At 35.9% G+C, this 72,089-nt stretch overlaps 3 protein-coding genes and 2 long non-coding RNA genes across 11 annotated transcripts in view; 3 read left to right on the top strand and 2 right to left on the bottom strand.

The window, feature by feature from the left end:
* The first annotated feature begins 13,470 nt into the window (after positions 1-13,470).
* On the top strand, positions 13,471-15,630 carry LOC107808790 (UDP-glucuronate 4-epimerase 3). The gene has a single exon (XM_016633357.2). The coding sequence runs from the start codon at positions 13,982-13,984 to the stop codon at positions 15,287-15,289; it is 1,308 nt and encodes a 435-aa protein (XP_016488843.2). The 5' UTR covers positions 13,471-13,981; the 3' UTR covers positions 15,290-15,630.
* Positions 15,631-21,186: 5,556 nt separating this feature from the next.
* Positions 21,187-28,320, bottom strand: LOC107808788 (uncharacterized). 3 transcript variants are annotated; one of them, XR_001653251.2, is made up of 9 exons: positions 28,122-28,320; positions 27,922-28,032; positions 27,111-27,258; positions 26,931-27,020; positions 25,674-25,728; positions 24,891-25,013; positions 23,437-23,493; positions 21,663-21,911; positions 21,397-21,516 (listed from the first exon to the last, which is right to left on the bottom strand). XR_001653251.2 is itself a non-coding variant. In XM_016633354.2 (8 exons), exons 1-8 carry the CDS (start codon positions 28,316-28,318, stop codon positions 21,335-21,337), a joined length of 963 nt encoding a protein of 320 aa, XP_016488840.1. In that variant the 5' UTR covers positions 28,319-28,320; the 3' UTR covers positions 21,187-21,334. The 3 variants fall into 3 exon arrangements, 2 of the variants coding, with proteins under 2 accessions (XP_016488840.1, XP_016488841.1); XM_016633354.2 differs by lacking the exon at positions 21,663-21,911 and having other exon boundaries at positions 21,187-21,516; XM_016633355.2 differs by lacking the exons at positions 21,397-21,516; positions 21,663-21,911 and adding an exon at positions 22,721-23,093.
* LOC107808789 (uncharacterized) lies at positions 28,225-31,963 on the top strand. Of its 4 annotated transcripts, none has more exons than XR_012702862.1 (5): positions 28,225-28,365; positions 28,440-28,534; positions 28,630-29,833; positions 30,270-30,435; positions 30,575-31,963. It is a non-coding gene; the product is annotated as an uncharacterized LOC107808789 (long non-coding RNA). The 4 variants fall into 4 exon arrangements; XR_012702860.1 differs by having other exon boundaries at positions 28,633-29,833; XR_012702859.1 differs by having other exon boundaries at positions 28,440-29,833.
* Positions 31,964-34,394: 2,431 nt separating this feature from the next.
* Positions 34,395-36,588, bottom strand: LOC107808791 (small ribosomal subunit protein uS15). The gene is made up of 5 exons (XM_016633358.2): positions 36,432-36,588; positions 36,260-36,332; positions 35,432-35,570; positions 35,155-35,341; positions 34,395-34,627 (listed from the first exon to the last, which is right to left on the bottom strand). The coding sequence occupies exons 1-5, from the start codon at positions 36,452-36,454 to the stop codon at positions 34,594-34,596; spliced, it is 456 nt and encodes a 151-aa protein (XP_016488844.1). The 5' UTR covers positions 36,455-36,588; the 3' UTR covers positions 34,395-34,593.
* A 33,814-nt stretch (positions 36,589-70,402) lies between these two features.
* Positions 70,403-72,089, top strand: part of LOC142173264 (uncharacterized) — a 14,623-nt gene continuing 12,936 nt past the window's right edge. Inside the window, exons 1-2 of one of the 2 annotated variants that reach the window (XR_012702864.1) lie at positions 70,535-70,816; positions 71,410-71,486. This is a non-coding gene — a long non-coding RNA (uncharacterized LOC142173264). Of the gene's footprint in view, positions 70,817-71,409; positions 71,487-72,089 lie in introns of both variants that reach the window. The other variant, XR_012702863.1, reaches the window with a different exon arrangement.

A 72,089-nucleotide genomic window follows, 5' to 3' on the forward strand; every position in this document is an offset into this window, starting at 1 on the left:
AACATAGGGTCTCCACTCCCTAGTTGATAAGTTTTACACATAAGGTCTCCACTCCCTAGTCTCGTTTCCAACATAGGGTCTCCACTCCCTAGTTGATAATTTTTAGACATAGGGTCACCACTCCCTAGTCGTTTTTCCAACATAGGGTCTCCACTCCCTAGTTGATGTTTTTAGACATAGGGTCTCCACTCCCTAGTCGCTTTTCCAACATAGGGTCTCCACTCCCTAGTTGATGATTTTTAGACATAGGGTCTTCACTCCCTAGTCGTTTTTCTAACATAGGATCTCCACTTCCTAGTCATTTTTCCAACATAGGGTCTCCACTAGCTAGTTGATTATTTTTAGACATAGGGTCTCCACTCCCTAGTCCGCTATTCCAACATAGGGTCTCCACTCCCTAGTTTATATTTTTAGACATAAGGTCTCCACTCCCAAGTTGATGATATTTTAGACATAGGGTCTCCACTACCTAGTTGATGATATTTTAGACATAGGGTCTCCACTTCCTAGTCTTTTTTCCTACATAGGGTCTCCACTCCCTAGTTGATGATATTTTAGTCATAGGGTCTCAACTCCCAAGTCGCTTTTCCAACATAGGGTCTCCATTCCCTAATTGATGATATTTTAGACATAGGGTCTCCACTCCCTAGTTGATTTTATTTTAGACATAGGGTCTCCACTCTCTAGTTGCTTTTCTAACATAGGGTCTCCACTCCCTAGTTGATTTTATTTTAGACATAGGGTCTCCACTCCCTAGTCGCTTTTCCAACATAGGATCTCCACTCCCTAGTTTACTTTATTTTAGACATAGAGTCTGCACTCCCTAGTCGCTTTTCCAACATGGGGTCTCCACTCCCTAGTTTACTTTATTTTAGACATAGAGTCTGCACTCCCTAGTCGCTTTTCCAACATGGGGTCTCCACTCCCAAGTTGATTTTATTGTAGACATAGGATCTCCACTCCCTAGTCGCCCTTTCCAACATAGGGTCTCCACTCCCTAGATGATTTTATTTTTAGACATGGGGTCTACACTCCCTAGTCTTTTTTTTCCAACATAGGGTCTTCACTCCTTAGTTGATTTTATTTTAGACATAGGGTCCCCACTCCCTAGTCTGCTTTTCCAACATAGATTCTCCACTCCCTAGTTGATGATATTTTAGACATAGAGTCTCCACTCCCTAGTCTGCTTTTCCAACATAGGGTCTCCACTCCCTAGTTGATGATATTTTAGACATAGGTCTCCACTCCTTAGTTTCTTTTCCAACATAGGGTCTCCACTCCCTATTTGATTTTATTTTAAGACATAGGGTCTCCACTCCCTAGTGTGCTTTTCCAACATAGGGTCTACACTCACTAGTTGATGTTGTTTTAGACATAGGGTCTCCACTCCTTAGTCGATTTTTCAACATAGGGTCTCTACTCCCTAGTTGATGATTATTTTAGACATAGGGTCTCTACTCCCTAGTCGCCTTTCCAACATAGGGTCTCCACTCCCTAGTTGATGTTTTTAGACATAGGGTCTTCACTCCCTAGTCTGCTTTTCCAACATAGGGTCTCCACTCCCTAGTTGATGATTTTTAGACATAGGGTTTCCACTCCCTAGTTGCTTTTCCAAGATAGGGTATCCATTCCCTAGTTGATGATTTTTAGACATAGGGTCTCCACTTCCTAGTCTCTTTACCAACATAGGGTCTCCACTCCCTAGTTGATAATTTTTAGACATAGGGTCTCCACTCGCTAATGTTTTGTTTTCCAACATAGGGTCTCCACTCCCTAGTTGATGATTTTTAGACATAGGGTCTCCACTCCCTAGTCGCTTTTCCAACATAGAGTCTCCACTCCCTAGTTGATGTTTTTAGACGTAGGGTCTCCACTCCCTAGTCTGTTTTTCCAACATAGGGTCTACACTCCCTAGTTGATGTTCTTAGACATAGGGTCTCTACTCCATAGTCTGCTTTTCCAACATAGGGTCTTCACTCCCTAGTTGATGATTATTTTAGACATAGGGTCTCCACTCCCTAGTCTCTTTTCCAACATAGGGTCCCCACTCCCTAGTTGATGTTTTTAGACATAGGTTCTTCACTCCCTAGTCTGTTTTTCCAACATAGGGTCTCCACTCCCTAGTTGACATTTTTAGACATAGGGTCTCCACTCCCTAGTCTATTTTTCCAACATAGGGTCTTCACTCCCTAGTTGATGATTATTTTAGACATAGGATCTCCACTCCTTAGTATTCTTTTCCAACATAGGGTCTCCACTTCCTAGTTGATGAATATTTTAGACATAGGGTCTCCACTCCCTAGTCGCTTTTCCAATATAGGGTCTCCACTCCGTAGTTGATGTTTTTAGACATAGGGTCTCCACTCCCTAGTCTGCCTTTCCAACATAGGGTCTTCACTCCCTAATTGATGATATTTTAGACATATGGTCTCCAATCCCTAGTCTCTTTTACAATATAGGGTCTCCAATCCCTAGTTGATTTTATTTTAGATATAAGGTCTCCACTCCTTAGTCGTCTTTCCCAACATAGGGTCTCCACTCCCTAGTTGATTTTATTTTAGACATAGTGTCTCCACTCCCTAGTCTCTTTTCCAACATAGGGTCTCCACTCCCAAGTTGATTTTATTGTAGACATAGGGTCTCCACTCCCTAGTCGCCCTTTCCAACATTGGGTCTCCACTCCCTAGTTGATTTTATTTTTAGACATGGGGTCTCCACTCCCTAGTCTTTTTTTTTTCCAACATAGGGTCTTCACTCCCTAGTCTGTTTTTCCAACATAGGGTCTCCACTCCCTAGTTGACATTTTTAGACATAGGGTCTCCACTCCCTAGTCTATTTTTCCAACATAGGGTCTTCACTCCCTAGTTGATGATTATTTTAGACATAGGATCTCCACTCCTTAGTATTCTTTTCCAACATAGGGTTTCCACTTCCTAGTTGATGAATATTTTAGACATAGGGTCTCCACTCCCTAGTCGCTTTTCCAATATAGGGTCTCCACTCCGTAGTTGATATTTTTAGACATAGGGTCTCCACTCCCTAGTCTGCCTTTCCAACATAGGGTCTTCACTCCCTAATTGATGATATTTTAGACATATGGTCTCCAATCCCTAGTCTCTTTTACAATATAGGGTCTCCAATCCCTAGTTGATTTTATTTTAGATATAAGGTCTCCACTCCCTAGTTGATTTTATTTTAGACATAGTGTCTCCACTCCCTAGTCTCTTTTCCAACATAGGGTCTCCACTCCCAAGTTGATTTTATTGTAGACATAGGGTCTCCACTCCCTAGTCGCCCTTTCCAACATTGGGTCTCCACTCCCTAGTTGATTTTATTTTTAGACATGGGGTCTCCACTCCCTAGTCTTTTTTTTTTCCAACATAGGGTCTTCACTCCCTAGTTTGATTTTATTTTAGACATAGGGTCCCCAGTCCCTAGTCGTCTTTTCTAACATAGGGTCTCCACTCCCTAGTTGATTTTTTTTTTTGACATAGGGTCTACACTTCCTAGTAGCCCTTTTCAACATATGGTATCCACTTCCTAGTTGATTCTATTTTAGACATAGTGTCTCTACTTCCTAGTTGATTTTACTTTAGACATAATGTCTCCACTCTCTAGTCTCTTTTCCGACATAGGGTCTCCACTCCCTAGTTGATTTTATTTTAGACATAGAGTCTTCACTCCCTAGTCACCCTTTCCAACATAGGGTCTCCACTCTCTAGTTGATTTTATTTTTAGACATATGGTCTTCACTCATTAGTCCGCTTTTCTAACATAGGGTCTCCACTCCCTAGTTGATGATATTTTAGACATAGGGTCTCCACTCCCTAGTCTGCTTTTCCAACATAGGGTCTCCACTCCCTAGTTGATGATATTTTAGACATAGGGTCTCCACTCCCTAGTCTTTTTTCCAAAATATGGTCTCCACCCCCTAGTTGATTTTATTTTAAGACATAGGATCTCCACTCCCTAGTCTGATTTTCTAACATAGGGTCTCCACTCCCTAGTTGATGTTGTTTTAGACATAGGGCCTCCACTCCCTAGTCGCTTTTCCAACATAGGGTCTCCATTCCCTAGTTGATGATTATTTTAGACATAGGGTCTCCACTCCCTAGTCGCCTTTCCAGCATAGGGTCTCCACTCCCTAGTCGCTTTTCCAACATAGGGTCTCCACTCCCTAGTTGATGATTTTTAGACATAGGGTCTCCACTCCCTAGTCGCTTTTCCAACATAGGGTCTCCATTCCCTAGTTGATGATTTTTAGACATAGGGTGTCCACTCACTAATCTCTTTTTCCAACATAGGGTATCCACTCCCTAGTTGATTATTTTAGGGATACGGTCTCTACTACCTAGTCTACTTTTCCAACATAGGGTCACTACTCTCTAGTTGATGTTATCTTATACATAGCGTCTCAACTCCCTAGTCTCTATTTCCAATATACGGTCTCCACTCCCTGGTTGAGGTTATTTTAGACATAGGGTCTCCACTCCCTAGTCTTCTTTCCAACATAGGGTCTCCACTCCCTAGTTGATTATTATTTTAGACATAGGGTCTCCACTCCCTAGTCTATTTTCCAATATAGGGTCTCCACACCCTAGTTGATGATTTTTAGACATAGGGTATCCACTCCCTAATGTTCTTTTCTAACATAGGGTATCCACTCCCTAGTTGATAATTTTTAGACATAGGGTCTCCACTCCCTAGTCGCTTTTCCAACATAGGGTCTCTACTCCCTAGTTGATGTTTTTAGACATAGGGTCTCCACTCCCTAGTGTGTTTTTCCAATATAGGGTCTCCACTCCCTAGTTGACATTTTTAGACATAGGGTATCCACTCCCTAGTCTGCCTTTCCAACATAGGGTCTCCACTCCCTAGTTGATGATTATTTTAGACATAGGGTCTCCACTCCCTAGTATGTTGTTCCAACATAGGGTGTCCACTCCCAATTTGATTTTATTTTAGACATAGGGTCTCCACTCCCTAGTCATTTTTTCAACATAGGGTCTCCACTCCCTAGTTGATGTTTTTAGACATAGGGTCTCTACTCCCTAGTATGTTGTTCCAACATAGGGTGTCCACTCCCAATTTGATTTTATTATAGACATAGGGTCTCCAATCCCTAGTCTTTTTTACAACATAGGGTCTCCACTCCCTAGTTGATTTTATTTTAGACATAATGTCTCCACTCCCTAGTCATCTTTCCCAACATAGGGTCTCCACTCCCTAGTTGATTTTATTTTAGACATAGTGTCTCCACTCCCTAGTCTCTTTTCCAATATAGGATCTCCACTCCCTAGTTGATATTGTTTTAGACATAGGGTCCCCACTCCCTATTCTCCCTTTCCAACATAGGGTCTCCACTCCCTAGTTGATTTTATTTTTAGACATAGGGTCTCCACTCCCTAGTCTATTTTTTCCAACATAGGGTCTTCACTCCCTAGTTGATTTTATTTTAGACATAGGGTCCCCACTCGTTAGTCGTCTTTTCCAACATAGGGTCTTCACTCCCTAGTTAATTTTATTTTAGACATAGGGTCTACACTCCCTAGTCGCCCTTTTCAACATAGGGTATCCACTCCCTAGTTGATTATATTTTAGACATAGGGTCTCCACTTCCTAGAAAATTTTATTTTTAGACATAAGGTCTCCACTCCCTAGTCGCCTTTTCCAACATAGGGTCTTCACTCCCTAGTTGATTTTATTTTAAACATAGGGTCTCCACTCCCTAATCTCTTTTCCAACATAGGGTCTACACTTCCTAGTTGATTTTATTTTAGACATAGGGTCTCCACTCCCTAGTCTCTTTTCCAATATAGGGTCTCCACTCCCTAGTTGATTTTATTTTAGACATAGGGTCTCCACTCCCTAGTCTCCTTTTCCAACATAGGGTCTCCACTCCCTAGTTGATTTGATCTTAAATGCAGGGTACACCACTCCCTGATATCTTTACCAATATAGGTTATCCCATTCCTTGGCTACATTTTCCCAACATTAGGTACACCAATCGTTAGTTGAGACATCCTTTTGATAATAAAGGAACACCATCCAAAAAAAATAGCATGACTTTCTCGGGGTACACCACTTCCGACCTTTTATTGCTTTCAATAAATAAGTAGTTTAGAATTTTGTTTCAATAACTCACGAAATTTTCCTAGTACAAACTGGAGAAGAAAATTTTCATTTGTTTGTTTATTTTGGTATCTGAGTAGGTTTTACCTCGAGGCACAGGGTTCGAGATGACCAAAAGAAGAAGTCTCAATTCAGAATAAAAGAAAAGAAAAAATAAGTGAATCCAAAATGCAAAAGTAGTTGAAAAGAATTGGAATGCTCAAGACATGACTGGAGCCACGAGCATTGGAGTCCCGTTTTGATTAGAAGAAGATATAGAATAATGAACTAGAACCTACAGCTAGTGAGCATCAAGGTTTAGATCAGAGTATGCATGAAGAACCAGTCAAGACTCAAGATCAAGTTTCAGAAGACTCATAGATAGGAATCTTGTAACTCATAACTGATAGACTTGTTAAGTTTCTTTTTTATTTTGATATAACAGCAGGACAATGGACCCGGAGCCTCAACGGAACCTCACCCGACTCCTCAACTCATCATTCCACCATTCTCCTTGAATTACACGTGACATGATTCCCCTATAACCCGGGATATGTAGATTGTCCAAAATGAGGATTCGGTGGTACCATATCTTTTATCTCTTTTCCTTTTGAATAACGGTTTGGTCAAAAATTAGTCACATGACTCACCTAATCTTTGCCTGAAAACTCTTCATATTTCCAAGCAAAGAGGGGCATCTCTAAGCACCTAATTTTTGACTATATTTGAATTTTTATCACCTTCTACTATGTAAATATTTTTAGAAATTTAATATATATTATTTAGCTTTGTTACATTTTTTTTATATATAGGGTAAAAATTAAAAATAATTTAAAAGGTCAATTATTACTATTACTATTAGTATTATTTTTATTTTTATTTACATTTTAAAATAAAATAAATTTTAAAAAAAAGAAACTAATTAAATATTTTTTTAAAATTTTTAGATTTGAATAAAAAATAGAAAAAGTAGAAGTATAGAATTAAAAAGTAAAACCAAAAGCAGATGGAAATTATTTAATAAAAAGTAAAAGAAAGTAAAAAATTAAAAAAATAAAAGTAAAAGAATGTTGAAATTTAAAAAAAAAAGTAAAAGAAAGTTGGAATTAAAAAATAAAAGTAAAGGTAGCTGAAATTGTTTTTAAAAAAAGTGAAAGAAAGTGCAAATTAAAAAAAAAGAAAAGTAAAATAAGTGGAAAATAAAAAAAGAAAAGTAAACAAAGTGAGAATTTAAATATAAATAAAGTAAAAAAGTGAAAAATTAAAACATAAAGTAAAGGAAAGTGGGGGGGGAATTATATTTTAAAAATTAGAATAAAAATGGGGAGTGTGAATTCTTTTTAATTAAAAAATAATAAAATAATAAAATTTTAAAAACAAAACTGAAAAAATTCCAGACGAAGGATATCATCGAGAATGCAAAGTGGCAATCCGAAAAGGGAGAGAAGGAGAGAAAAAAAGAAAGGAGGGAATTGAGAGAATTATTTTTTCTTCCGCTACGCTAAGAGAATTTCTATTTGTGTCATTCTTTCTCCTTCTTTCACCACCCTTTAATACCAAAATTCCAGTCAAGATAATTTCATAGAAACATGTTGAAAATTAGTCCCAAAACCATCGCTAAAGTAAGGTGATGTTCGAGTTTGTCGGTTCGAGGTCATGGTTGATGGCTCGTTCCGAGAGTTCTGCTTCAGGAGCTTCCATATCATTGTACGCAGCAGAAAAGAAATTTAGCAAAAGAGAGGTCCACTCTTCTTCTTCTTTATTATTGCCTTGACAGTATAATTTTTTTTGTGTGTGTGTGATTAGTAGCCTAGTAGTTTTCTCTTGTTGTTATATTACAATTGAATAAAATTTCTAAGTTTTGATGTGTACCAGAAATTTACAAGATTAATAATAGGTTGTCTTATAATATGGGCTATTAGATGAGACAACTGGGCCATTTTGGATTTCAGATTGATTTGTTTAAGTTAATGATTAATTTTTAAACTTTTGTTGCTAAGGTTTTCATGTTGGTTAGATTACTGTCAAGAACTTCAAAAATATATGTTCTATTTTTTTTGTCCGATAAGTTTTAACAATTTGAACCATAGTAGTGATATAACATTTCGACCAAATAGATGAATTCTTCCGGGCCCTAAGAGCTAATTTGAAGCTAGCCTATCTGTCCATAATAAATCTGATTTATTTCTTCCACAATAAGTTTCATAACTTATTTATAACAATAATTTCAAGTTAGGAAGAATAAACATCGTAGCTTGCTTTAGACGCGATTAATAATAAATCATTATGACTATGAGTACGGTTCCCGTGGCATAGTCATGATACGTAAATTTCAACTCAAGTGCGTGTTTCACGCGACTTGACCCCAACTTCAAATAATTAAAATAAACATGTTGTGAATCACGGGTACATTTCACGTAGCGTGATTTGCAATATGTACCAAAACAACGAGTGCACGACATCGCGACTTGTTCAAATAAATTTCATAAATACTAAAAGGACTAAAAATAATTAAAAGCGGTTAAAAAGTAAAAATCATGAATATGTTGTAGACATGTAATAAGTCAGATAATTAGACCAAGTATTAATTGTTAAGCGATCGTGCTAAAATCACGAAACTCGGGAGTGCCTCACGCCTTCTCCCGAGTTAACAGAATTCCTTACCTGCTCTTCTGTGTTCGCAGACCATAAATAGAGTCAATTTCCTCGATTTGAGATTCTAAAATAAACCGGTGACTTGGGACACCATAATAATTATCTCAAGTGGCGACTCTGAATTAAATAAATAATCTCATTTCGAATAATGTCACTTAAATTGGAAAAACTCCCATATCCCCTATCTCCCGGGAAAAAAGAGGTGTGACAATAATAATCTATATTATTGACTTGTGTATAAAGAAAACTATTTACAAAGTAAAAAGTGAATTATTCTATTCTAACATTATATATACTTGAATAATATTTTTTATGTTTTTACTTTATAAATAAGATTATTTTTTCAATGCGTAAGTCATAATACAAATTAAAAGGGAGAAAAAAATATACTATTAAAAAGGTAAAAAAACGACAAACATTGAAAATTTAGAGGGTAAAATAGGTATTTAGCCACTTGAAAGTTTGAGAAAATATAGTCGAGTGATCTTATGAGTGTTATACGTATAGTTAAGTGACTTTTGCGTTACAAACAAAAAAAATATGACTATATTAGGTAATTTCAAATAGTTGAGTAATTATTTGAATAATAGAAAGAAAGAAAGAAACAACATAGGTAAGAAAACTGAGGAGTTGATCAGTTTTATAAAGCTAGCTTTTTTCTATTGGATGTAAAAAAAAATTGAATCTAGCTTGAGGTACAAGAGAAAGTGGAAGCCAAGCAAGCGATGTACTTCACGCTTATAGAGAGCAGGGACGAGGAGGCGAAGAGAATGAACAAAGAGGGGTATATGAGGGCTAAGAAGGAGGCGAAGTTAGCGGTTACTACGGCTAAGACTGCGGCATTTGGGCGTATGTATGAAGAGATTGAGGCCAAAGACAGGGACAAGAAGCTATACAGGCTAGCCAAGATGAGAGAGAGGAATGCCCGTGATCTGGATCAAGTTAAGTGAATCAAACATGAGGAAGGTAGAGTTCTGATAGAAGAGGATCAGATTAGACGAAGATGACAAATATATTTTCATAAACTCCTAAATGAAGAGGGTGATAGGGATATTGTGTTGGGCGACTTGGAGCACTCCGAGATGCACCGGAATTTCGGATACTGTAGGCGCATAAGAGTAGAGAAGGTCGGGTGGCTATGCGTAAAATGCACAGGGGTAGAGCTACCAGGCCAGATAAAATACCTGTGGAATTTTGGAAGAATGCAGGTAGGATTGGTTTGGAGTGGATCAGTAGGCTGTTCAACGTCATTTTTAGGACGAAAAAGATGCCCGATGAATAGAGGTGGAGTACGATAATTCCTCTGTATAAAAATAAGGACGATATCCAAAGTTGCAATAATTATAGGGGGATTAAGCTGTTAAGCCATTTGGGAGAGGGTAGTTGAAGTGAGGGTGAGGATCAATATATCCATTTCCGAGAACCAGTTTGGTTTCATGCCGGTGCGTTCGACTATAGAAGCCATTCACATTGTGAGGAGGTTGGTGGAGCGGTATAGGGAGATGACGAAGGACTTGCACATGGTGTTCATTGACCTAGAGAAAACATATGACAAAGTCCCGAGAGAGGTGCTCTGGCGATGCTTGGAGGCTAAAGGGGTAGTCTACATTAGGGTGATTAAGGACATGTATGATGAAGCTAAGACTTGGGTTAGGGTAGCGAGAGGAGACTCAGAACACTTTCCGGTTATGATAGGGTTGCGCCAGGGATCCGCTCTTAGTCCATTCCTATTTTCCTTGGCGATGGACGCATTGACTAGACACATTCAAGATAAGGTGTCATGGTGTATGTTATTTGTTGATGACATAGTTTTAATTGACGAGACGTCGGGTGGTGTTAACAAGAGGCTGGAGGTTTGGAGGCAGATTCTAAAGTCAAAGGGTTTCAAGTTGAGTAGGACCAAGACGGAATACATGGAGTACAAGTTCAGTAATGGTACCCAGGAAGGGGATATTGAGGTGAGGCTTGATACGCAAGTATCCCCAAGAGAGGTAGTTTCAAGTATCTCAGATCTATAATAAGAAAGTAACAGGGAGATTGATGAAGATGTCACGCATCGTATCGGAGCAGGATGGATGAAGTGGAGGCTCGCTTCCGGTGTCTTGTGTGATAAGAATGTGCCGCTGAGACTTAAAGGTAAGTTCTACAAAGATATAGTTAGATCGACTATGTTGTATGGAGCGGAGTGTTGGCTGGTCAAGAACTCTCATACCCAGAAGCTAAAAGTAACTGAGATGAGGATGTTGAGGTGGATGTGTGGGCATACCCGGTTGAATAAGATTAGAAATGAAGTTATTCGGGAAAAGATGGGAGTGGCCCCTATAGAGGATAAGATGCGGGAGGCGAGGTTGAGATGGTTCGGGCATGTTAAGAGGAGAAATATATAAGCCCCAGTTAGAAGGTTGAGCGGTTAGCCTCGGTGGGCAGCATGAGGGGTAGAGGCAAGCCTAAGAAGTCTTGGAGAGAGGTTATTAGGCGGAAAATGACGCAGCTAGAGCTGACTGAGGACATGACCCTAAGTCTGGAGGTCAAAGATTAGGGTAGAAGGTTCGAAGGTAGTCGGGCGTTTCTTTTTGTCTTACTTAGTTCACTAACATTAATGTTAGTATGATATATTTTATTTATAGATGGCTATTACTACCTAGAGTTTGAATGCATTCTTGGATTCGATTTTATTTCATCTTGTTGTCATTTTTATTTGTTGCAATTATCTTTTCTTTTTCAGTCGTTCTCTAACCGACGGTTTATTGGAAACAGCCTATATGCCCTTCCACTGGTAGGGGTAAAACTGCGTACATGTTATCCTCCCAGACCTCACTTATGGGAAATCACTGGGTAAACAATTTTTGAATTTTGAGTTTGTGATGTTCTAATATTCATTATTTAAACTAGTTGTTTCAATCTCATCAAAAGACTTCCCTTCCCCTATTTAGTGGCTTACCCCTCCCTTTAAACAACTTTATAAAATTGTTGTCGAGAGGAACCTTTTTTTTTGGATTGTACTCGTGCAAAATTGGAGGGCTATTGCCTCTATCTTTTTTCTTCCTTTTCTTTTTCCCATGCATTTTTAGAGTAATAAAAGCCATGTGGAAGGAAGTGAAAAATCAATATTTGAAAAGAAACCTTTATTTGTCCTTATCAATGGGTCCCCAAAAATGCACTAGTGAGAAGCATATTCTTAGTCACTCATTTGATATATTCTTTTTTCCATGTTTCAATAAATCAGATAGTGAACGAAAACCTTTTTTATATTTAGAGAAAAAATGAAAAGTTTGTTTTCCATAATTGATTGTTGAAATAACATCTAAGGGGCATAAGTCTCATTAACTAGAGCAGTACATCAGCACATGCTTATTGCAAAACCAAAAAAAAAAACAAGAATAAAAAAGCGATAAAGAAGTGTAATATATACTTCATTGCATAATCTAAATGCATGAAACAAGATAATTTTCTGAAAATCAATCTAGAAGAAAAGTAAAAAAGAAAGTAAATAAGGGGAAAGCTAAGAAAGTCGTGAATGGTGAAAAACATGCTTCTACTTGGCCTAACGTCAAAAATACTTGAGCCAAAATTGTGAACTTTTATTTAATATGCATCTAGAAAAGACAATATTTCATTAATAATAATCAAGCATTAACTTTTATTACTAAAGTCATAATTCCTTTTAGCACGAGAATTACTTTTTTAGCTACACATTGATGTCGTTGTACGCTTTCTTGTTGAGAAAAATATAGCTTTCATTAGGTAAAATTAAGTAAAAAAAAATTCAAACTGAAGATGACTACTTAGCTATTTGATTCTTCTAGAAAATCTACTTCTCTTTGCTAAGAAACCAAATTAGCATAACATCAAATGGTAGGAATTTAACTTAGACAAAAAAGAAAGCCGTTGTTGTACTCTCATTTTTGAGAAAAAAATAAGAGCTCTTAAATTACCTATTCAAGACTTCCATTTTATTAAAGCTTCTTGAATTGAGATGTTCCTCAATTTCTAATAATTGCACTAGTTAAATATAAATTGCACACTTTTAAGATGGAAACAGGCCATGGATGTGCATTTTCCATCAATATTATCTAGAAGATTAGTAGAAAACTAAATAAAAAGAGTGAGGAGATTCAAAAAATTATCTCACCATCCAAATTTGGTAAAAATTAAGAACCTCTCATAATTAACTACAAACTTTCATCCACTGCATTACCAACAAACCACCCCAATTTACTCACAGTTCCAGAAACACCAAAACCTTAATGAGCTTTTCCCCAAATCAAGAAACTCCCCTCATTAAATCTGTTTTAAAGTAAACAACTTTATGAAAATAAAGCCTTAACTTCAAGGCCCTTTTTTTTTCACCAATCAATGCAATAACCACCCACCTCTCACCTCCCAGCTTTAACACCACCCCCCCTTCAATAAGACAAAAACCAACTCTTCCCAAAAGGAGTAGAAATATACTTTACTTACCAATTTAGCAACATAGTCTTATTTGTCAGCTTTTGCACTGTAATGATAAAAACTAGGGTTCATTAACTTTATACTCAGAGCTTTTTATACCGAGGTTAATCCATTTCATTAATTACAGTCTTGTTTGACTATGTTCTTGATCTCCCAACCCACCCCCTAAAACTCAACCTCTTCTCTATTAGTCCACTTCCAATCTTCATTATTCCCTTTTAAATTGTTCAAACCATATTCTCCTTGTCCCTCCTCAATTAGTCCACACTCCCACCACACACACCCCCCTCTCTCTCTCTCTCTCTCTCTCTCTCTCTCTCTCTCTCTCTCTTCCAATCACCCATTTCTTAATCAATCATTAATCTTTCTTCTGTTAAACCAAAGCCAAAGAAACCCCACAAAGTTTAAAAAAGAAAAAAGAAAAGTAATTACTACTACTACCATTTTGTTCCAACAACAACAACCAGTCCCTCCAAGAAACCAGAAGATTCCCATAAATATAGCGCTAAAGTTTCACGCCCTCATCACCACCAACACTATAGCCACCCTTTTTCTTTTTCTTATCTCCATTTCCACTATCACAACCAATCCTTCATTACTACGGAAAATACAACCAAAAAAATAAAGGAAGGATTCGGTCAAACCCTAACCCTAAGCTTTTTCCAAGAAAATCCAAGGAAATTTGGTGATTTCCTTTGAAAACAAGAAATACCCAAAGTGGGTATTGCTCAAATTTCCAAGATTTGGCAGAAGTGTCATTGTAATGTCCCAAATGAAGCACATTGACAATATCCCATCAACCCCTGGAAAGTTCAAGATGGAAAAGTCCCCTTACAATAGGCTAAGGGTGCATTTTTCCTTGGCCAAGCTTACATTTTGGTCATTTGTATTCTTGGGTTTGATCTTTGTGTTCTTCTATAGATCACCAGCTTCTTCATCCCCTGTTTCTTCAGATCTCTCTAGAAGATCTCTCAGAACCAGCTCCTACGGTGGTCCAGCTTGGGAAAAAAGGATTAAGGCTTCAGCTAAAGTAAGGTCACGTAATGGTATTTCTGTATTGGTTACTGGTGCTGCTGGTTTTGTAGGAACTCATGTCTCTGTTGCCCTTAAACGGCGAGGAGATGGCGTCTTGGGGCTGGATAATTTCAATGATTACTATGATCCCTCGCTCAAGAGAGCGCGCCAAGCGCTCTTAGAACGAACGGGGGTGTACATTGTTGAGGGTGACATCAATGATGCCACCCTTTTGAAGAAACTGTTTGATATTGTTCCATTTACTCATGTAATGCATTTGGCTGCACAAGCAGGTGTACGTTATGCCATGGAAAATCCTGGCTCATATGTTCATAGTAATATTGCTGGTCTTGTTAATGTACTTGAAATTTGCAAAAGTGTCAATCCTCAACCTGCTATTGTATGGGCATCATCTAGTTCTGTATATGGATTGAATACTAAAGTACCCTTTTCAGAGAGGGATAGGACAGATCAGCCTGCTAGTCTTTATGCTGCTACTAAAAAGGCTGGTGAAGAAATTGCTCATACCTATAATCATATCTATGGGCTTTCATTAACTGGATTGAGATTTTTCACCGTTTACGGACCATGGGGTAGGCCAGACATGGCTTACTTCTTTTTCACAAGGGATATCTTGAAGGGAAAATCGATTCCCATATTCGAGGCAGCTAACCATGGCACGGTAGCTAGGGATTTTACCTACGTAGATGATATAGTGAAGGGTTGTTTGGCAGCACTGGATACTGCGGAGAAGAGCACTGGAAGTGGTGGGAAGAAGAAAGGCCCTGCTCAATTGCGGGTGTTTAATTTGGGGAACACATCCCCTGTCCCGGTTTCTGATCTTGTCAGCATTTTGGAGAGGTTGCTAAAGGTGAAGGCTAAGAGATTGGTGATGAAGTTGCCAAGGAATGGGGATGTGCAGTTTACTCATGCGAATATAAGTTCGGCCCAGAGGGAGCTTGGATATAAGCCTAGTACCGATCTGCAGACGGGATTGAAGAAATTTGTTCGATGGTACCTCAATTACTATGGTAATGGAAAGAAGAGTGCCCAGTGATACATTCTTTCGATTGTGCGGTAGGATCCTACCATTCAATTCTTGTTCATTTGATTCTTATGATTGTTTTTAAAAGCATCTCCGATCGCTGCCCTACTTTCTTGCTTTCTATATCTTGATGATGAAGCACATCAGATCCCCTGATGATGAAGTTTTGTGGTGGATGCACATTGTTTGCTTCAAAATGCAACCTGAAACAAACTTTTGTTACTTTTGGAATGTAATTGTTGTAGTTTTATCAATTTAGGATTCATGAATGATAGACTACTGCTGATTGATGGACAGCAGACATGTATCACTTGTTAAATTCTAATAAACGTAGCACACGATAGTTCCACATTTGTGATCTTCCATAGATTTACTTGGTTAGGACATTTCTGAGATCATGCTTTTACATGAATGCTGAGGTTGTATATTTCTTATTTTGGCGGTTAATATAGTATTCTGTACTTTGTGATTCTATATTTTGTGGTTTATTATTGGAAGCTGATTATGCAGACTCATTAGAATAGATTTTTTCCATTGTTCTTTTCCCTGTTCGTTAGAGAGTTTCTTTATGGGAAAAGGGGGGCAGGGAATAGGAAGCACCATTTAAAACTAAAAAGTAGTATATTTCAGAAGATGGTAGGTTACTCCAAGATATGGAAAAATGGATGAAGTAGGGAAATTGGAAGACGAAGAATGATATGCTCATGTAGTTAAGAAGCTAGAAGAGAACCCCCAAATCCAACTTCTGTTTTTCCTCCCTTTTGAGTATGCAACTACCTAGCACTCAACTTCGCTTTGAGGTTGCAACTCCTAACGCTCAACCAGAAAACTAGTTACTACAGGATCAAGGAGACAAAATTTGCCCTTCATCTCCTCCTACCTTTTATATTTTTATGTCTGCAAGCTAGAATGTTTCCTGCCTTCTGGAAAATCTTCAGCAGTAACACACAAACACTAAACCCTCAAGATATGTGCTATAGGGAATTTAGCTTTCACAATCTTGCTTATGTTTATATTGTACAAAACCTTGTTTGATGGCTCTTACAAATTATCCTGGTCCTTTCAAAACGGTTAGAACTTATTTTTACTCTAACTCGGAAAGAGTAGGGGATAGTAGCATGTATGATCAACTTCCAACTCTACCTTCTGTTAACTTGCAAGTGTGTTTATTTTATAGATATGCCTGTTTCATTGATTATTTGGATAATAGCGGCACTGATTCAGGATGAAGAAATTGGAATACTCTTGAATGGGTCTGAACATGTGGTGTTTCTCTAGGAGTTACTAGCTGTTAAGCCTTTAGTTTAAAAAAGTTGCAGCCTTGGTCTCTGTAAGAATTGGATCAAGAAGATGTCAAGGAACATATATTTGTGAAAGCTTGCGTGCTCACTGAGAATCCATTTATCTCTACTCAATTCTGATCGTGTGAACTTTTAGGAAATAGGAAGAGTCTACTAAACTTCTGGTCCTTTCACACTAATAGTGAAAGCTCTTCCCAGATTTCGTTCTTTTCTGAGCATTTACAAACATTTGGAATTCTGGAGTCTGTAGCAGCTTTCCTTGGACCAATTTTCAGACATTTGGAATAGCATTTTTGACATCTGTAGCATTGTCATCGATCTTGTTATTTTCAGTTTGCACATCATGTCTATGTATTAAGATTTCGTTTAATAGTTTGCATATCAAGCATAACCGTGTAAGTTAAAAGTACATGATAAAATGGTAAATCCTCTTGAGTAGCTTATCAGTTCATATAAACACAAACACGACCAAGAAACTTAATAGTTCCAAAATATATACTAGTACTTAGTAGTAAGTATCATATAATGGTAGATCCTGTTTTTACTGCTTGTAAGATAAATTTTGACAGTTAGTTGCAAATTTGTTAACCGACAATATTTGACAATTCTTTTTGCGTTGTTATCTACTAGGTGCAACTTGACATTTCCTAACACATTCTCCCTTTGACAGATGGAGTTTCCTTTTGGAATTATCCTTTCGTAACCCTGCTTTAGTGTCTTGGTAGCCACATTTTGTTGCATGATTCGCGTTCTTGCCTATTCATATGACCAAATCTTAGACACTTTGGTAACTCTCTTTCTTCCCTCAGAATGGGGACGGTGGCTATTTCTCATTTATCCTATTACTAGTGATATAACTCGCACGATTGTAAATGAAATTAGTAAATTTATACCTATTCATGTAGTTGTAAATTTATTTAAAATAGAATAGATTAAATTTTATTGTATATTTTATATATTTGATCATATCACAGATATAAATAATTCTATTAGAAGTAGAATTGCATTTCTTGTTAGGATATTTACAAAAGATAAATATGTAGGCGTGTGAAGCCTAACATGAATCTTTTATGTACATGTTATTAATACTGGCATTTAAGTATTTTGATATATTTATTGCGTTAGATAATAGAATATTTGTTTGTTAAAAATTTTCATTTATTCAAAAAACATGCTGATGAAGTGAAGTAAAGAAATTTAAAGTTGACAGAATACAAATCAAAAGAAGGAATCATCCATCTAAGTCTCGTGCATAAAAAAATAATCGATCAATCAAGAAGGCATCCCACCAGCAAGCAGTGTTATCAGCTTAGAATGGAACTTGTTCATGTAATATAAAACTTTTACTCTGGTTAATTGCAAGAAGCTCTTTGCTGCTTAGTATTTTGTAGTCAGTTCTATCAATCGATCATGTATTACATTCATTTAACAAAGGCTCATATTAATAGAATTGTGGTCCATTTGTAACGGTTAAGATAAGTAAAAAAAGGTGACAAAGGCTGGAGATGAAGATATAGCACAAAGGCATAAAGCATGAGTCAAATTGATAGCACTTAAATAGGTCTAATTGATAGCCCCAATCACCAAAGAAAAAATGTATAAGCATGACTAAGATAACAATTAAAAATGCGATAGCTATACTCTAAATCACCAATCATTCTAGCATTAGGTAAATTAAGAAAAATGTAGAAAAAAGAACAGATATGAAAGCAAACCATATTAAATAGAATAGTTATGAAGAAGAAAAATACGAGTATGACATGCTACAACAAAAAAGAAGCAGGATGATGAAGCGTATATTATAATGCTATTGCAAAGGAGGTAATAAGTCATTATGCCACAAGAAAACGGCTATTTCAAGTTGATATAGCAATAAGGTTTGTACAAAGAGTTTTTTGGCTTTTACTTCCCTCAACTGATTTAGATGAACGTTCTCTAAGCCGGCTTCATAATTCTAAAAATCCAAACTATAAAGCTACATGTTTGTTCGTATAACGCAACGATCGAATGTATTGAATCATATGAAGTGTCACCCAATTCTCAAACAATTATATCCAAGAAGCCAAAACAATATGAGTGATACCATAAGTTTGACGGACTTAGATCCTCGGAGAGAAGACATTCCATGTTGAAGTCCATTTATTGCTTCAAAATAACTAACTTCGCTGAGAGGAGCTACCTGAACGTACACAATAGAATTCAACCATCTCGCTAATGTTTAACTCCCCATCATTGGGAATATAAACTTCATCTAAAGCTAATTATTTTGAAAGATTTCAAAAACTAAGGTTGGAGATTATTTTTTTTTTAAAGTTTGCAAAAACAGATCAAACAAACACCTTTCCAATAACTCGAACACTAAGTTTGCAAAGTTAGTTTTTGCAAACTCTAAAATAAACCATCTAAGTAATTTAGCTCATCTTGGCCGTGGAAGGATTGCACATTGTTAATATCTCATCAAGCATCACAATTTTTCTAATAACTTATAAAACACAATAAGCTTACCATATCAGAATTCAGTATACTTCCTCTTAAAATTAATAGAGCACATAAAGAAGTATTCTCTTGCTTTATTGCAAAGTGGTAGAAGATCTTGGGGAAGCTTCATTCATTCACTAATTTTCTCTCTTTTGACATGTCCAATCAAAAGAATGAGTAAAAAAGCAGTGTAACTCGATCGAAATACATCAAAATAAAATTTAAAAAAATTAACCATACCTTTTCAGCAAGACAAGAAACAAATCCAAGATTTGAAATTTATAGGTTTTGGATTATACCCCTTTGAAGTTAATGCGTTGAATTTTGAAGACAAATATAAAGATTGGACAAAAGCTATATTTGATTCGGCTGAACCCGTACCGTTATGGTACATACGCCCCTGAGCAGGACTATAGGATCTGTAGTGTGGCCCCTTCTTGCTCTCATGAATATAATCCTATGGTGGCTCTGTAGGCTTCTAATTATCTTTATTTTTATTTTTGCTTTCCATCCCTTCCGGCTGCATGTTGCATCACTTCTTATCATGTTCCTTTGCCTCTGTAGCGTATTTAGCACTTTTCTTTTTTCATGAGGCTTGCTTTTTTTTGGCTTTGATTCATTATTTTCTGTAAAACCTGCAGATAAATAAATAACATCTTTTTCAGTTTACAAATTATGGTAATTAAAATTAGATAGTGAAAATCGAACAACTCTGTGAGAACATATCCTGAAGTTAACTGTATTATGCTTGTCCCGTTACCTAGTTAAGGAGTAGCCATAGTTAAGAAATCATACAATAATCTAAAAGAATAGCCGTTTTTCGTTTAAGATATTGATGAAATATTTGGATGGCACTGGCTTTGACCCTTTGTTATTAGTAATGCGGCTTCATGATTTTACAACATGCTTGCTCAGGTTACTTAAGCTCTATAGTCTATATATAGGGTATAAAAACATAGTAATGAATCTGCTCGTAGACATAGGGATTAGTAGTTTAGTACACATCGATTAATCATTTTTATTAGAGAATATTAGATACTGAAAAGGATGAGCAGATTAATTAATTGGAGAAAACTACATGCGATAATTAACAAAAATAAAAGTAATAACTATTTAACAGTTAAAAAAATAGGAAAAATACGCAACATTAATGAAAAGAAGAAGCAGTTAAGAAAACAAAGACAAATGGCATGGGGAATAGGAAAATATATGTAGTTAACAAATTGTATCGAAAGAAGCCAAAAGAAAAGAGAGGTATTCTTGGCCAATGCGTTATGCAACGTCGGTTAGTTTCAAGAGAACTGGATTTCTAATTATGCCAATAAAAAGAGGACGAAAATATGGCAAATTAGTCCACTTCTGACAGAAAGAAGTGGAGTAAGTGTCTTTAATATTCTAGAGAGGAGGCAATGTCATTCGAATTGCCTGTACCTGAGAGAAATTAATCAGAATAATCTATCAAAATTTTATTAATTGTGGCAAGCAATAGAGGTATCTGTCTTGGTCCCTTTTAACACACTTCAACATTGTCTTCCGTATTAACATATCTGCTATATTTCTTGTGTATTATCAGATATAGTATTAGATATGTCATAGCCCACAAGGTAGTTGCCAAAAATAATACCAAGCAAAACAAAGAAAGGAACAAAAAGAGAAAAGTTTTGAATTATGCTTGTTAAGTTTGATAACAGAGTTAAAAAAGATTAACCATGAAAAGCAAAAGAAGAATGCAATAATTACAAGATTTAATATGAAGTGCACTAAAAGATCAAGCTTCAAGAAACATAGATAAGTATACTTTGAGGAATGAAACACTTGAATGAGAAACCTAATAAGATAAGAAGCTTAGCATGTTTAAATTCCACTCCCCTATAATGAAAAATGCTTAGTAGCAGTAACCATGTACTACATACAGATCATAGTGGTAACAATAAAAGTTTTGTTTTCTAAAGAACCAAATGTTATGAATTCAACAACAATTTCTTTTAATATCTGTTACGCAGAAGAATTCCAAGCATAAAATTTATAGGCAGGCAGCGTCTATCACACTCAATATATACCAAGAAGAAAGTAGAATCCTAGGAGCATATAACAACACAACTAAAATATTTAATGAATATTCCACAAATATAATCAGAACTGAAGCAAACCATGCCATGAACACATTACAATAAACCGTATGTTACACTTTGGTTTGAAAATATTATTGTATTGTTGAGGAATAGCTATCAGTTGCTACTGACATTTTAAATAGAAAGGAAAAAATAGGACAAAAGAGCTACTTTATAGATGGGTCATATATGTCAGAAATAATGAATCCTTCAAACCTATTCATTGCAAAATCAATAATTTGGAGTTTCAACTGCCCCCAAATTCTGTTAGAAATCACTCGGGGGTGATTCTTGCCCACCCAAAACTGCTCAATTGATGAAGGGTAGAGATGACTGGTACATCCAATAACTGTGTAAAGACAAACAAATAAATACATAAGTTTTGTACAGAGTAAAAGAACAAACCGTAGCTTTTGCTAATTCAGAAGAGAACGACGTAAGATGAATTCACTAAATTTAATCACTTCAAAGAGAGCATTTAGTAGATATAGGTACCACATTCAGGCCTAAGGCGTTTTGCAGCGATGAGGGGAAGAGATGTCGACTGTATCAAGCCGCCGGAGTAAGCATTCGTCATGTCAATTTGACAAAGCATTCGTCGTCAGTCTACTAATCGTGTCACTCTTACATAGATGTTCACTTTTAAAAAAATCAAAGAATTGAAAGGGAGTGAAGAATCGAACACCTGGCTACACTGCTTCAGGAGCGGAGAAGTGGCCTAGAGATATTTTTATTTTTTGTGCTCTGCCTCAGGGATAACCATGAATTTGTATCGTGAGGTAACAAAAAAATAGCAAAACCAATGTTGGCTGGGAAAAGGAAGAAGAAGAGACGGAGGGCAATTAACAAAAATAAAGACGTGACTTTTCATCTTTGTAAAATTATAGACGTGACGGTTAGGTACTTTTTTCCCACAGGTTAAAATGAAAAGCATGGTCAATTATTTGAGACAAAAGATAAATGAGAATGCTGCTCGATCAAAGTGCCACGTCAGACTTTTATGGCCCCGCATTATAATAATATATAGATTTGTATTGAGACCTTCCCTTTGTGCCCTCAATGCACAATAAACCAACTTGTGGCCCTGAACTTTGGTGCAGTAGTAAAGGTTATATATGCAAATCACGAGTTAGAATCTTTATTGTGAATAAACTCTGGTATAAGAATCATATTGTGATCAAACTCTAGTGTAGTACTTATTAAATAGAGAGAAACTGCCATTATCCACCGACTTTTGACTCCATTGTCCAAAAAATTAATGAATGAACCAACTTCTAGGACGCTTTTGCCAGTTATTCTTTTCTGCAATCTTCTATCACAATGTTTACATGCATTTGAACGTTGGGCAGTGCAGATATTTCTTAATTTTGGAGAAACTAATTGAACAGGTATTCACTGTTGTGGTTGGCAACATGGTTAATTTGAATAACAATTTCATGAACCAAATCCACGACACGTTTTAACTTACTATTGTTATTCATGTATTACATTCCATGTCAGTTGTGGCGGATAGAAAGCTGCATATATCATATATGCTTCTCCTTCAAGAAGAGTTAACCAAAAAATCGATAAAATAATATCAAAGCTGCACTGCAGTGCAGATGCGTCTGATCACCAAACTAGTCATATCTGATTCAAACGGATCTTAGTAAGGAAAATAGCAGAGAACAAAGAGCATTATGACCTGCTACAAATTTATCTCTTTCTTTTTTCTCCAGGAAGCGGAGAGTAGGTGCAGTGCAAGGGAGTAAAAAGAAAGAAGGATGCAAAAGGGAATGAAGGAAAAAAGTGACATTCCAATCTATAATGGCAAAGGTTTTCTATCTGGCCATGATTCTACTTTCTCAAAGTACTTCACAGGCACCGCACCATCAAACCCCTCCGTCAAGATAACTTTGTTGTCTGAGATATAAAGCTTCATCCCGTCTGAAGCAATGTATAACAGTGAGAAACATGGAAAAGTAGGATTTTTGAATTTTCATATCACTTTCTCAACTATCAACTTATGAATATGTTCTCTTTGTGATTTCGAGGTTAGTTTTTGAATCTAGAAAGAATATATAACGAAGCTAAAACATCAGTCTGAATACAGAAAGTTAGAATATTGTTTCCTGTCATCTCACTGCAGATATTACTTATTTCTTGAGAACCCATTATAGGTTTCTAATATGTTCAGTCTCTAACTAGTACCTTATTCGATTCCATTTTATTGGAATTATGATAAAACTTTAGAAAAACTTTACTAGAATTCAAAAATCAAAACAATTACCTGCCAGAGCTCTTCTCACATCAAGAAAGATGAGGACATTAACATCTCGCCTCATTCCTGGTCAGTGGAAAAGATTATTCAGTTACCCAAGAAAACCAAGTATATTGAAGTTCAGGTGAACTATCTAAAAGCAAGAGTCCGTTGCTGATAAGGAAGATACAGAAGGTCAAAGATAAACAATGATGCATAAGAAATCGCAGGAAATGATTCTTAGAAATGCACCATGTCAGGATTCTACTAGATCAACTATTGTACCTTTGATGGTACAGTTGAGAAATTTGTGTGTTACAGGAACAGGGGCGGATTCAGTTCAATAGCTACGGGTTCCCGTGAACCCAGTAACTTTTGTCTAGACCGTGTATTTGTATTGAAAAATTCATTAAATGTATAAAAATATTTAGCTTGGAACCCAGTCCGTTCATCCAGTTAGTATTGTATATTAACTCGAGATTTTTGTAGGAACCAATAAACCTTAAATCTTGGATCCGCCTCTGCATATAATGTTGTACTACGATATTTGGAGATTATGTCTGAATCTGAGAAACAGATATGTCCTCACAAAAGGGCCATACTCGTAATGCAGGCCATGATATTTGTTACAAAACTATGGGAATTCTTGTTATCTAATAATTGGAATCATCTAATTATACATTTTTTATTTCCTATACTCTGTACATGCATGCTACCAATTTCTATAGTTCTTCTTTAGTTCCCAATTTGCCCTTCTTCTTGGTGTTTGGGGAAGGTTTAGGGTTAAAACTGGAGATGCAATGAACGAAATTTTAGATTGTCCATTGCTTCATTGTAGTTAGTGAACTAATGAAAACATGAAATAATGACCAAACTCCATCCTTAATAAAGGAAAATAAAAATAAATGTATCCACCAAAGTCAATCTTTTTCAAATTTTGGAGAAAAATAAATTATTTTTTTAATTCTACATGTGCCCAAGTGGTGGAAGCCATTTCTTGAGATTTCAACAAGTTGGCCACTATGTTTTTGTACTAATCATCTTACTACTTATTAGAACTGTCATAAATGAAACGGTCATTCTTGTAATTAGGGGTGGCAAACAGCGGGTCGGGTCAGATATGAGCCGGTCGAAAATAGGTACTGCAAAAACGGATAAATTATCCGACCCGACCCGTGTTTAATACGAATAAAAAATGGGTTAACCAGTGGCACGCGGAGTAAAAATTTATGTGTAAAAATTCATTAAAATTACAAAATAGTAGATATGAACCCATAACTTGAAAAATATAATGGATTCAATGCTAAAAATTTCAAAAGTTGAACCCATAAGATTTAAATCTTGGATCCGCCTCTGTGCAGGAATTATTCATGCCATGAGAAACAGTAATCAGTGCAAGTAGATTTATGACATTAGCATGAAATACAATGAATTTGTAAATTGTGAAAATAGCAACGGATACAAGATCTTATAAGATATCTTACCACTAATTACTTCCCCATCTGTTGGCAAGCCACATGAGAAATGGACATGTAACCTTTTCATCTGTTTGAGTCCATGCTCCAAAATTGATTCCAAATTCTTCTTATAAGTGCCATGTACACAAACTGCATATTGCCACAAATGAAAACCAAAACATCAGAGACAGAAATTCTCAAGTAAGACCCAGGGAGACATTGATATAAAAATTGTTCTTCAGCACGAGATGAGGAAGTAATCTCAATTTATATTACAATATTGAAAACAAGAACCTAAAAATGAAACTTGAAGAGTTTTTTGAACTTACATTATACATGTATTGAGTTCAGGATCACCCCTCTTCTGGTCAATATTACAATATATAAAATGAGAATTTGAAAATGAAACACTGAATTTTTGTACTCTTAACATTATACATTTATTAACATTAATCAGATTTTAGCACTTTATACAAAAGAAAATTACTCAGATGTTAGTATCTGCTACTACATTGGTAAAAGCAAGATCTTTTCAGGAAAATTATCAACAATTTAAAAATTTTGCCAGTTAAGTTGCGATAGAAGGAATACATGGCAGTTTGACATTGAGCAAGACCCAAATTTATTCCTTTTAGCCCTATGACCAATCAACCCCCACCCCCATGATATTGAATAGGGTGCTTAGAATTTATAAAACAGTTCAAATAGTAGCCCAGACAGACTCCAAATAAGAGTGATTTTTCCTATGAAAAAAGACATATTCCAACTAGAAGTATTTAGAAGATATTAAATGCACAAAATTCACTATACCTGCAACTTCATCAGCTGAAAGGATCGGTTTCAATAAGCTCTCAGTTTCAACTATCTGCTAAGAGATGTAAAAACTTAGAGAAAAGATTGCCAACTCAAAGATTATGAATTGATATTGGGTAAAGGGCACATATACGTTATTTTCATTTGCAGTGTCAGAATTTGTAAATGAATATAATATAGTTGACAATGAAGAAGACAACTGTTGTTCATTTGAAGTTTCTACAAGAATAAAAACATAAATGCCAGCCAGATAGGATCTAGTCATAAAAAATAGAAAGAACTAAATACTTGGATATCAACTATGTCCAAAAGAACAGAAGAAGCATGGACATAGATGTGCAAAACTTAAATAAGAATAAATATTTGACATACTCAGTAAACGAGAAGAAGAAGCTAGATCTAGTTATACAAAAGTAATTTTGATGTCAACCATGCTCAGAATAAAGAAGAAGAACAACAAAGAACAGTGGAGTCTCCTCCACTGGAACAATATATTTTCAGCTACCAACGATGACACTGCTAACTTGTGGACCACAGAAGTCTATTGGATGTCTGCTATACCATTACTTTAGTTTACTTTTTCATACAAGGGAAAAACACATTTGGGAAAGGTCTGCATATCATGAGATACCTTTTTAATTACGAAAAGATGAAATTGGAACTATTAGAAACATGAATAACATACTGATGCACTGAGAGTTTCATAATAGTGTTTCATTTGTAATACAAAAATATGGAAAATTAATTTTTATTTTGTATAATTTTGGCCTGAGATAAATTAAATAAAGAAACACACTAAGTGAGGATCATATAACTGGCCCCAACTTGTTTGGGACTGAGGTGTAGTAGTTTATGAATAAGATGCGGATGCAGTGAGAATTTCATAATAGTTTGTCATTTGTAATACAAAATTATTAGGAACAATAAGGGTGTAAATGCTTGCACTAAATGAAATATGCTTATAGGCACTCCACTAACACACTTTCTAAAGTGCATGAATTGAAGGAAAATACATGTCCAATCTCTCACTTTCTAGTCTTTCATTCTCTTTCTCTTTCTCTTTCTCTTTCTCTTTTCATCTCCAAACATATTGAGACTTTACCTCTTTATTCATCAAAACTCACAAATTTGTCCAGCTATAGTGGAAGACTGGAAGCACCCTGACTGGCCTAATTTATTGACAGAGTAATCCAACATAATTCTGCTCGAAATAGGAAACGAAATAACATTATTCCACTTAAGGAAAGAACGTACCTTTACTGTGTGGCCCTGGTTAGCACGTATCAGAAGTTCTCCATTCTCTTCCAACAGACCGAATCTTTGCTTATTATCCTTCCGTACTGCCTATAAGAAAACAATGGAAACCAGTTCGCTCAATTGAAAGAAAGGAAGGAGGCAACAAATTAAAGGAGCACAAGGCTTCGCATAACTAACCTCTTTGACATCATCAACTGTGTGTGACCTCAATGGGACGTTCGCAAATGTTTTTAAGTTTAGCTTTAACAGATCCTGCACCTTCACATACCCATCATTCCTCATATTCAAGTTTAGCTCAGAGGCCATGTGCCGCAAAATGCGTGTCCTAAGTTTAAACAACATTACAGAATATTCGAGATATCATATTTAGTTTAGACAAAGTTTGGATTTTGATAAGAGAACTAAGAAAGTTTAAGACAAGTGACACTTGGTACTTAACGAACTATAATTTCAAACTACAGGATGTACATACCCTTAATACCTAGAGACCTGGAACTAATCACTTCCAATGATCATCATGGCTAGACAAAATTTTCTAAGTATTATTTTTCTTTTATTAACTCCCCCTCCCCCTGATTTTCGCAAAGTATTGCTGGTCCTAAACCAGGATAAAGGAAGAAGATCGTAGTAAGTTGAAGTGTAAAATGGTGTACCAAAGAATTATTATGAATCTTGGAATAACGAAGGACCCAAATAAAGCAAAATTGGCAGAGAGGATTCATAAAGCCAAAGCCAACTAATTGGGACTACTGTTCTGTTGATTGACTGATTGAATTTTCTTTAACTATCATGTGTCACAAGAAGGATGATAGTCTATCAACATGAATTACTGAAATCATTGGCACATGACCTGAATAGAGGGAAATGTAAACAAATGAATCATATAGTGCACCCAATTTGGAATTGAGGCTCAGTTGATTAATTGACTACATAATAAAAAAGAACAGTACCAAAAGCCGAAAGAAGAAATATAAAGTGATATACATACAAGAGTCTCCCAAGAGCATCAATTTTATCTTTGCCGGAGCTGACAGCACCACCGCCTCGGGCTCCTGATCTTTCATTATTGTCCCATTCTCTCCCTCTTCCTCTACCACCGCTGCCATTGATTAAGAAACATAATTTTCCAATTGATGATTGAAACTTTACAGAAAATTTTTTCAGCAAAAGAAGAAGAAAATATTTTACCTTCGATTGGAATGACCAAAGTCAGAGGAGGATAAAGAAGACTTGCGGAAACCCGAGCTGTCCATTGAAGAAGTAAAAGCAGGGAAACGACAGAGCAGAGAAGTAGAGAGGAAGGATGTCAAAGGGGGTGAAGGAAGAGGAAAGATGCGGCAACGTACAAGTCGCAAACTGGAGGTACTCAGTCGAGAAGTGAACATTCTAGCCCTAAAGCAAGCAGGAGACCGTTCTATTACTTCTGTGCTAGGTATAATTCCTTTTGTGTCCCTGCACTTGCTGATTTGTGTCTTCCAGAGAAAATCTAAATTTTTAATTTTGCAGTCTACATTGATTGCCACCGACGATTTTGTTTCGCTTTTGGCAGAAGTGAAATTAGGGGCTTTGCTTGGTATTTTGCAGCTCCAACTAAAATAATGGTTGAATCCTTCTTGATTTTGTGAAATTCAACTGCTTGAAGAGAAATTGGTGTTTCAGCCGGCTTATCTTTTCTTTGTTAATATGTTTTTCATAGCAGCTCCATCTCCATAAGTGAGGACTCAAAGAAGTCATTAAAGTGATATTTTAGGGCTATGTCCAGCGGCATCCCAACCTCAATCATCAACTTTGGAATATATCAGCGAGACAACAAAGACTACTGCTGTAAATTAATGGGAATGGAGACAACTGATCGGGTGACTTAAAATTCTTTACCAGTAACTCATGTTGGTATTAGCTACTATAATTTTCCAAACAAAGTTTTAAGCTCTATTACTCAAAACTTAAGTTTTAAAGAGATAATACTATGTTATATACTTTTGCTGTCAAGTAACTACTGCTTTGTAAATCCAAATAGAAATAGTGATAGCCTTGTCATATAGTTAAATTGTTAGAAGAAATTTCTGTTTCTTATTGATGTATCCCCTCAAACTGATTCAGACTTTGTTAAAGGCTTATTTAATCAACCTATTTATATGAGCTTTTTACAGATAAATCTTTATTCTTTTAAGTCAAACTACTTATAAACAAACCCTATTTATAAGTTAAACATAGTTACTTAAATGAAAAAGGTCTACAAATAACTATAAATTGGGATTGCCATTGTCAGCTAGCATATACTTGTTCTTGATATAGACGAAATGACAGGCTCACTAATGCAATCCATAAAATTTGAAGCTTTACTGTTCCTGATGGTGAGTTAGTATTTGTTACGGTTTCCATAGTCATTTTCAGCTGCAACGTATACTACAGCTCTTCAATTTCAACTCTCCGTTCTCCTATTGCTATCAGAAGAGTGGTGATCTTCAAGAGGAACACAGAGAAAATCATATTTTAGCCGTACATGTTCTGTGATGTTCTTTCTGTAAGTAACTTATTTTTAGGCGATTCGTGTTCCCCTTACATTAAAGGGCAATCTTAAGAATTAGCTTGTTCGGGCAAATATTGTTTCTAACACAATATACAGCATTAATACAATCATCGTGCAGAATTAGCTTGTAACTCGATTTCTTTTCTCATCTTGTTATTAATGATCTTTCTTTCCATTTCTAGATGGGTTCAGGACTACACTGGACCTACGTACTACTTCTATTCCTCTCTTAATGATATATTCCATTAGATAGATATATGTTTCCAGTGTGATAGTTGTGTTACATATGCAGATGCAGGTTAATGGACTTTCAGGTGCAGAAAAGTTCCTTTCCTTCTCTTTGTGCTGTTCTGCATGTTCATTGGGTCAGGTAGCCCTGCAGACTGAAATGCTTCCCTATGTTAGTACCACAAAGTACTATAAGTTGCTACAGAAAATTGCGCTATCATTTTATTTCAACCCAAAATAACATGCTTTATAACTTTGTATTGAAATGTTAGGTTGCGTATTCTCTATGGACCGAAATTAGTAACTTCATAAGTTCACTTTTACGAACTCTTTTGGTATTTGTTTAGAAAACTTTTTTGTAATTTATTATCAATCTTTACTCATTTTTACCAGTAAGTCTTGTTGGTATTAGTTGTAACTTTTCCAACAAAATTTTAAGCAGTGCTTACTATTTTGTATTAACATATTTATCTTTAGCTGTTAATTCTTTCATCTAAATGTTCATGTTTTAAAGTACATTTGGTGACTAATTGTATGCTTTTTTTGGCAAAATCTTGTTGATATTGTGGATCTTTAAGCCATGACTGCTGAAGGAAGCAGGATTGGAGGTAGAATGACAGACGTGGAAACTACATCAGATTTCCACTGACATTCCAACAATAGTTAAAAAAGCGGCACTGCATCAGCAGAGGATTTGACCTTGGTAGATGCACTATCGCTTTCCTGGATTTTGCTTTATTTGAGGTGCCTCAAATATTGCTTTTAGATACATTATGTTATTTCCTATGAGTTTCAAAGAATACACTCGATGTCAAACTGTCTAAATTCTGGTGTTTTTTTTTGTTAAAATGTTTATCTACCTTTCCAAAATTTACATGTGCAGATAGATAACCGTCGCCCATGTTTGTGCTGATAGCAGGATCTATAATACAACTGTATGGTATATCTCTCAGGTAAAGTTTTTCTTCTCACAATCTGATATAAGGTTTTAATTTTTTCTAGACGTGGAATGGAATTGGCCTGGCTAATGAAAAAAATTGTTGTTAGGACTATGGGGTACCAACTTGGCAAAAACTTCAGATAGGTGTGATTGGTAATAATCAATCTCTATATTGCTAAATGATATAATCATTGATAAGCAGGTCATTACCACATAACTTGATACATTCAACTGATTTAGATAAAACGATGCATTTCTTTCGAGTTATGGCTTAACTAGGGGGATCGAGCTATGAATTGATGGAAATTTTCTTTTTGTTCTTCACTGAGGCCGAGCCTTGGCGCAGCGGTAACAGTTATTGCTGCATGACTAGGAGCTCATGGGTTCACAGCAAGAAACATTCTCTGACAGAAATGCAAGATAAGACTACATATAAAACTGTATAGAAATGTGATCCAGCCTTTTTCCGCCGTTCTCTGCTCTCTATTCCTCACTGCCTCCGCCAAGTTATTTGAATCCATTTTGTAGGGACAGTACAGAACAACAAATGATATCAATGTGATCTGGCCTTTCCCTAAACTTGGTCCATTAGCGAGAACTTAGTGTATCGATCTGGCATTTTATATTCTCTGTTCCTTGCTAGCCCCTGCAATTTATTTGAATAGCGACATTATAGAACAGACCAATGATATCAATCTGCTTATCTGCTGGTATGGATACAAGGGCATACCGCTTGAGTTGCTTGAAAGAAACTAACATTTTTTAGATTGATTTGCCAGAGGTCTTGCAGATTAAAACTACTGTTCTAAAAGAGGCAATCAATGAATAAAAACACCCAATGCTGACACCAAAATCATTGAAGAGAGTGAAAAGATTGGTTTGAAAAGCTTCAATCATCAGATTTAGAGCTAAAGAAGAATACAATGTGGGTATTAGAGGGAATCATCTACGATCTATCACACTCTCATGCAATGGAAGTACTTAATGTTATTGCAAATAACTGTGCCTCTGGTCATACAGTACTTTTAGCAGATCTCATGAACAAGCAATCAACCACAATGTGCAGTTCCATTTTCCATTTCTATAGTGATTGGCCTCTTCTGTTGTTGCCATCACTAGGATTTTCTCAAGTTAATCTATGCACTACAGATATTCTTTTATGCCTTTGTAAAAAATACTTACATTTGGAATGCATAGTAGCACCAAGAAAGCTAAAAGAATGCAACACCAGCTTATCTTTGTTATTGAAGGACTGTAAGCATAAGTATATTGATCTCTTTTAACTTCTGGAATTATATTCTACTGCGATGTAGATCAAGGAAAATTTCATTATCTGGGATTTCAACTCAAGTTAACTCTCAACCCATTAGCAATGTTTACCCTGCTGCACTCTCAGCAGGAAGATACTAACTTCATTCATATCCTTGACGTGTTTTTTCATTGCTTAGGAAATACTATCTCATCAGACTCACCGGCCAAAAAGCATTAAATGTTAATTTATCTTTGCAACAATAAGACGCAGAACTTCTTACGTATTGCAAGTGCTCCTGCTTGGGAAATATTAACAGATCTTACAAGTGATTGTTGTCTTCATCACAGAGCAATATTTTTTAAGCAAAAGTTACCATGATATAAAACACATGTTCTTCAAATAAATATTGTACTCTTCACGCTGGCAAATAGTATTTATCGAAATAAAACACGCTCTTGTGTTGGGCCCGTGCTTGCACGGGCTTATCCCATCTAGTATGGAATAAGCTGGGTGAACCAATTGGGTCAATGGGTCACGCTCCAATTAGCTCTCTGGGATTTCTCTTATGGCGGTCCTTTATTAACCGTTTTTCAGACCCGCAACAGTGAATTCAAAGACCATAGAGATTGTTATGGACAATTTTAAGGACATTATTGTCTTTAGATTAATCTATTCTTATCCTATATTTTATTTATTACAAACTGCATAATACTTGCATAAATTAAGCATCTATTAGTAACATCAATTTTAATAAAGTTAATACCATAAAAATCCCTTAAACTATCATATTTTTGTCAGTTTCTTACTTAAATTATTCGGTGTCCCCAAAACCCCTCTGAAGTATATTGTCCTTCATATTAAAACTCCTTCATTGCTGACCAGGCATAACGTGTAAACACTCGCTTGGGAGCGCGTGGCGGCTGAAAAAAGCCATCAAAATGGCTCATATCACAGAAAATAATGGCTAATTAGCCTAACCCTCTTTCACATTTATTTTTTTAATAAGTATTCTCCTTATTTGAGTTATATCCACCTTTCTTTCTCATTTTTCACCATTCTTCCTTATTTATTTTTTAATCTTTCTTCTTTATTTTTCACCTTCTTCATTTTTTAACCTTTTTTCTTCAATTTTCCATATGGGTTTCCTCTGGAAAAAATTTTCCTCTCTTGTTTCCTCTGAAATGATTTATTCTCTTTCTTGTTTTAGTCTTCTTTCATGTCTTACACATATTATTGAAAGAATACCAATTTAAATCTTCTTATTAAACTCAACACCTTGTAGAGAATAAAGTTGAATGTCTTGAACCTTCTTTATGTAATCTGGAATTAGAGAATGTAATTGTAAGTCAATTGATTTTTTATTTGCGAAATTTTATTTTATGTAATCTATTTTATGTAATATAAGATGTTTTTAAAGAAATGCAACACCATATGCCTTTATTTATATTTATTTGGAGTTTTGCATAAAGCACAATCACAATTAAACCTAAAATTTAACACAGTACATTAAATATTATTATGGCCAAAACTCTAAAATTAATCAATCATCCGAAAGTAATACATCATGAGTAAACTATATAAAAGGAATATAGTTCAGGTGGTTTTTGGGAACACCGAATAGTTTAATTAAGTAACTGACAAAAAGTGATAGTTTAGGCAGGTTTTAAGCCGAGTTAAATAGCCATGTGTAGTACTACACACACCTCTAAGAATGCAACAAGGGGTTTTTAATATGAAGGCAATATAGTTCAGGGAGATTTTAAGGACACCGAATAGTTTAAACAGGATACTGACAAAAACATGATAGTTTAGGCAGGAATTTTAGTATATTAACTCATTTTAATATAAGAAACCAAATGTAACATTAATTATAAAGATCTTTATACCAAAAACCACCATTTATATTAATTCTTCGTGAATATTCAATATTAGGATCCAGTTTTATGTTGCAATCAAACTTTGTATTGACTATACTAAATTTACACTAAGTTATATGTTGACAAGATTCATCGCTACTGGTGAGGTGGGAAGATTTGCAAGAACGGTGATACAAATCAGAGATCTTTGAACTATTTCAATTTAAAAGGGATTGGCTCTTATAATAGAAAGTAGAAACTATTGTGAACAAACTGGTCTAACCAAGTATTTTGATGAGATTTGTTTCTGCTAACCAATCAAAGGAAGAAGCAGCATCCGGTAATAGGGAGAAAATAACCTTGCAAATAATTCAAAACTAGCACCACCAAGGGATGTGGTTGAACAATTAAGATCACTCTACCCTCAACAGAGTCCTTGATAGAAAGAAGTACTATTTCTTCCTTCCTTCAGCTCCTTTTGGGTCTTTCCTCTCCTCTCTTCTTAGTAGTCGAGGGCCAGAGAGTATCCCAAGCTCCAAACATTCATAGAGGTAATCGAATGATAATGAGAAAGTCAAACCACAAGCATAATTCAAATTCCATGTGGTAAAATTACTATGTAGCCTACTTCCAAAACTTTGATGAGACGGGGAACTGAAAAACAGCAGCTAAATATAAATATACCACAAGTACTAAGAGAATCGGATGCCAATTTAAAGCTGGAAATGTTCCCTTATCATCTCTCAAAACAAAAATTTGTTCCATTCAAACTCGGCCATACAAAAACAACTTAGTCTATAATTTTGAAGATGGGACTTGACCAAGAAACTAGAAATCCCGTGCCATGATCTTCTCTAAGCCACAAGAGTACTGGCGGTGGTAGATTCACTGCAAGGCAAAAATTGACCTCAGTAATGCAGTTCTCTAGATTTTGTAGAGTTAAACAAATTCATGAACTAAAAAGGGCTAAAGTGGGGGGCGCTAATAAAACTCATATAATATTAACCGCAACTATAACACACTCGACCACATTGTGCACACAGAGCACTGCAAGTAAAACTTTGCCAGGTGTCCACCTCACTAGTAACCATCACAATATATCTATACAGGCGCAATGTTGGGTATCTAGCACATCAACCCAATAAAGTAGCCAAAGGGTAAAGGATGAACAAAGCAATATCCAATTTATTAAATCGAACAATACAAGCCCCGAAATAAAATTAATCCACTTCATTCATAGACCTAAATAGCACATTTGGTGGAACCACAGAGACTCCAGGTAGAAATAATTTAGCTAGTAAATTTCCCTAAGACAGATATTTCGAAACAAAATTTCAACTTTCACACATATAACACATATAATCAAAGTCAGAAGCAGTTCACCGCTAAAATAAAATACACAAGAGTGAACTTACTACTTCCAGACTGGTGGAAGCTTCTTTGTTTTCTTATAGTAGCGAGCAAGTCGATGAATCCTGCTTTCGACGAGAATCAACCTAAACTTGGAATCCTTGTCTTTCCTGTTTCTTTCAAGATGCTTCCTGATGGCCACTGCTTTCTTGATAAGGTGGTAGAGATCCTCGGGAATCTCAGGAGCAAGTCCTGATTGGAAACATTAACAGGTTAAACAAGCATTCCTTTAGAAAAGTCATATCAAGGAACATTAGATACACAAAAAAGAAAAATGAGTACCATGAGCCTTCAGAATTCTGAGAATCTTGCTACCGGTTACACTCTTCACTTGAGCAATTCCATGAGAATCACGAAGAATAACACCAATTTGAGAAGGTGTCAAACCCTTCTTTGCAAACTTGCAGATGTTATCCTCAACCTGGAAAGCACAACATTGCTGTTACTTGACAAAAGCTAAAATGACTTGACCACGTTTCAACAGTCACACACCAGTCAGTTCAGTGATGCAAGGCCAAAACCTAAAAAGTTCTATCTGAGGTATGGTAAATTGAAATCACACGTTCAAACAACATGGAGAAATGGTTACACAATTGTTTGTGGAAACCTGTCATCGTGCATTCATGCAGAAACTACAGGCATTAAAGAGGCATCAGTAACTTATACTAAAGGTCACATTTCCTCAGGCCAGTAGTTAATCCCTTATATTGATTCTTCAGTAAATTTAAAATGAATCTACAAAATTCCTAGACCTAGAAATCCCACCCACTGAAGCTAAAGACGTACATATTCAGTTCAGGTACAAACTAATAACATAATCATCATTATATGAAACCAGCTATTCAGCATTTCCATAACTTTTTAAACAACTATTAAAACTATTAAATAAATCAATCAACTATCAGCTATCAGCTATATGAATACTTTGCTTTATCCAGGTTTTAGTATTTAGAGGATTCGCCCGTGTCATTATGTGGAAATTTAGAATTCAGACAAGGTATCATTACAACCTCTACATTTTTCTTTCCAATTTTATTAGTTATCAATTTATATGTATGAAAGGAAACAAAAGGAAAATTCAAGTTTTTTAATAAGCAATAAATTCCTTACATCAGGAGCAGAGATTTTCAGCCAGCTTGGTGGAGTCCTCTTGTATGGAAGAGCTGAAGCTGAAATACCCTTACTAAGCACCCAAAGAAGAAAAAAGATTGACAAAATACAAAAATCAGTACAATGTGGCATGGACAAGTGATACTTAAACAGGAGGTAGGAATAAACAAACCCTCGACTGTGCATACGACCCATGGTGGCTGTTTGGTGGCGTACGGTGGTGTGCGAGTGGCTGCCGCGCTCCGGTTGGCTCTATCAGCGAAACCCTAGAATTACAACTGGAGGAGGATTAGGGTTTTCTATATATAGGTTCTTTATTTGCACTCAAGTCCTTCCTATTCTTTGAATTGTATTTTGATCTTTTAGGATAGTTACATATTACGCCCTGGTGTTCAGTGATTTTCAAGAACTTTCTAAAAAAGAAAGACTCGTCCCGTTATTTCAATTAAAAATACAAATTTGTCCCTAAACTATACAAAATGATTAAGTATTGGTATTAGACCAATCTTTGTCGTAATAAAAATGGGTTAAATTTTCCTTTATTGACTAGCAGTCCATCATTAAAGACTAATCTCCAACATTAACAAATAGTTCAGGGGACAATTTCAATCGTTTTACGTGGAAAATATCCGTTACAAATGCGGATAATCTTACGTTAATATTTACTATTAACAAATAAATTTGGTCCAAAAAATTAATCAATCAATCGATCATTTGACCAAATCCGAAGCCGAAGCCGAGCCGAGCGAGCGACGACGACGACGGCGCGAGGCTTGCTTTCTTCTTAACTCTTTAAGAGCTACAAGAAGAGCAATTATATATATACCCACCAAAAATCTTTTCCTCTTCCAATATGGGACAATGTCTCATTGTCAAGAGGGGAAAACTTAAAATTTTACTCAAAAATTTCATTTTCCCTCCATTTCTCATTCACCCTCATTTTAAGACTATTTCATCTTAAATAACAAAAAACCTCAATAATCCCCCACATGAATGGGAATGGCTATATCACGGAAGTATGCATGGAAAAACTGTGTGATTTGCAAGCAAGGATTAATCGCATCTGGATAAGTAGGTTTTCCTTTGAACTTTTCGTAGTGAACTTATGTCGGATATAATCGGTCAATCGGTATATTTGATATCTTTGAACCGTCGAACTTTGGTGTATACCTAGACAACCATAAGTCACACAACCGATCCTTAACCGTCTTTGGCTCTCATTGTTGTGTTCGTTTCAGCCATGAATACCGCCTGGTTTCATAAGTGCGTAGAGAACTGGCCTTACAAAGTTCTCCTTGAAGCGGCTAATACTTCACACTTACATAGGTGATTCCTAAACGTGTCATCCTGTAGATACACTATTTGATATACCCCGTATCAAATTTAGAAATCATTAAAAAGCCTTAATGTTTTATCCTTGGTACTGAACATTGTCTCATCACGAGAACGGACTAAAATTTTATTTGACAATGTTGAACCGTCATTAATGACTTTGTTTGATCTCCTTGAACCTAGATCTTGGGATCTCCAGTCTTCTAGGTAGAGTTATCGCCACAATGACTTGTTCTCGGCCATAGCCCCATTCCCCTTGATGATTTCTCAACTACCTCTCTAGTTAGGCATTTTGTAAGTGGATCCGACACATTATCACTTGACTTTACATAGTCAATTGTGATAATTCCTCTAGAGAGTAATTGCCTAACGGTTTTATGTCTTCGTCGTATATGACGAGATTTACCGTTATACATAACGCTCCCAGCCCTTCCAATTGCTGCTTGACTATCACAATGTATGCATATTGGTGCCAACGGTTTGGGCCAAAATGGAATGTCTTCCAAGAAATTCCGGAGCCATTCAGCTTCTTCACCGGCTTTATATAAGGCTATGAATTCAGCCTCCATTGTAGAGCGGGCAATACATGTTTGTTTGGACGACTTCCAAGATACCGCTCCTCCACCAATAGTGAATACATATCCACTCGTGGACTTAGAATCAATTGAACCGGTGATCCAATTTGCATCACAGTATCCCTCAATCACCGCAGGGAATTTACTGTAGTGCAAGTCAAAGTTCTGGGTATGTTCTAAATATCCCAAAACTCGTTTCATTGCCATCCAATGAGATTGGCCTGGATTGCTCGTATATCGACTCAGTTTACTTATAGCACAAGCTATATCTGGTCGTGTACAATTCATGATATACATTAAGCATCCCAACACACGAGCATAATCCAATTGTGATATGCTTTGGCCTTTATTCTTTGCTAATGCAAGATTCACGTCAATCAGAGTCTTTGCAACTTTAAAGCCCAAGTGCTTGAATTTTTCAAGTACTGTCTTAATATAATGAGATTGTGACAATGCCAGACCTTGAGGAGTCTTATGGATCTTAATTCCCAGAATTAAATCAGCAACTCCCAAGTCTTTCATATCAAACTTGTTATTGATCATACGCTTAGTAGCATTTATGTTGGCAATGTCATTACTCATTATCAGCATATCATTCACATATAGGCAAATAATGACTATGTGATTTGGAACATTTTTAATGTACACACATTTATCACATTCATTTATCTTAAAACTATTTGATAACATTGTTTGGTCAAATTTCGCATGCCATTGTTTGGGTGCTTGTTTAGTCCGTAAAGAGACTTAACAAGTCTACATACCTTCTTTTCGTTACCTGGAACCACAAACCCTTCAGGTTGTTCCATGTAAATTTCTTCCTCCAACTCTCCATTTAAGAAGGCCGTCTTAACATCCATTTGATGAATTTCAAGACCATATACTGCAGCTAATGCTACTAACATCCGTATGGACGTAATTCTTGTAACTGGAGAGTATGTATCAAAGTAGTCTAGACCTTCTCGTTGTCTATACCCTTTGACTACGAGTCTTGCCTTGAATTTATCAATAGTGCCATCATTTTTTATTTTTCTCTTAAAAATCCATTTAGAACCCAAAGGTTTATTTCCAGGAGGAAGATCAACCAATTCCCATGTATGGTTTTTCAATATGGATTCTATTTCACTATTGACTGCCTCTTTCCAAAATAATAATTCCGAAGAAGTCATAGCTTCTTTAAATGTTTGAGGCTCATTCTCCAATAAGAAAGTCACAAAATCTGGTCCAAATGAAGTAGACGTTCTTTGACGTTTACTACGTCTTGGATCCTCCTGATTACATGTACTTTCTTTTGTTTCTTCCTGAGGTCGTTTAGATCCTTCACCAAACGACTCACATTCCTTTTTATACGGATATATATTTTCAAAGAACTCAGCATTATCTGATTCTATAACCGTATTATTATGAATGTCGGGATTTTCTGATTTATGAACCAGAAATCGATATGCTTTACTATTTGTCACATATCCTATGAAAACACAATCAACGGTTTTCGGTCCTATCTTTACCCTTTTGGGTTTAGGAACTTGCACTTTTGCCAAACACCCCCACACTTTAAAATAATTCAAGTTGGGCTTCCTTCCTTTCCATTGTTCATATGGAATGGATTGTGTTTTGCTATGGGGCACTCGATTTAATATTCGATTAGCCGTAAGAATGGCTTCCCCCCACAAGTTCTGTGGCAAACCAGAACTTATCAACAACGCATTCATCATCTTCTTTAATGTGCGATTCTTTCTTTCCGCAATCCCATTAGATTGGGGCGTGTAAGGGGCTGTTGTTTGATGAATAATTCCATATTCTAAACATATTTCTTCAAAAGGAGATTCATATTCACCACTCCTATCACTTCTTATCATTTTTACTTTCTTGTTAAGTTGCGTTTCAACTTTATTTTTGTATTGCCTGAATGCGTCTATTGCTTCATCTTTACTATTCAGTAAGTAAACATATCAATATCGAGTACCATCATCAATAAAAGTTATGAAATACTTCTTTCCACCGCGAGATGGTAGTGACTTCATGTCACAAATATCTGTGTGAATTAAGTCTAAAGGATTTGAATTCCTTTCAACTGACTTATAAGGATGTTTAACATACTTAGATTCCACACATGTTTGACATTTTAATTTTTCGCATTCAAACTTAGGCAGTACTTCCAAGTTAATCATTTTCCGCAAGGTTTTATAATTGACATGACCCAAACGTATATGCCATAAATCATTTGACTCAAGTAAGTAAGAAGAAGCTGAAATATTATTATTGTTTTCCACAACCATTACATTCAGATTGAAAAGGCCCTCGGTGAGGTAACCTTTTCCTACAAATATTTTATTTTTACTTATGACAACCTTGTCGGACACAAAAATGCACTTAAAACCGTGCTTAACAAGAAGTCCAGTAGAAACTAAATTCTTTCTCATTTCGGGAACATGAAGGACATTGTTCAAAGTCATGACCTTGCCAGAAGTCATTTTCAGAAATATCTTCCCATATTCTTCAACTTTTGCTGTTGAAGCATTTCCCATATAAACTGTCTCTCCGGGTCCAACAGGAGCATAAGTAGCAAAAGCTTCTCTAACTGCACAAACATGGCGAGTGGCTCATGAATCAAACCACCACAGTTTAGGATTTCCCACCAAGTTATATTCAGAAAGCATGGTACACAAGTTATCAACATCATCATGATTTACTACCATGTTTGCTTGACCCATTTTCTTGTCTTTCTTCGGAGCACGACACTCCGTAGATTTGTGTCCGTTTTTCCCACAGTTGTAGCAGTTTCCACTGAACCGCTTCTTGCTTGGGTTGTATTTCGGACCAGAAGCCTTCTTCCTCTTTTTGTTATCTTCAACAATATTCGCTCCCATTATTGTTGAATTTTCACGGCCTCTCCTTTCAGCAGCTTTATTGTCCTGTTCGATTCTCAACCAAACAATGAGATCTTCAAGGGACATTTCCTTTCGTTTGTGTTTCAAATAATTTTTGAAGTCCTTCCACAACGGAGGTAACTTCTCAATCATTGCTGCTACTTGGAATGCTTCATTGATGACAAGACCTTCAGCAAGTAGATCATGAATAATCACTTGCAATTCCTGGACTTGGGTAATAACAGACTTGCTATCTACCATTTTGTAGTCCAAAAATTTTGCGGCAACGAATTTCTTCATCCCGGCATCTTCAGTTTTATATTTCTTTTCAAGCGCATTCCACAATTCTTTTGACGTCTCCACGCCACTGTATACATTATACAGATTATCATCCAGTCCGCTAAGAATATAATTCTTGCATAAAAAATCAGAATGCTTCCACGCTTCAATCACGATAAAGCGTTCATTCTCTGGAGTTTTATCTGGCAGATCAGGAACATCTTCCTTGATAAACTTCTGTAGACATAACGTAGTTAAGTAGAAGAACATCTTCTGCTGCCAGCGCTTGAAATCAATCCCGAAAAATTTTTCGGGTTTTTCTGCCGGTGCCAACGCCGGTGTTCGACTTGTCGATGCGTTGGCAGTCACCCTCGGAACAACTTGGTTTTCGCTTTCAGTCGTCATTTTTTCTGCAAAAGAATGACACAAACAAACATTTTTAAACTGGAGTAAAAATCACGTAGATTTTAATGTCCAACAAAATGCCACGAAGGCTTTACTCTCCAAAACGGGAGTACACAAAACCACAAAGGTTTTAGTTTGCAGAATAATAAGAATAACACAAATACAGAAATAAATATTAAATTCCTTATGATTGTTAGTACCGCCAATATTGCTGTATTTGTAAATAATAATTCTGTAAAATATAAGTTATCGTAATGAAACAGTAATTAATTCGAGCCCATTGAATTCACAGTGTTTCCTTAAGGAATTTAATCCCCTCCTAGTACCCAAGGTTATGGATTATTTCCTCCCAGGATAGAACGAATTACACACTGGTGTAGCGGTACTTCAAACCCCAGTGTTTCAGCGAACATAAAGTTCGATAGCAAATCACACTTACAGTTGCTTTGTTTGAAGTTAAAACAATGCAGAACAAAGGAGTAGAAACTCAGAAAATCGTATGGAAATGCTGAGAGGAAGGAGTGCAATATATAGCCAAAGTTGAGCGTTTTCAGTTTTGTTGGTGTTTTTCGTTTTTCGTTCGTGTCTTTCTTCAACAGCTGCTGCACATATATATAGCAGCCAGCTTTGAAGATGAACGACCCTCCATCCTCCATGGTGGAGCATGCACTAGCTTGTTTGTGGAGCAAGCACTTGGCCATGGTGGAAAGAGCATTAGGCGGCTGCTATTGCAGCTGGTGGTCAATACACGGATTGGAAAATATCTGTTATAAATGCGGATAATCTTACGTTAATATTTACTATTAACAAATAAATTTGGTCCAAAATCCAAATCCAAATCCGAATCCGAATCTGAATCCGAATCCGAATCCGAATCCGAATCTGAATCCGAATCCGAATCCGAAGCCGAAGCCGAAGCCGAAGCCGTAGCCGTAGCCGTAGCCGAGCGAGCGACGACGACGACGGCGCGAGGCTTGCTTTCTTCTTAACTCTTTAAGAGCTACAAGAAGAGCAATTATATATATACACCCACCAAAAATCTTTTCCTCTTCCAGTATGGGACAATGTCTCATTGTCAAGGGGGGAAAATTTAAAATTTTACTCAAAAATTTTATTTTTCCTCCATTTCCCATTCACCCTCATTTTAAGACTATTTCATCTTAAATAACAAAAACCTCAACACCAATTTCAAATAAGTTAAGATAAGTTATATGAATCTATACTAATCATATTTACAATTACTTTAGAACAATTAATTAACACGAAAAAAAATATTTATAAAGAAAACTGAATTACTCATATAATATCAACTTCATTACATAAAAGTTGAAAAAGTTCAATGGAATATTTACAAATGCATACAAAGAAAAAATAATACTACAGTATGAACTAACAACTTGTTTGGAGGGTTGTTACCTATTGTATTGTATAATATTGTTACTTTAAATATAATATTCATTTTGGTTGTTACTTAAATTTTATTGTATCGTATCGTTAAATACGTTGTTACGTAACGACGAAATGTGCCACTTTATGTAACGATCGATTTGGTGTGGTTGCGTCGTTATCTTGTCTTTTTCTCTTATCACACCCTTCATTATTATTAGTTAATTTTATTTTATCATTTACCCTACCTTTTATATAATAAATTTATCTTGTGTTTTAATTTTTCTTTATAATGCAAGTTTGTTCTTCATATTGTTTGTGTGTGATATCATGAAACAACAGCAAACGATACAATGTATCCAAATATTGTATTCATTAAACGATACAATACAATACAATATAATACAATACAATACGATACATTATGAAACGATGTGTAACAACCATCCAAACAAGTTGTAACGGGAGTTCGGGAAAATTACATCGTCAATTACCATAAAACAAAAGGAAGTCGCGTTTTTTTTTTCTTTTTTTTTTCTATTAAGTTACTTCTCCTATAAGTTTTAGAAGAGATAGATTGCCAGTTTTTTTTTATTTTTTTATTATGTCAAAATAGATAAGAGCAAAAGTGAGGTGGCAAAAATGGATTGGAGTCGCCCTCGTCAAAAAACTCACAGCTAGCGTTTGAATGGTTAAGGTTGATTTCAGATTCATATTTTGTTTTCTTCTATTTGATTTTTTTAAATCGTATTTTTAGGATTTTTATTATATCATGTATTAACGATTTTGAATAAAGAAAATGTGTGAAGACCCCATTCAACTTATACAATAAAATTATTTACATACCTAAACTTTACGGGTGTCCTAACATCCCACTATTGTTAAAACAATTGTATTTATTTACTCCCTCCTAAGCCCTAGCCAGCCACGCATCTTAGACAACTGAATTGAGCATGTCCTTGCTCTCTTTTAATCGTTAAAAACACCCAAAAAAAGAAGAAAAAATAACGTCAATATAACCCCCAACCAACGGTAAAATCCCTTCTTCCCCAATATTTTACCAAACCCAATTGAAGAACCCTAATTTCTTATTTTTCTAAATTTTGCCAAAATTGCATCAAATTACCCTTTGAAGTTTTGATCTTTGAAAGCAAAGATTAATCTTTCTCCTTCTTAAGAACCCTAATTTCTTTCTTTTATTATTGTTATGTCTTTCTCCTAAAATCCAATTAGCTTATCTTTGAAAGCAAAGGCAAATTATCTGACTTTGATATTGTCTGTTTGTGTTGTAGTTGTTGCAATGTCATCAAAAGGCTTGAAATTGACAAGGATTTGCATGGAAGAGGAAGAAAATGAATCAAGTGGAGAAATTCGATGCAACCATGGCTATGTGCTACCTTTGTTAACAGCTTGGACCCCTCGGAATCCAGGAAGAAGATATTGGGTTTGTCCATACTATGGGGTAACTGATAGTGAAAAGTTTTTCAATAATTGAGTTGTAAAAAATTATAATTGATTAATTTTCGTTTGTTATTCATCTTAGGGTCCACGATCTTGTAATTTTTGGGTTTGGAAGGATTCCGAAATTGATCATAGGTCCAAATTTGTTATTCTAAAATTGCTTGACAAAATGGGTGAACTTGAGACTGCATTAAAAGGCTTTGAAAATCTTGCCAAGCCGAGGGCAACTTTAAAGTTTGAAAATACCATAGAAGGGGATAAGATGAAGAAGATTGAGGCTAAATTGGTGAAATTGCAAGTTGATATGGAGAAGATGAAAGAGAATGAAAAGAAGTGGAAGATTAAATTGGCTAAGTCCAAGGCTAGGGAAAGTGTACTTTGGTTTATTATATTGGCGATGTGTGTTATACTTGTTGCTTGTAGGTATCGAGGAATGTCATTGAAAGAAGATGCAATGAGGTTGTCATTTTGAATCTAATTTTGTCATCTCAATATGTATGTAGTTGTTGCTTGTATGTTTTATTTTGTATGTTTGCAATGGACCTTTCATTTGAATGTAATGAGCCTTTTAACGGAATGTAATCAAGTGTTGTTTCTAATGAAGTGTTGTTTTTATATTGTGAAGTGTTGTAGGTGTGTTTTGCTTGTTTCTTTGTATGCCCAGAACTTGGCAATCAACAATAGACACACAAAAGACTTAATATGTCAGCTGCATAGACTGTATTAAAACACATATATGATCTCATTGACCTAAAAGAAATAGACATAATAAACAGTCACAAAATGAGATAATAAAACATCTATTTGTTCTCATTGTAGCAGCAGCAAAACAGACACCATAAGATAACAAAATACGAAATGCAGTCTATAGCTGTTTAAAAATCCTTATCATAATACATAATTGCAGTATACAACTGCCTAAAATTTTATCATAATGCAGTCTATTGCAATATAGTCATCAACAAAACAGTATCTTGATCAATTGGGTTGTTTTGCATTGGTGCTTTCCTGGCTCAACTTAGCAACCCTAAACATTGTTTGAATGAGTTTCTTGCCTCTCAATTGTTGAAGCTGCCTTGATGTCATAGCTTCTTTGCCTTTCCATTTAACACCTCGTGTTGGTTGATGGCCTGGATCTCCAGTTACTTCTCCTGAAGACCTCACATTCTTAAATTTTGTAGAGGACATTCCAGGCTGCCAAAATCCAACAGAAAATCAGACAATGAATTCACCTAAATATGTGAGGTTGTTATAACTTACATTTTGAATTTTGAAGCCACTTTGAGTGTGTAAAACTCCCATCCCAACCATCCTTGGCCTGTTATATTGTGTTCTTATATCACTGCTAGTGCCAGCATCCTACATCAACCAATTAAAAGTAAGAATCTGATAATTATTTTTTAAAAAAAAGACATTAAAGGGAAGAACTTCACCTTTTCTTTAGAACAGTTTGGCCTACCCCTTCCTCTTCCAGTACTTTGCTTTGGTGGCTTTGAACTACCAACACTTGCATGCACATAACTTGATGAAGTAGCAGCAGTATTACTTCCAGCAGCTTTATGACATCCCCTCTTGTTATGACCCTTGTTATGACTATTGCTACATGTCATTTCCACTATACTTTTGGACAATTTTCCTGTCTTATTTCACCTGGTTTTTTTCTTCTAACCTTCTTTGGCATGCCTGGCATCTTCTTGACATGAGGTGGTATAACAGTTGGGTTTTATGACTCTGGCCACATATTCATACCCACGACAGGCTAATAAAAGTAACTGTATATTTTCATGTAAGTGGCATTACTGTACCAGTGAGAAATATAGTTCAAAGGCTCCAGATTTTTATAATGCAAGGCAGCAACTGCATGAGCACATAGTATGCCTTTTAACATCCAAGCTCTGCAGGTGCATGTTTGCCTGTTGATGTCCACCAGATGCTTCATTTCACTTGCACTTGATCCTTGCTTCACTTCAAATCCAAACTCACTATTCTAGAAAATGTTACATTTCATTGACCTTTCTGTGTTCTCTTCCAAGACTTTCATGGCTATTGGTGAAAAATCAATAATCCAAGTGTTTCCAAACTGCCTGAGCTGGCCTATTATATTCATCATTGTAACGACCCGGCCGGTCGTTTCGAGAGTTATAACCATATTTTCTCTATTCCTACTTCTTTTTGTGTTATTCAGCTATATTATGTTATATCGGGTTAGTTGGTTCGAGTCCGGAAGGAACTCGGGGCGAAATGAGATACTTAGTCTCATAATTGAAAATTTTAAGTTAGAAAAGTGGACCGGATATGGACCTATATGTAAACGACCTAGGAATTAAATTTTGATGATTCCAATAGCTCCGTATGGTAATTTCGGGCTTAGGAGCGTGTCCAAAATATTATTTGGGAGTCAGTAGAGGAATTAAGCTTGAAATGCCAAAAGTTTTATTTTTTAGAAGTTTGACCGGGGGGTTGACTTTTTGATATCGGGGTCGGAATCTGATTCTAAAAATTGGAATACCTCTGTTATGTCATTTAGGACTTGTGTGCAAAATTTGAGGTCAATCGGACGTGATTTGATAGGTTCCGGAGTTGTTTGTGGAAATTAGAAATTTCAAAGTTCATTAGGCTTGAATTAGGGTGTAATTCAGGGTTTTAGCGTTGTTTGAGGTGATTTGAGGATTCGACTATGTTCGTATGATGTTTAAGGACTTGTTGATATATTTGGTTGAGGTCCCGAGGGTCTCGGGTGAGTTTCGGATGGTTAACGGATCAAAAATTTAACTAGAACAGTTGCTGCAATTTCCTTCTGTTGGAAAATTTCTTCTGCCTAGAATCGAGCCCAGATCGAGCTCAGGGTCGATGGCCACGATCGAAGCCCAGATCGAGCTCAAGGTCGAGGGTCATGATCGAAGGCATGATCGAGCCCAGGGTCGAGGGTCACGATCGAAGGCATGATCGAGCCCAGGGTCGAGGGTCACGATCGAAGGCATGATCGAGCCCACGGTCGAGGTTCACGGTCGAAGGCTGGGAAGAAGACATAATCGAGGGCCAGGACCGAGAACCAAGATCAAGGACCTCGATCGAAGGCCAAGATCGAGGCAGAACCGAGGATGTCTGGGCAGAATTATAAAAACGGGGGCTTCGTCCCATTTGCCATTTTTGACAAATTGGAGCTTGGGGAGAGGCGATTTTTGTTATATTTTCAAGGAAAACTTGAGGTAAGTCCCTTGTGATCATTTCTACTCCATAATATTAAATTATCATCGAATAATCCGACTAGATTACATGATTTTGAGGTGTAAATCAGAGATTGGAACTTAAAAAATTTGGAAATAAGATTTGTAGATTTGAGGGTCGAGTTGAGGTCGGATTTTGGTAAAATTGGTATGGGTAGAATCGTCGTTGAATGGGCTTTCGGATTTTGTAACTTTTGTCGGGTTCCAAGATGTGGGCCCCACAGGCGATTTTTGAGCCAATTTTGGGTTTTGGTCTAATTTTGTAGTTTTTCTTGTGGAATGCATTCCATTAGCGCGTATTGATGGTATTGTACTGATTGTGAATAGATTCGGAGCATTTGGAGGCTGAGTACAGAGGCAAGATCATTGCGGGTTAAAGATTTGACCGGTTTGAGGTAAGTAACGATTGTAAATCTAGTCCTGAGGGTATGAAACCCCGAATTTTGTATCATTCTACTATTTTTAGTGACGCACATGCTAGGTGATGGGCGTGTGCGCGTGCACTGTTGGGGATTTGTGACTTAGTCCGCCCCGTAGCAACTGTAAAGTTGCATACTTTGTTGAAACCATTGATACTTATATGATTTAGAAAGATTTTATGTAAATTGGGCTGAATGCCATGTTTGGGCCTTGCGCCAATGCTGTTTGGACCCTTAGGGGCTGTTTCTTACCATCCTCTCATTGTTTTCGATTGAAAATCTATACTCAGTCATGTTTATACTTGTTTACCGCATAACGCAGTTTTATAACGCTATTTTGATGTATATAAATATTTTGGGCCGAGTGCCCTATTTTTACTGAAATGCCCGAGAGGCTTGAGTTACTTATGACTGAGTGAGGCCGAGGGCCTGATTTGTGAGGATGAGTGTGGATCGGGGCTGCCCGCCTGCAGTATACTTTATTATTATCGCACGTGAGTTATCCGTGTAGATTATAGCACTTGGGCTGAAGGAGCCCCTCCGGAGTCTATACACACCCCCAGTGAGCGCAGGTACCTACTGAGTGCCGAGTGCCGAGTGCTGAGTAACTGGGAAGCATGAGTAATTGTGAGTTATGCCTGAGTGGCAAGAGTGATTGTGAGGTATGCCCGAGTGGCAAGAGTGATTGTGAGGTATGCCCGAGTGGCACGAGTGACTGTGAGGTTGGCCCGAGTGGTTGTTTATGATTTCATCATTTTTGCTCACCTTTGCATTGAGCCTTTGTTTGAAAAACTGTTGGAAAAATATCTTTAAATGATTTTTTACTGGAACTGGGTTTAAACGAGATGTTTGATTCAAATCCTGATTTTTAAGAGCATGTGGTATTTTACTGAGATTTCCTGATATGAACGTTATATGCTTCATTGCCCGTCACTACTGCTCAGTCTTTATTTATTGTTGTTACTTACTGAGTTGGCGTACTCACATTACTCCCTGCACCTTGTGTGCAGATCCAGGTGTGGCTGGACACGGTAGCGGTTATTGAGTGTTCTGGTTGCAGATTTTTCTTGGAGATAGCAAGGTAGCTGTTTGGCGATCGTAGTCCCTGCTCTTCTCCCTCTTATCTTCCTCTAGTAGTATTTAGCTATTTTTTCAGGCTGAGTTAGCCTTGATATTGTTAGACAGATTATAGTAGATGCTCATGACTAGTGACACCCCAATGTCGGGCTTTTCTTTTCCTCACTTCTGTTTTTCTTTGATTTGAACTCTTTAAATGAAGGTTTATGGTAAATAACCTTGAAATTATCTTTAAAACGAAGATATCGGTTTGTTTTGGAAATGAGTCGGCTTGCCTAGTTCCACGATAGGCGCCATCATGACAGGGGTTAGTTTTGGGTCGTGACAATCATCTTCACCCTTATTTCTTCAAACATTGTCACTATAGTCTTCTGCCTTGCTGCCAAAATCCAAGCATTGAAACATTCTGCCATATTATTGTCAACACAGTCACACCTGCAGAATGTATTGAAATACACCTTGCTCCATCTTTCAATATTATAGTACAACAGTTCATCAACTATCTTATTACCCAATTTCTTCATTTCATCCAGATTTTTCTTCAACTCCCACTCATAGGTAGACCTTGCACACCTCCAGAAGCAGTTCCTTCTTTCTATGTCCCTCTATTTCTTAGACCAGTTAGCTAGGATGTGCCTTGCACACATCGTATGCTTAGAATTTGGAAGTAGATCTCTTATAGCATTCTCAAGCCCCTGCAAAATGAACAATGATAGTTAGTTTTAAGTTAAATAGCAGTAGGAAAATAACAATAAACTACAAGTGCTTACCTTTTGCATATTTGCTATAATGGTCAGATTTGTACCGTCTCCAAGCTGAAGATCACCCTTTAAAAAGTTGGCAAACCACCTCCAAGTGTGCATATTTCCAGTCTCAACAACAGCCCAAGCAAGTGAAAGCATCTAATTATTTCCATCTTTGCAAATTGCTACAAGTAGTTGGCCTCTACATACCCCTTTTAAAAAAATCCATCCAACCCAATACATGGCCTACAACCATCCAAGTATGACTTTTTCATTGCATATGTAATAAACCGGCCAGTCATTTTGAGAATTTAAGTCTCATTCGGCGGCATAAGGTCTTAAGCAGCTTCATATTATGTGTATTAACTTACGTGCGTGGTCGAGTTCAGTTACCGGATGATTCAAAGTCAAATCGGAAGAAGGATTCTAGTTTTGGAAGCTTAAGCAGTAAGAGTTGATCGGAATTTGACTTTTGTGTAAACGGTTCCAGAACGAGTTTTGGATGATTTCAACAGCTTTGTATGGCAATTTTGGACTTATGCGTGCATCCGAATTTGGATTTGGAGGTCTGCAGGGTGATTTGAAGCATTTTCGGCGAAAGTTGGAAAAGTTAAAGTTTGGAAAGTGGAAAGGTTTGACAAATAGTTTACTTTGGTGATATTGGGGTCGAAATGCAATTCCGAGTGTTGGAACAGCTCCGCTATGTCATTTGGGATTTGCCTACAAAATTTGACGTCATTCCGAGTTGATTTGGTATGTTTCGGTACTAGTTTTAAAAGTTGGAAGATTTGAAAGTTCATCAATTCGATTCTTGGTGCGATTCATAATTTTGACGTTATTTGATGTGATTTGAGTCCTTGAGTAGGTTCGTGTTGTGTTACGGGACTTGTTGGTATGTTCGGACGAGGTCTCGGGTGGCTTGGGTGAGTTTCGGATAGGTTTAGGTTGTGTTGCAATTATTTTTTATGCTTCGTCGTCGTTTCGTCAAGCATATATGGTACCATATTAAGAAAATGAGCTCCAAATTCAGTATTTATTTAACCATTAGATCTTTATCATAATTACAGAGTCATAACAAAAAGAATCGTCGAATTTGGACATTGTATGAGGGAGTTATGCTCATTTTCGTGCCGGGGAGACTGCTTGTTTATGGTGTGCTCGCAATTGCGAACATTCTTATCGCAAATTGTGATCTAGGGTTCGCAATTGCAAACTTTTTGTCGCAAATGCGGCATTTTCCAACCTTGTTCTTGTTCGCAATTGTGAAGGCTTCTTCGCTTTTGCAAGAGTTTTCAATTGCGAACCCTATATCGCAAATGCGACATCTGCAGCTTGTTTTCAGCTGTGTAATTCGGATTTTTGCTTCATTTTGTCATATTTTTGAACCCTAGGTCCGAGAGTGGGAGATTTTGAGAGAGGAATTTCATCTACAATCGTTGGGTAAGTGCCCTTGATCAATTTCTAAGTATGCTTCATGAATTTATTTGAGTTTTAACATTAAAAATGGTGAGAATCAAAGTGAAAAATTTGGGAAAACTTGTAAAACTTTCAAAATGAAAAATGATGATTTGAGGGACCAAATAGTATCAGAATTTGATAATTTTTATATGGTTGAGCTCGTATCGGAATGAGTGTTCAAATTTTGTGAAATATATTGGGTTCTGAGGTGCGGACCCGGGGGTCGATTTTTTGGTTGATTTTTAGTTTTTGATAAAGATTAAGGGTTTATGATCCGGAATAGTTTCTTATAAATTTTATTTATGCTTTGAAGTTATTTTGGCTAGATTGGAACCGTCTGGAGGTTATTTCACCCGAGAAGTTCATTTTGGAGTATCAGTTTGTCTATTTTGAGGTAAGTATCTTGCCTAACCTTGTAACGGGGAACTACCCCTTAGGATGTGAGTCTTCTATGCTAATTGTATCTTGTGAAGTCCGTGTACGCGAGGTGACGAGTACGTGCTCGGGCTTATTTGTGAAAAGTTGGCCTTTTAGGGTTCTTAGGTCCTTGTATTCACCGAGTATAAAGTTGATTTGTATTGATTAAGTTTTCTTAATTATTAGTCTCGCCTCTACCTGCTTTAATTAGAATTAATTGCTTCATGATCCACTCTTATTGCCTATTTGACTCTTATATAACTTAACTAAATATTTTTACCTCTCTTATTGCCATGTTATCTTTTCCTAACTGCTTATCTTTACTTGAAATTATTATTATCTCTTCTGTTATTGTTCATCCTTAATTGAGGTTATGATTATCTTCCTGATGCCTATCCTTAATTGAATTTGTAGTATTTCTTTCGTGATTGCTCAACCTTAAAAGAAGTTTAGGTATCTTATATCTTAGTTGACTTATCCTTATTGGAATTATTGACTCGTGATATCTCCCTTGTTGTTAAACTGTACCTTGTGAGACCGTTGTTACATATTATTTTCTCCCTTGTTGAGATGATCTTATTATGACTAGCATTCTCTATTGTGGCTATTCCTTGTGAACTAGTTTTTCCGTTTCTTTTAGTTCTAGAATTTTTGAGTTGATTTAATTGCCATACTCCTGTATTATTATCATTGTTGTTGTTGTACTTGTTGTTGTGATGTACGAGGTTTCTGTCGTGCGGTTGTTATTGTGATGCACGAGGTTTCTGCTGTGTGGTGTTATGGGGTTGCACGAGGTTTCTGTCATGTTATTGTTACTATTGATATTTGCACATGCGGCGTGACAAGGCGGGATATATATATATATATATATATATATATATATATATATATATATATATATATATATATATATATATATATATATGTGTGTGTGTGTGTGTGTGTGTGTGTGTGTGTGTGTGGCGAGACAAGACGGGCATTTACTTTACTAATTGCACACGTGGCAAGACAAGGTGGGCTATGTCAAGGATTAATTTGTGGTGACTTGTGATGGCCTGGGGCATTCTTGTTGTTGATATTTATGTAGTGGTGCACTTACCTGTGTGAGTTTTATCATGTGGAAAATTGTGGGAAAATATTTTACGTACTGTCCATTTTCTCTATACTTAATAGCTGGCATGAATTATGTTAGAACACTTGCACAAGCATACATGTAGTTAATCACTCTTATCAGTTAGGAGGACGGATCTTGATATTGTTGAGTATTGATACACACCCTCGTCTAGTTCTATTGGCACGTGAGTCGTCCGTGCAGTTATTGGTTATAGCAAAAGCACAGAATGCCATGTATTTGGGGTTCACAAATTGGGACCCGTGAATTATGAATATTTTGAGGTTCGGTGCCTCATGGTGATTATTGGATAAGACCTGATGTGAAAACGGTTATTTTTCACCTAGTTGATACATGTCCTTCTTTTAACTGTGTTCTCCGGGTTTAGACTGTGCCTAGCTTACTCTACTGTGTTGTTACTTGTTGTGTTCCGCTGCTAACTGTTGTTTCTATTTCCTATTGCAAGTACCATATTATCGTTGTCATTATGCATAACTTTATAGAGATATCGTATTTCTGTTAGTCCTACACTTATACTTGTTCAGGTTATTTAGTCCAGCGGGTGTCTTGACTGTTCCTCGTCACTACTCCACTAAGGTTAGTCTTGATACTTGCTGGGTACTGCTATGGTGTACTCATACTATACTTCTGCACATTTTTGTGTAGATCTAGGTATTGCAGAGTCGGTCGATGGTTAGCTAGCTGTCCAAATCTTGCGGTGGATACTCAAGGTAAACTTGTTGTTGCGTCCGCAGGCTTCGAGGTCACCTTCTGATTTTGTATTAACCTTATTTCAGAACAGTTGTATTTATAGGTTTTCTAGCAAACTCTGTAGAGCTTATGACTTGTACTACCAGTTTTGGGATTGTAAAATTACAAAGAGATTTTTTTTCAAAATTGTCTTATGTTAGTTTAAATATCGTATTTATTCAGTTAATGTTAGGCTTACCGGATCCCTAAGACTAGGTGCCATCACGACACCAAACGGAGGGTAAATTGGGTCGTGACAGCATCAAAACAAATATAGAACCCAACAAATATTTTCTTCCCATCTTCAAAATTTTCTTCACTAAACTTCACTACACGTGTACTCCCTGGATTAGATCTAAGAAACTCATCCCTGTAATCTAATATTCTGCCATACTTCAGTTTATGATCACCATTATCTCATTCAACACAATATTTTTACCCTCCTACAAATTGTCCTCCCAACATACAATCCCAATTTCTTTCTAATCAACTCCTAGAACTTGAATATTCTAGTGTTAGGTTATTCTTTTATCCTCTCATTGAACCTTTTGGCCAAGAACTTTGAATTACATAGCTTGTTTCTATTAGCAGGGTCACATTTGTAAACTGGATTGTAGTTCTTGACTACAAAATCCTTAGTTCTAGAATCATAACTAGAAACTAGAAGCCAATGACAGGATGCCTTCTTGCACTTAACCCTCACCCTTATAGGTTCATTTACATATTTTTCTATAGAAACCTTTTGTTGAACAACATATTTAGTTACAGCTTCTCTAAAATCTCTCACACTTGCAAATGCAAGTCCAGTTTCCCAAACTATTTTCTTGCAAGTCTTGTCAAAGATTACTCTTCTTTTAGTCTTTCTTCTTCTAGCTTTAACTTTCTGTTGAATCTCCCATTCACCTTCATCATCAACATCATCTGAATCTGTCTCAAAACTAGCAGCTTCATCTGATGAACTATTGTACCCAAACTCTTTCACATAACCTAGAAACTCAAACTATGAGAATATATCAACATTCACATCAACACAATGAGTAATCATCCCACCAACATAATCCTCCATTGAAAAGGAATGTAACTTATCCATGGAGATTTTTTAACCATGGAAAAACATCAGTGTAACATGTACAAAAGACATTGAAATACCTGAATATAGTAGAAAATAAACTAATTAAGGATTAATAATTACTATTAGACCCTAACATAACAAGTGACAATACATGTAACAAGAAAAAGCTGTAATTTGGTTATTATTATACCTTAAAAATTGTATTTCTATTACTCGATTTTACATTGAAAACGTTACAATGAAGAAATTTGAAGCAAGTTCAAAACCCTAGTTACAAATGATATTAAACAAACTAAAATAGAGATAGCATTTAGGGTTAATTGTAGGAAAGGCTAAGGTTGATGGATTTACCTTCAAACTAAAACAGAGATAACGTTTGAACTTGATTCTTCAAAGACCTTCAGCTTCGAACGGGTCTTCTACCAACTCGTCAAATGAAACAATAACAATAAACAGAACCCTAAAGAACAACGAAATTGAAGGATTTTACAATAGGTCCCTTCCATTTTGGTCAGGCAAATCGAATTTGAAGGTGGGCCATTAGGATTCTTCAATTTGAGAATTTTTAACTAACGGGGTGAATGAGAGTGTTAGTAAATAGAGGAAGGATGTTATTTTTATTTATTCAATAATTTAATTACGTGGCTTCATAATAAAAGCGCGTGTTTCCCACTCAAGTCATTATAGTTGGGCCAGGGCTTATGAGGGAGTAAATAAATATAATTATTTTAACAATAGTAGGGTGTTAGGACCCGTAAAGTTTAGGTGTGTAAATAATTTTTCAGGACAAGTTAAATGAGGTCTTTATGCATTTTCTCTTTTGAATATTATGTTGTAGTTGATCCTGACCATATATATATATATATATATATTTGATAACCAAAAGGGAGAAATTTTACAATGTGTGAGACATTCCACGTCATACTTGAGTGAGGTTATCTATTGTTTGACACATGGAGCTGTGGATCCCACCTTTCATCATTATTCTCTCCCTGGTTTTTGACCTACTCCCACTCCCCTATCCATCTCCCAATTTTCTTTATTCTTCTCCAGTACAAATAATAATTATTTTCGACTATTTCAAAACTGTGATGTAAATTGAAATAATCGATGAAAACTAAATTGGCATTTTCTTCCCAACTTTGTTATCCTGCTTGGAGTAAGTGCATATCTCAAGCATCTTTTCTGTTTTACTCCTTTATGACATATGCACATCTATGACTGCGCAACTATTATAAATTTTGAACGAAACTTTCCTTTGAGCATCTCTCTTCAATTATAAGCAAAAAAGTTGAAGATTACACTCTTCCTCAGAAAGTAGAATTACAGCCTCTATCTTCTTTGAATGCAAGGGTTGAAACTATAAATACGGATCAAAGAAAATTCACTATTCAAATTCTTTCTTCATCCACATATTCTTCCAATTGAGCTATTTTGTCACTTTGGCATTTGCTCATTGATTAAAGGCCATTTAACTTTAATTTTGTGAGCTTCTTGCTTCAAAATTCATCTTTTTGTTGTTATCTTGGGTCATAGGCTTCTGACATGTGATCGAAATATTTCATAGATTCAAACTTTTTTTTTATTTTTTGGGTAAAAATATCAGTGGGAAAGAAGAGCTAACCGAATGTATTTGTAAAAGAAAAATAGGATTTTTATAACGAGAGGAGAGGATAGGGGATGTGGTTCCTCTGGAGGAGAGTCGATTGGAGAAAAAGAAAGTAAATGAGGAGATGACCGGAGAGGCAGAGAGTGAGAGTAAGTGAAATAAGAGGTGATGCTGAAGAGTGGGGTCCACAACTCCAAGTGTCAAATAATAGATAGTCTCACTCAAGTATGGTGTGGCATGTCTCACACATTGTAAAAATTCTCACCAAAAGGTATTGTTTTCTTCTGCTTCTTCGTGTGTCATCAATTGGGAGATTTTTATTTTCTCCAAATATTATTACAACCAAAAGAAACAAGAAGTCGAGAGTGGGGGTGGCATGTCGGCCGGTTCGGGCCCCAAACGGGCCAAGTGGGCCAGTCTAAACGGTCTTGGGCCGGTCTTTAAATAAGCGAGCCACCAGTCCCGGGTTAAACGGTCTTTTTGTAGGAATCAGTCCGGGACCGGGCCCACGAACTCATTATCCCGATCTAAACGGGCCGGTACGCGGGCTAAGTGGGCCCAACAACTAAATATTTTAAAAAAAAATTAAATAGAAATTAAAAACAAAAAGATGTTAAAAAATATCTAAGGCAATGCCTTATAGATTTATTATAGAATTGTGACCTAAATTTTTTAATTCAAATTTAAAGACAAAAATATTGTAAAGAGATATTCAAAGCAATGTCTTGTAATTTTATTATAGCATTAAAAAATATGGCAATGTCTTTCTTCTTCCTCCCCCCTATGGAATGAGCACAACAAGGTGCTAATACCACCATTAAGAAGAAGAAAAAACTAATCAAGATGTGCCAAAATATAAGTTACATAATACATACTAATTTTTGTTCATACAAGTTACATGGTATCTCTTACAAACTTCATAAATCTTTCAAGGTCCGAAGAAATTTTCGTTGGTGGTGGCAGAAAAGTAGCTTGGTCATCACCACTTCTATTGTCGGGGGAAGCAGCATCCTCCGCAAGTTCAGCTATCATTTCTTTGTAAGCTTCGTCTTACTTGTTCATTAAACGTTGAGTTTATGGAGTTTCTATATTCATATGCAATAACCAAACTTCCATACATGTAATTCTATCTAATTGGACAAGGTTTGGGAACCTTTCTTTCTCTTAGGCCACATTCATCACATCTTTTAAAGTATTCTCTAAGTCTACTTCTACAGTTTAAATAAAAAAACCCAGTTAAGAGCCGTTTTAACCTTTTCAATTTGAATATTTAAAATTCTCATACCAACACCCACAATTAAATGATAAATATAAAAAATACATCTAACATAAAAAATGTTACTAAATACAAGATTTAGCGTAGTAGTAAGCAAGTCTATAGCATTTGTGTTATTAGTAGCATTATCCATTGAAACCGATATTATTTTATCATTAATGCAAAAATATCTACAAATATCCATAACTGTGCTAGCAATAAACTGCCCTGTGTGACGTGAAGCAATTATTTTATGAGCAATTATACGCTTTTGCATTATCCAATCCTCATCAATTCAATGGCTGGTAACAGTAAGATAATCACAGTCGTTGCTACTTCTACCAATATCAGTTGTAATAGCAACACGACAATTTATATGAGTAAATAAATAGCGCAAATATTGTTCATATTCATGTTTGTATTTATAAATATCGCTCTTTACGGTTGTGCGAGAAAAACCTTTATAAGTAGGATTAAAAAAATTTCTAATATAATGCACAAACGAAGGGTCAGAAGAAAAACTATAGTGTAAGCACATAACAATTAACATTTTTGCCAATTCTTCCCGATCTTCTTTTGGATCATAATATAAAATACCACTGGTAACAGTGTCAATTCTCGGTTGAAATTGATTTGAACCGGTACTAGGGTCAGCCTGACTAGGACTAAGTACACTTTTCCCCTCGGCCAAATCTTTTAGACGTTCATATCTGACTCTATCTTTAGGGTGTTTATTTATGTGTCTAGTCAAAGTTTCCGTTCCCGTTCCCCTCCCCCCTTCCTCGAGATCCAAAATATTTAAAAGCTAACTCCATACCACAATTGTTATACTTAGCCTTATTTTGTGGAATTAGTTGAGTAAAAAATGGACAAACAAGAGATGTTTCCCTCCGTATGGTAGGTTATCTAGAAAAAGTAGAGGCAGTAACAAGAGTATCAGATGGGTCATCATTTGGATTAGTAGGGTTATCACTAGTTGGGTTAACATCAGGAGCGTGACTAATGGGTGTATCTCATCCGCTTGAGTTTCATCGAGATCAATTCCCCCATTATCATTTTCATCAATAGTATTGTAATTATTAGAATAAATAGCATTCATTAATTCATGGTCTAATTATTCATCGGGTGCAATATTATGACAAAATTGACTATCGATAAATTGTAATAAACTATTATCGCTATCAAGAATAGCAGGTGTAGGACGGATATGGGGTTTGATTCAAGGAGCGGGGGGCAGAGGAGGAGGAACAACATGACCACTAGATTCGTCACTCTTGAATTTTCTCTTATTCTTATTTTTACCAAAAATATTTTTTAAGGAAGCCATCTTAATTAATCAAGTAATAGCAAATAAATAAAACAAACAAAACTATAATATTAAGACTTAAGAGTTGAACGAGTTTACCGAATTGACGAACAACTTTTTGAAAATTGATTATCGTTGAAGACTTGAAGATTTAAATTCACCAACTTCACATTTTTTTCACAAATTGTAACAATCTCAATATTTTTTTACTATTTTTTGGAATAAAGGAAGCAATAGTAGCAAGTATAGAAGAAAATTAGAGAGAGATTGTGATAGATTGATATTGATTTTGTAAGAAAAATGAAAGAATGAGAGGTATTTATAGTTGAAAATAGGGAAAAAGTGTAATTAAAAAAAGATTGGGGTTAAAACAAAGTTGAGGGATTAAATGACTATTTTTTAAAGCCCAATGGCTGTTTTTTACATAGCCAAATGGCTACTATTTAAAAAAAAAAATTACCATTGGACATGTTTGGCCCGCCAAGAGATCGGTCCGGTCCCAGTCCCTTAGCGGGCCAAACGATCCCGGTCTTAACGATTCAAAAGCAAGAACCGACCCACGAGATCGGCCCAAGCCCACCTCTAACGGTCCTATCGATCCCGACCCACTTAGACCACTTAACCCATTTGGTCCGGGTCGGTCCGTCCCTGTCAAAAGGAATCATTATCATTTTCCCAACTGTGAATCTACATGAGAGGACTGTAGTATCACTTCTCCCTGACAAAAAGGAAAAAGAGTTAATAATGGAAATTGCTGTACAATAACATTATTGTGCTTTGTCGAGGTCACAGGTCACATCTAAAATATTCATTTGAATCATATATGTTAGTTTCTTTTAAGTTTTAATAAAGGTATATATCTATCTATTCTATATTAATAGCATGAATGCACTTAGTAAAATATCGTTCGCTTTTTTTACCCTCTAAAAATATATTTTATATTGCACACAATTGTAAATTAAATTACTTTCCTAATATTTAAGATACTTAAATCACCTAAAATTTTGGTTATTAAATATTTTCTTACTAAACTAAATAAGAACTCCTAATTTTAATTTAGTCTTTAGACATTATAACATATTGATTAAATTAAAAAAACTTGAGTACATATTACCATCCAATAAAATACTATTAATGAAATAATATTTACCTAGAATGAAAGACTAGAATTTAAAACTAACATTTTTCTTTTTATTTCAAACTTGATCTTTATCAGAAGAGATTAAATATTATAAGAAACAATTCATTTAATAGTCGTTTAATTACTTTTTAAATATTTAGGAGTTTAAAATTAATTAAAATTTACTTATTAATTTGTATCTCATTTGAACTATCTAGAAAGTTATAATATTATAGCTTTATTAGATTTCACTTTGTATATGTCTTACACTTAAACTATATATAAATGATAAGAAATAGATCAAGGAAAAATAAAAGATTTAAGAAAGAAGAGGTACGGGTTCTTGAAAGTAACATAGATATTTCACTTTTTAAAAATATGCAAGACTACTGCACCAATAAAATTATTCAATATTATAATTTTAACTTTTAAAAGTTTTAAATGCACTATAGATTGTTGAACAGAAATCAATAATAGGCACAAAAATAAAAAAGATATTTTATGAGATATTTTAATTTTTAATCCATGATACATTTAGTTAAATGTGAGTCGGTTCATTAGCTAGCTTTCAATAGTACATTCTCTTACTAGTTTGCTTTATTTTTTAATTATTATTGTACTTTAATTTTGTGTTTATTTAAAGTTCATAGATTATTAGTTGCCTGCTTATATATCATAAATTGTATCCTTCAAGATTATTTAGATTTTCAAGGTTTTTGTCGTGAAACTAAAATTATGAAATTACAAACCTAGAACAAATGTTAAGTTGAATTATTAATGATTGAGGACTTCTAAGATAATTTCTTCAATTATTGAGTTAGTTATACACAACCAATAGTCATGGCCACCTTTAGGAACTTACGCTTTTATTTTATAACTCAATACTATTTTTTTTAAATTATACTCGTTAAAATAGGATTCACGTCCGTACCCTAAGACTAGTATAGCTAAAAGTTCAAAATTAATTGTTACTACTATTTTTTCCAAAAGAAGAGTGAGTATTGTGGTGTTTCTCACCTACATATTAAACATTGCACGGGTCGTCCAATTCAAAATTAATGTACGAATTGTAGGACCCGTTTGGTCATAGATTTTACCAAAATAAACTTGAGTTTTATTTGGCAAACACATATTTGGCCATAGATTTTGCCTACATTTTGGCCAAATCCCAAATCTCAAAACTAGCTCAATAGCTAATTTTGGGCCAAAATATCACTATTATATTTTTTAAAAATTGCCCCAAATTTTTGTATTTTATAAAAGAGCCCACCATTTATTATTTTTTAACGATGTTGCTTCGTGTTCTCGATCATCTGATAGTGTATCATGTAATTTATTATAAAAATGATAATTTTGTATCAAATTTATTTATGTTCATGACTATGGTTTGCGATAATATAATGAATGTTATTGATAATGGTACTATTGGGTATTTGTGATAGTTTTTAGAACTTGTGGGTATAAGTCATGTTTCATGTTTTTCTAAACCAAACTCCACCCAAAACAGATGTCCAAACACATTTTCATCTTCAAACCAAACTTTACCCAAATCAGATTTTTCAGAATAAATTTGGGAATCTATGGCCAAACGCTAGCGTAATAATTTGATTTCCAATCTTCAGATTATTTAGTATTTATAATTTACTTGGTTTATTGCTTTCAAAAAAGATATATGTAGAGTATGTTCTAAAACATGTGTTTGGTTTTAAATCAATAAATTCGGATAATTTTTAATTTTCGATATTAATCTATACAACGTTACTTGAACCACTATAAATATTCAACCAAATGAAGCATAAAATAATAAAATAATATTGATTTTTATTTTGATATTATTTTAGAATAACCAAACGAGGCCCACGTATCTAGATATGGGCTGGGTTGAGAATGAGGTAACAAGTGGGTGGGTTGGACATCTATTAACTGTGAACTACTACTGATTCCATGAAACAAGTAAGTTGGTGGTCAGTGCAATGATTATAGAGCCATATAAAAGCAAATTTTTTTTTTTAAAAGAGAAAATTATTGATCTATGGTTAGATAGAATGATATTATTTTCTTGTTGGTCCATTTCGTTTCTAAAAAAAATCATTTTTTAAAATTTGAAAAATAATTTAATTTGAAAAAATATTTATAACTAAATGTGAAAATATAAACTAACATAGAAAGCAAGAATAATTATCAATGGCTACAAGCATGGATAGGCGATGAATTACACTCAAGTAACGATCCAATATATTTCCCAGCCCTGCTCTCACCCGAGGGCATGACCTTATTCTTACATCGTTGATCACAGCCACTATAGAGTATAGACTAAGGGGTACTACTTTATCACTACCACTCAACCAATAGAGAGCTAAAACTAAGGAAGGAATGGAGATTATGTGATTTTAAAATTCTACCACCAGCTTCCAAATAGAGGTATTGCATTATTTTCAAGCAGCGTAATTCATATTATATATACACATATTATTATTGTTAAAATTATAATTACGCGAATGTTTATATTTTTTGACGAAGGATGTCGGATGACACTCTTTGTAATAAGATATCTTCGCCACTGATTGTATATTATTTACACGTATATTTAGACTTTTTTCAATTAAGAAGTGTGAGATGACACGACTTTTTGTAAGTTATCTCCGCCACTAATTATCTTTTGAGATTATGATTTAAATGTACTATATTTGTAAAAGTATCATGTTGATTTTCACACAGGCATACACGAAAATATATATATACTTTGAACTCATTGCCTAAAAGTTGCATCCATCACTCTATACACTTACTAGTTTATTTTCTGTACTTTGAATTTTGTAAAAATTTATGAATCCCTTTCATGTTTTCTCTTTTCCACATAAGCTCTTAGAGTCTTGCCCTCTACCTTTAAAAATAAAAACAAAAACAAATATGTTATAAAATAAAGACTATAAAGTAAAGACGAGTATAGATAGAAACTGATATATTATTCAAACTTCAAACTTGTGTACATAATGAACTGAATTCTCCTCTATTTATAGAAGAAAGGAAGCTGTTGTGTAAGCTGTTACTGCAAGCTGCTGTGTAAGCTGCTTGTAAGCTGTTGCTCTAAACTGTTGTGCCAGATATAGATAATCTTCTATCATGGGTAATATTTATCCATAGCGGAGTACCGAAAGGGTAAGCTTATTCAGGAGGCTTATTTCCAATAGAGTACTAAATAGATAAACATATTTATGGCGGAGTCTCATATGGATAAACTTCTTCAGGAAGCTTATTTACAACGGAGTACTAAATGAACATCCATAATATAATATATTCATAACACTCCCCCTTGGATGTTCATTAAAAGATAATGTGCCTCGTTAAAACCTTACTAGGAAAAACCCCGTGGGAAAAAATCCTAGTGAAGGAAAAAGAGTACATATATTTAGTAATACGCATTGCTAACTGCCTCATTAAAAACCTTATAAGGAAAAACCCTGTGGGAAAAAACCTTAATAAGGAAAAAGGAGTACATCGCGTATTTTACTCCCCCTGATGGAAACCTTATTTTAAATATTTAAGTCTTCGCATTCCAATCTTGTATACCATCTTCTCAAAAGTTGAAGTTGGCAAAGATTTAGTGAATAAATCTGCTGGATTATCACTTGAACGGATTTGTTGCACATCAATGTCACCATTTTTCTGAAGATCGTGTGTGTAGAATAATTTTGGTGAAATGTGCTTCGTTCTATCTCCTTTTATAAATCCTCCCTTCAATTGGGTTATGCATGCAGCATTGTCTTCGTATAAAATTGTGGGTCTTTTCTCACATTCCAAACCACATTTTTCTTGAATAAAATGAATTATTGATCTCAACCATATGCATTCCCTACTTGCTTCATGAATAGCTATTATTTCAGTATGATTTGAAGAAGTAGCAACAATAGATTATTTTGTGGAGCGCCATGATATGATAGTACCTCCACATGTAAACACGTACCCGGTTTGAGATCTAGCTTTATGGGAATCAGATAAATAACCTGCATCTGCATAACCAACAAGATCTGTACTATCTTTGTTAGCATAAAACAAACCCATATCAAGAGTTCCCTTTAAATATCGCAATATATGCTTAATCCCGTTCCAATGTCTCCGTATAGGATAAGAGCTATATCTTGCTAGAAAATTAACAGAAAATGCTATGTCAGGCCTTGTAGTATTAGCAAGATACATAAGTGCACCAATTGCATTGAGATAGGGTGTTTCAGGACCCAGGAGTTCCTCATCCTCTTTTGGAGGTCGGAACGGGTCCTTATTCACTTCAAATGATCGAACAACCATTGGTGTACTCAATGGGTACGCTTTGTCCATGTAAAAGCGTTTTAAGTCCCTTTTCTGTATAGGCAGATTGCTGGATAAAGATCTCGTCTGCTAAATATTTAATTTGCATATCAAGACAAAGTTTTGTCTTCCCAAGATCTTTCATCTCAAATTCTTTCTTAATATATTCAATTGCCTTTTGGAACTCTTCTGAAGTTCCAACAAGATTTATGTCATCAACATAAACAGCAAGTATAACAAATTCTGAAACCATTTTCTTTATAAAAATATATGGATAAATAACATCATTTATGTAACCCTCTTTCAGCAAATATTCACTGAGGCGATTATACCACAATGCGCCCAGATTGCTTTAAACCGTACAAAGATCTTTGTAATCTGATTGAGTACATTTTTCGAGATTTTGAATATGCTTCAGGCATTTTAAATCCTTCAGGAATTTTCATGTAAATTTCATTATCAAGTGACCCGTACAGATAAGCTGTAACCACATCCATTAGATGTATTTCAAGCCTTTCACGTAAGGCTAAACTGATGAGATATCAAAATGTTATGGCATCCATAACGGGTGAATATGTTTCTTCATAATCGACTCCAGGTCGTTGTGAGAATCCTTGTGCGACAAGGCGAGCCTTGTATCTTTCAACTTCATTTTGCTCATTCCTTTTTCGCACAAAAATCCATTTATGACCAACTGGTTTTATACCTGCAGGTGTTTGGACTACTGGTCCAAAGACCTCTCTTTTAGCAAGTGCGTTCAATTATGATTGAATTGCCCCTTGCCATTTTAGCCAATCAGATCTTTGTTGACATTCTTCGACAGATCGGGGTTCAAAATCCTAAAGTGCAACATTATATGTAAAAATATTATCCACCACTATTTCAGATCGATTTAAATTAATCCCATCACCAGTAGAACTTATTAAAAGTTCCTCGCTCACTTGAGTCTCGGGTTTATTGATTTCTTCAGGAATCTCATAACTAATCAGATATTGGGTCTCTTCAGGAGATCCCTTCATAATATCATTTTGATCATTTGTCGATCCATTCATAATATCATTTTGATCATTTGTCAATTTTTTTTTCTAGGATTTCGATCCTTAGAACCCATAGGCCTACCACGCTTCAGGCGTGCTTTAGGTTCACTAGCTCTCATGCTAATAGATGGTCCTGCTGGGACATCAATTCGGATAGGCACATTCTCTGCAGGGATATGTGACTTAGTTATCCTTTTCAAATCAGTAAATGCGTATGGCATTTGATTTGCTATATTCTGTAAATGGATGATCTTCTGGACCTCCTGATTACATATAGAGGTACGTGGATCAAAGTGAGATAATGATGAAACTTTCCACATAATTTCTCTTTTGATTTCCTTTTTCTCTCCCCCTAATTGTGGAAAATTTGTTTCATCAAATCGACAATCTGCAAATCGAGCAGTAAATAAATCTCCCGTCAATGGTTCAAGATAGCGAATAATAGAGGGTGATTCAAATCCAATATATATTCCTAACCTTCTTTGGGGGCCCATCTTACTGCGTTGTGGTGGTGCTACTGGCACATATACAGCACATCCAAAAATTCGTAGATGGGCAATATTTGGTTCATGACCAAAAACTAATTGTGACGGAGAATATTTATTATAATACGTTGGTCTGAGACGGATAAGTGATGCTGCGTGCACTATAGCATGGCCCCAAACAGTAGTGGGCAATTTTGTTTTCATAAGTAGTGGTCTTGCTATCAATTGCAGCCGTTTAATAAATGACTCTGCAAGGCCATTTTGAGTATGAACATAAGCTACCGGATGTTCAACTTTTATCCCAACTGATAGACAGTAATCATCAAAAGCTTGAGATGAGAATTCTCCAGCATTATCAAGGCGAATAGCCTTTATAGGATAATCTGGGAATTGTGCCCTTAATCGAATTATTTGGGCTAATAACTTTGCAAACGCCAGGTTGCGAGATGATAATAGGCACACATGAGACCATCTTGAAGATGCATCTATTAGGACCATAAAATATCTAAACGACCCACTTGGTGGGTGAGTAGATCCACATATATCCCCATGTATACGTTCTAAAAAGGTAGGGGACTCAATGTCAACCTTCATTGGTGATGGTCTAGTGATCATTTTGCCTTTATAAGAAGCATCACAAGAAAATTCATTATTTGTAAGAATCTTCAGGTTCTTTAATGGATGCCCACTCGAATTTTCAGTAATTCGTCTCATCATTATTGATCCAGGATGGCCCAAACGGCCATGCTAAAGCACAAAAATATTTGAATCAGTAAACTTCTGGTTTCCGATAGAGTGTGCTTCAACTGTACTAATCTTTGAATAGTATAAGCCAGAAGATAAAGTTGGTAACTTTTCTACAATGCATTTCTGGCCAGAAATATTCTTTGTAATACAAAGATATTCCACATTCATTTCATCTATTGTCTCAACATGATACCCATTTCGGCGGATATCTATAAAACTCAATAAGTTTCTTCGGGACTTGGAGGAGTACAATGCATTGTCGATAATAAGTTTTGTTCCCTTAGACAGAAATACAATAGCTCTTCCGGAGCCTTCAATCAAACTTATATTACCAGAAATTGTGGAAACATTTGCTTTTTCCTTATGCAAATAAGAAAAGTATTTCTGATATTTGAATATGGCATGAGTTGTTCCACTATCAACTACACAAATATCTTCATGATTGGTCTTTGATCCAAACATAATTTGAGGATTATCCATATTCTTCAAAATGACATAAACAAAATAAATATGATAGTAAACATTATAACTTTTATTTATGTATAACAATTACATAACTATACTATCTACTACAAATAACAAAAATTAAAATATTTACATCTCTACAGATTCACTACCGATCACATGACTTGTTTCTCCTTCTGGGAGTGCAAAGTAATCAGCTACATCCAAATGCATGAAGTCTAAATTATCTTCAGAAATAAAATTTGCTTCAACATTTTTCTCTGTCTTCTTCAGGGAAGCTTGATATAGCTCAACCAGGTGCTTTGGCGTACGGCATGTACGTGACCAGTGCCCTTTTCCTCCACATCTATAGCATGCATTTTCTGGCTTTGCTTCTTGCACCGCTTCATGCTTTTGTTCCTTCCTTTTCCACTGCTGGTGGTGAGGAGGGTTCTTTGGTGCATTATTATTACCACGATTAGAGTTTCCTCCCCGACCACGGCCATGACCACGACTGGGGCCACGTCCTCTTCCACGTTTAGCTTGGTGGAAGTTCGTCTCATTCACTTCAGGGAATGGACAAGAACCAGTAGGTCGGCTTTCATGGTTTTTCATTAATAGCCCATTATGTTGCTCGGCTACAAGAAGATGTGAGATAAGTTCAGAATACTTTTTAAATCCCATCTCTCGATATTGCTGCTGCAGGAGCATATTCGAGGCATGAAAAGTGGTGAAAGTTTTCTCCAACATATCATGATCAGTAATATTATCACCACATAGTTTCAATTGGGAAATAATTCTGAACATAGCAGAATTATACTCACTGATAGATTTAAAATCTTGTAACCTTAGATGAGTCCAATCATAACGTGCCTGTGGAAGAACGACCATCTTCAGGTGGTCATATCTATCTTTCAAATTACTCCACAGTATGACTGGATCTTTAACAGTAAGATATTCCATTTTCAGGCCCTCATCAAGGTGATGGCGTAGGAATATCATTGCTTTGGCGCGGTCTTGGTTTGATGCCTGATTTTTATCTTTGATGGTGTCTGCCAGACCCATCGCATCAAGATGAATTTCGGCATCAAGCACCCAAGACATGTAGCTTTTGCCCGATATATCTAGGGCTACAAACTCAAGTTTAGAAAGATTTGACATTATTTAGAAAAAGAAAGTTCGTACCTCTGATACTTTCAAAGTATTTTCTCGAGATGGCAGAGTCTCGTGCTGATAACGTGTTATAAAATAAAGACTGCAAAGTAAAGACAAGTATAGAGAGAAACTGATATATTATTCAAACTTCAAACTTGTGTACATAATGAACTGAATTCTCCTCTATTTATAGAAGAAAGGAAGTTGCTGTGTAAGCTGCTACTGCAAGCTGCTGTGTAAGCTGCTTGTAAGCTGCTGCTGCAAGCTGCTGTGTAAGCTACTTGTAAGCTGCTGTGTAAGCTGCTTGTAAGCTGCTGCTCTAAACTGTTGTGCCAGATATAGATAATCTTCTATCATGGGTAATATTTATCCATAGCGGAGTACCGAAAGGATAAGCTTCTTCAGGAGGCTTATTTCCAATAGAGTACTAAATAGATAAATATATTTATGGCGGAGTCTCATATGGATAAACTTCTTCAGGAAGCTTATTTACAACGGAGTACTAAATGAACATCCATAATATAATATATTCATAACAAAATATACATTATTTCACTTTATCCCATTCCTAGTAGGGGCCCGCCATCCCCACCACACTTTCTTCTCCTTTTTTGACCAAATTTTATCTTTTCTCGGTTCTGTAAATCTCTAATTTATACTGCTAAATCTGGAAACTAAGATTTCAGAAGCCAAATTCTAAAATCATAGTTGTGGCAAAGGTAGATGTTCTTCATTGCAATATTGTAAGTCAATTTTGGAAGAAAATCAGCAAGAAAATAAAAATTGTACACGAAGATGACTAATTATTCGAAAATGATATCTCTTCAACTTTTGTAAATGTAGTTGTGAATATATATATATCCTATACTAACCTCATGATTGCCCTCCATGCACGTTTCATCAATTCCCCTTATTAATAAGCCACCGTTTAAGGAGCTTGGGGTCGTCCGGGGATAATTTGGGAAAACTATAAATATTTTGGCAAAAGTCACGTGTTAACCGGGAGACCCAATGTTGGCATCATATTATGCTGACATCAACTAGGGAGTGGAGACCCTATATTGGCATCAACTAGGGAGTGAAAACCCTATGTTGGCATCAGATTATGCTGGCATCAACTAGAGAGTGGAGACCCTATGTTGGCATCAGGTTATGCTGGCATCAACTAGGGAGTGAAAACCCTATGTTGGCATCAGATTATGCTGGCATCAACTAGAGAGTGGAGACCCTATGTTGGCATCAGGTTATGCTGGCATCAACTAGGGAGTGGAGACCCTATGTTGGAAAATCATCAGGTTATGCTGACAACAACTAGGGAGTGAAGACCTTATGTTGGCATCAGATTATGCTGGCATCAACTAGGGAGTGGAGCCATTATGTTGGAAATTCATCAGGTTATGCTGGCATCAACTGGGGAGTGAAAACCCTATGTTGGAAAATCATCAGGTTATGCTGGCATCAACTAGGGAGTGAAGACCCTATGTTGGAAATTCATCAGGTTATGGCGGCATCAACTAGGGAGGGGAGACCCTATGTTGGAAAATCATCAGGTTATGTTGGCATCAACTAGGGAGTGGAGACCCTATGTTGGAAATTCATCAAGTTATGCTGGCATCAACTAGGGATGAGAGACCCAATGTTGAAAAATCATCAGGTTATGATGTCAACTAGGGAGTGGAGACCCTATGTTTGAAATTCATCATGTTATGATGGCATCAACTAGGGAGGAGAGACCCTATGTTGGAAATTCATCAGGTTATGCTGGTATCAACTGGGGAGTGGAGACCCTATGTTGGAAATTCATGAGGTTATGTTGGTGTCAACTAGGGAGTGGACACCCTATGTTGAAAATTCATCAGGTTATGCTGGCATCAACTAGGGAGTAGAGGCCCTATGTTGGAAATTCATCAGGTTATGCTGGCATCAACTAGGGAGTGAAACCCTATGTTTGAAGGTCATCAGATTATGATGGCATCAACTAGGGAGTGGACACCCTGTGTTGGAAATGATGCAACTAGGATCAGAGACCGTAGTTTTGAATTATTTTCAACATTATTTCTTCTTTTCTACCTTTATTTTTTCAAAGAGTGAGTGAATGCGGGAAAGAATTTTGGAGGAGACTTCCCTTTTGAAGTTGTTGTTGCAAAGCTGTTTCCAGCCCTTGCGCGATTTTCCTTTTGGTTGCCCCTGCTTTTTGCAAGGTTACTTTCGGGTTGCACCTGTTTTCTATTTTCTTCAACAAAGAATAATTTGTCAGTTTGAAACGGTGGTTGGTTTTGTGGCCTTGATTATTTTGGTCACTTGATCTCGGCCCGTCCTTTTGACGAAGATTTGACACGTTGCTTTACACCACTCAAACGAACATCTCATCTACACTCTTATTTGCACAGTCTCTACACTGTTTCTTCCTCAAAATTTCAATTGCTGCTCACCTCCTCTTCCAATTTTCTTTGTCTCTTTTAGTCTTCTCTCTTCCTGGACAGTTTATTTGCCTTGATTGTACAGTTATAAGGTGAGTTTTAGTTTTTTTTTTTGATTTTCGGAATAGCTGCTGAATATAAATTGTTTAAATTGATTAAATTATTCGTCCATCATTCTCTGTAATTCGTCCAGGAAAAAAATGGGATATTTGCAGTTGTTTCCCATTTCAGTTGGGGTTGAATTCAATCCCCACAATTACTCACTTAACCCCTTTGAGTATATTTGCTGATGTTGATTTAGGTACTATGGGGTAGTTATGGTTAAGGATGTTTTAATTTTTCTTAAAAACAGACTTGTTCTTGAAGCATTTGGTGGGTTCAATGTTTTTTCCTACAGTCTTGGTGTATTTGTTTATTCTTTTAAAGGTGTTGGAATGATTTTACCTTTTGGAAGAAGAGATGAAAGACAAGGACAAATTTGGGAAAATTTTGGATTTGTCGATAGCTTTCATTTCTTTGATGTATGGTTCTTTTGGGGTATTGGGATACTTTGCTTTTGGAAAAGAGACCAAAGATAAGATCACTACTAATCTTGGGAGAGGATTGGTTAGTACTTTAGTGCGGATTGGACTTTGCATATACGTTTTCTTTACTTTCCCACTTATAATGAATCCTGTTTATGAAGTGATGGAAAGGAGATTTCGTGAAGGCAGATAGAGTTTGACACGGGAACAGTCAAATCAAAATTCTTATTTCAACGAGGTTAGACATTAGAATCTCATTCAAGAAGCTTTATTAGTTGGAGTTCATAATGATTTACTACAGGGATAAGTTTGTTTAAACTTATTTGTTTCTAGCAAATAGTGCAAAATTACCAAAGTACAGTACGTTCCTCAAGGGGACCAATTAGCTTAGGTTTTTCATGTTTCAATTAGGGACTAATAACGCGAGTGGGTATGGGGTGGCTAGATCAAAGGCAATTACGAGAGTTATGAATGTAGTTGCGTTAAATTGTCAATTGAAGCTGCTTTGCCTCATTAGGATTAGATCTGCCAAAATTCCAAAATTGAATTAGTTCCTCGACTCACTCCCCTACCCCCTTCAAACCACTTATCATATTCAGTAATAATCTCTTAAATTTCATTACTCTTATAGGTATTTAATTAAAAATTAGAAAATAATTTAATCTTTTCTACTAATATAGTATGATTGGTTAAGGAAAGAGCACATATCTGTATTTAGTATATTGTTTCATAAAATAATATTAATTGTTTACCCGGAAAATCGGATATAGTTGAATTTATAAGTAGTTCTAAGGATATGTGATATAGCTTGACATAAATCGTACATAAAAGTGAAAATATT

This window comes from Nicotiana tabacum, chromosome 19 (genome assembly GCF_000715075.1).
Source record: "Nicotiana tabacum cultivar K326 chromosome 19, ASM71507v2, whole genome shotgun sequence".
In the NCBI taxonomy this organism is placed as follows: Eukaryota; Viridiplantae; Streptophyta; class Magnoliopsida; order Solanales; family Solanaceae; genus Nicotiana; species Nicotiana tabacum.

Excerpts from the sequence above, each read along its gene's own strand:
- LOC107808788 (XM_016633354.2), bottom strand. The coding sequence starts at position 28,318 with ATGTTCACTTCTCGACTGAGTACCTCCAGTTTGCGACTTGTACGTTGC. Across the intron at positions 28,033-28,121 it reads TTTGGTCATTCCAATCGAAG|CGGTGGTAGAGGAAGAGGGA; the intron begins GTAAAATATTTT and ends AATCAATGGCAG. Across the intron at positions 21,517-23,436 it reads TGTGAGAAGAGCTCTGGCAG|TTATTGGATGTACCAGTCAT; the intron begins GTAATTGTTTTG and ends GTCTTTACACAG.
- LOC107808790 (XM_016633357.2), top strand. The coding sequence starts at position 13,982 with ATGTCCCAAATGAAGCACATTGACAATATCCCATCAACCCCTGGAAAG.
- LOC107808791 (XM_016633358.2), bottom strand. The coding sequence starts at position 36,454 with ATGGGTCGTATGCACAGTCGAGG. Across the intron at positions 35,342-35,431 it reads CAGAATTCTGAAGGCTCATG|GACTTGCTCCTGAGATTCCC; the intron begins GTACTCATTTTT and ends GTTTCCAATCAG. Across the intron at positions 34,628-35,154 it reads CTTCCACCAGTCTGGAAGTA|TGAATCTACCACCGCCAGTA; the intron begins GTAAGTTCACTC and ends TTTGCCTTGCAG.